Source organism: Grampus griseus, assembly GCF_964374135.1.
Source record: "Grampus griseus genome assembly, chromosome: 15".
NCBI lineage: Eukaryota > Metazoa > Chordata > Mammalia > Artiodactyla > Delphinidae > Grampus > Grampus griseus.
In genome coordinates, this window is record NC_139009.1 from 59,576,226 (window position 1) to 59,648,314 (window position 72,089).

A 72,089-nucleotide genomic window follows, 5' to 3' on the forward strand; every position below is an offset into this window, starting at 1 on the left:
AATTGTGATGAAATTCACAAGGCAGCAGAGCAATGGCTGCAGAAAAGTACTCTGCGTACTACCCAGGGACCAGGAGAACTAATGATCTCTGAGAGGGGAAACGATTCACATGGGTAACCGTGGGCAGAGGTAGGAGGAGACCAAGGTTCCTGATGCTCACCAGATCCCAGTCAACCCTCCTGTTCTCTCCATCAACTTCCCAAACTAACGAGGTCTACATTTATCCCGGAGGAGAGTAGCTAGGAATACACAGTCTTTCCCAAAAGGTGCACGTCTCCAAATCTTGGTCAAATTTGTCAGGTCTCTGCCTGAACCCATACATCAGCATAACCTAACCAAGCAACATTATTAACCCGTGATGCCAGGACCCTTATTGAAGAACACTTGCCCCCTCCCATCTCAGGAGTGTAGATTCCTGGGCTCCTGATGTTTATACATGGGCTTTGCAGCAGCACCAATGCAAGAAGATTCAGTCAAGCTGTTTCCTTTGGCTACTTCTTCACACAACTTTCCCGACATATATTAATTTCTACTCTGAAGTCAGAGTGTTTGACTCACCTCCTTACTTCCCAGCATCTTCAAAATCAAGCCAGAACTTTGACATTATAGCAATCCACAATTTGAAAAATGCTGATTACCTCTAAAAACATTTTAAAGTTATAATTAGCATTGTAACCTTAATTAAAGGGACCCCAGCTGTTTTGACTTTGGAAACTAAAGGTGCTGCAAAGGTCCAGCCTTTTCCTTGCAATCTTTTTGGGTTTGACCTTATGTGATCCCCGAAAGTCAACTGCCGCAGTCAGAAACTGCTCCAAAGACCCAAAGGTGCAGGTGCTCAGGCCTAGGCTGTATCCATCAAGTTTTCTGCTGTTCAAAGGGCAGGAGAAAATAAAAGGTATTTCTTTTGTTTTTTACCCCTTGAAGAGCAGGAGATAAAATCATTTTCATTTTGGAGTTTTAGAGTCCAATAATCACAAAATCAGTCACTAATAAACTAACACTGGGACCAGCCAGAATTGGCAATTGTTGAAAATACATATTCTGTTTCTATACTTAAACTTCTAGTTGCCAATTAAAAAAACTTAGAGTAGTGGCTTAAGTTCAATATCAAAATCATCACTTATAATACCAGCCTCATCCTCAAAAGGTAAAGGTGTCTAGTTTGGCTTGCACCCAGAACCTCTCCTACGAGGAAAAGTCTGAGATAGAGGTTCCCAGCCTTTCCCCAGTGAAGATCCAATAAGACCCACACGCATTTCCTGTTAAGGAGTTGGCAAACTCTGACTATAGCTGGGCCTGTGGTCTGGGTGACAATTGTGCTCCCACCTCACAACATAAAATAGATGGAGAAAAAGGTCACGCTGCAAGAGGAACCGCTGGAAGCACAAACCTACACATTAAGAAGGGGGTCACACTGCTAGCTGCTTCCTGATCTTGAGTCAGCGCACTGTCTGAGTGGGACTGGAATGGCCAGCCCTCAGGTTCCACTGCTTGGCTGGAAGGAAGCTTTCTTAGTCCTGACCAAATATGCCTTGTGCAACCACGCTGACATCCTAGATGAAACCCCACAGCAGATGGGAAAACAAGCCCTTTGAACTACACCTAATACCTTAGCCTATCCTGGTGTCAGAAGGGCAAGCCTGCTTCAGGATGAAGAAACGGCTCGATCTGGATCCCTGTAGGACTTCCCAGACCAGGAGCCACACAAGAATCCATGGTGCTCTTTGTGATGGAGACACCACGGTCTAGACAATGGCTCTTTCTGCAATCCCAACACATTTCCAGCAGCCTTCAGAATTCTGAGCTTGGACAAGTTAATGCAGATTGAAGGAGGAAAAGCGGCCTGGAAGAAAGAGACCTCTATTTCCACACTTCCTAGGTCCTGTCCTTATTAGAGGCAACAATTCCAGCTGAAAGCTGAAGCTGGAATTGAGACATTTCTTTATTCGTAGCCCTGCCTGAAAACGAGTTAAGAGTTCCATTCTCCCGAGGTAGAGACTTTGGGAATTCATGAGCACATCTGACAATACGAGCTCCCTAAACTACTCTCCTATGACATGTGACCTAACAAGGAAGGGCATTTTTCAAATGATGCCATCCTAAAGACTCAAACAAGGAAAAGATGTGGGTTCATATTTTCAATCTGACATAAACCTGTGGCTGTTCAAAAAAGTCAACAAGGGACCTCATAAGAAAAAGGAGAAATTCTTAAATTTTCCAAACCCTAGTCCGTTCCTTCCAACCTCTGTCCCACATCCACATACTGAATTTACACAGACTTTATTTCAAGTTACATGATGTTTTCCTGACAGGCCTATCACACAAGACAGTGGCAGTCATACAGAAGCCACTGTCCTCCTCAGGCCCCTGCAAGTCCTTGCCCGTCCTGGGAGAACGGCCAGGACTGGACATGCTCTCTTTTAGACCTGACTCTCCCACCGACTTCTCTAGCACACAAAGGCAGCTCCTGGGCCAAGTTTAGTTCCTTATGAGTATCAACGACAACAAAAACCCCTGTGACTTGTGGGCAGGAAAGGAACACACCCAGAAAGTCCAACCTAGAAAACTCAAAAACCTGGGTATGGGGGAACAGCAAAATTTTATAACTGCCGCAACTGTCCTGGTGGGTCACACAGTCACAGGGTCAAACAGGACTCGCTCTCCTAGGCTTTTTTGGAGTTCTGCATAATTCTGTAAGGTGGGAAGAAGCATCCAAACTGTGAACTGAGCTTCTTGCTAGTGTCCTGAAAAATACATTGACTTGTGAAAGTGCACAAACCTTTCTAAGGAAAGTAAGGTACCAGGTGGACCAAGTCCTCATGAGGCTGGAAAAAAACTGTCAAAATAAATTTAAGACATAACTAAGAGGATTCAAGGATGACTTCTCCAGGCTGACGCTGATGGCCAGCACCGCATGCCTCTCGTACACCTTTGGTAACATTACCTTTTCTCAAAAACAGAGTAGGGTTGGGGTGGAGGGGAGACAGGGGACTAGACACCATGAGACGAAATGGCAAATCCACTCTAGTGCTCTTTTACCTTGTAAATTTTGAGTCTGATGGTAGCTGTAAACAGAGGCTTAAGAGTAGGCCAACAGTAACTGAACGGCTCAGGTGACAATCACCATCCCAGTCCTCTCCTGCTTTACAACTTTCATGAACCAGATGGCTGATGAAAGTTGCTCCTGTTGGTTTCCAGTACTTTAAGCCTGTGTTTCCTTGAATGGGGTTCAGGCAGGGAGACATGGGCTCAGCAGGCCACTGGTAATCCCAGCTCATCACAGGAAACTCCCAGGGATCACGGAGCTGTGCATTCTGGTTTACAATACCTGCTTCTTCCACTCATCCCTCTTCCCATCCAGCTTAACAGACTGAGTAAGTAGTGCTCCAGGTGTTCACTGCCCTTGGTAAGTATACAGCAGAGCGGGAAGGGCATTCTTAAACACCCAGATTTTCTTGGTCAGCTTATTTTGTTTAAACACATACAGCAGAACATTCCTGATGGGGGGGGCGGGAATTGCAATTTCCCTAAATCAAAAAGCTAATAATAATAGGAAATTGCTCCAAATGAAAGTCAGTAGAACAAAAGAGAAATACTCAGAGGCTTGTAGAGAAAGACTGAGCACATTAGTGACTCCAATCACAGTGTCGAGTTAAACCACTGTCCCCTTTCCCCGCTGTGCACCCCTTGCCCGTCCCGCCCCCCTCTTCAGCTCCGCCTTTTTGTGCAGCGTCGTCCCCAGATGTGGGGACGTCCAAGTTCTCCTCAAAGCTTTCTGTCAGCTCAGTACTTCACTCCTGGAATAAATTCCTTGGCATCCGGGTTCAGGTTACTTTTGCTCTGAAATAAGAACCAAGAGATAATAAATGCCAAGGCAAGCTGTACTTTAAAACGTATTTTCTCCTTGCTTCCGTTATTACCAGTACCTTCCTCTCAGCCTCAAGGAGGGAAAAAATAGAACTCCTTGCAACTCAAGCTGTTGTTGAGTTGTTTCTTGCTGGGCTGCTCTCAATGTTCTGATGTACTAAGCCCTGCTAACCTCATTTTCTCCTTCCTACTTTAGACTCCTGTTTCCTTCATGATGCTTTCATTTAAGTTTCATTTAAATTTGACTCCAAAAATACTTTTTCAATTTATTAGTACCTTAACTTGATGAAAATCAGAGTACTCCATCAAAGTAGTTTGGTTACCACAATCCCTATTTTTTTTTTTTCATCTTTCTGTACTCTCTGGTTATCTACTCTCTTGTGAATATCTAAAACCTCATCAAACTGCAGGGCACAATCATTCAGAAAGTGAGTTGTGTGAGAACAATATCACTTACAGAATTCTGACATTAGGCCAACATGGAATGCAAGGAATTAATTTATCTGGGCTTCTAATTATAAGTGGAAGATGGTCTCTTAAGAGTATATTCCTTCCAAAGTGAACAGGCAATTTTTATAACAGCATCATTCAAAATTATAAATACAGATTTGAGGGATAGCAAAAGAAAAGGACAGCAGCAAATGATAATTTGAAACCAAACCTCTTCCATGTTCAAATTTTTATCCTTATTCCCAGTTCTGCTTTGAAAAGCCCATGGGAGAAAATGAAAGTTGGTGATGCTGCAACCATCACATTTGCACAGTGCTTTAAGAGGTGCAGTGCATCTTCAACGCACCCCCTTATTAATGCCCAGGTGATGAGTGAAGAATCAGCGGCTCAGAGGGCTCCAGGGCTTGCCCAAGGTTGTAGGGCCAAAAAGAGAGTCTGTGACTCTAAATCCTACATTCTTTTCACTATGTCACATGTGGAACTACATATGCTCTTACCAAAATATCTTCAGAATCATGACCATCACTGACTGACAGTCCATTTAACTGTTGTTGCAACTGTCCCATGGCCTGAGGCAGGTCTCGCGATGGAATAAACCAGTCCTGGTCTTCCTCATCCAGCATCTCCTGGAAGCAGCGGTCCAAGAATTCTTGCTCCTGCAGCTCCTCTTCCACCTAGCAAGCAAAGGGGAAGAGCTCAGACGTACTGTCCCAGTGGGACTCACACCTTCCAGTTTTTTCTCTACCTCTTTCTTTCAGAGGTTGTTACTATGCAGTTAAGAATGATCTTGTGGGGGGGCTTCCCTGGTGGCGCAGTGGTTGAGAGTCCGCCTGCTGATGCAGGGGACACGGGTTCGTGTCCTGGTCCGGGAAGATCCCACATGCCGTGGAGCGGCTGGGCCCGTGAGCCATGGCCGCTGAGCCTGCGCGTCCGGAGCCTGTGCTCCGCAACGGGAGAGGCCACAACAGTGAGAGGCCCGCGTACCGCAAAAAAAAAAAAAAAAAAAAAAAAAAAAAAAGAATGATCTTGTGGACTTCCCTGGTGGCACAGTGGTTAAGAATCCACCTGCCAATTCAGGTGTCACGGGTTCAAGCCCTGGTCCGGGAAGATCCCACATGCCACGGAGCAACTAAGCCCGTGCGCCACAACTACTAAGCCACAACTACTAAGTGGGCCACCATTATTGAAGCCCGTGTGCCCAGAGCCCGTGCTCTGCAACAAGGGAAGCCACCACAGTGAGAAGCCCGCACACCGCAACGAAGAGTAGCCCCCGCTCACCGCCAACTAGAGAAAGCCCGCGCGCAGCAACGAAGACCCAACGCAGCCCAAAATAAATATTAATTAATTAAAAAAAAGAATGATCTTGTATGAGATCTACTAAGAATTATGATGCTTCTAATGACAGGCTAGAGAAAATATAATTTTTAATTTTTCAACCAAATTCCATCAAAAATAAGGCTGAGGAAATAGTCAAAATAGCAGAAATTCCAGGTATTCACAGATCTTCTAATATGTGATACAGATATTTTCCACTCATATGGCACTCACAGAAAATCATTTTAAAGCTTGAAATTCTTTTCTCAATCTTGTTGAGAAGCGATTCTTCTTAAATTCCCCATCTTTCAGATATGAAAAGGGTACAGGAACTATGTAACTAGACCACTACCTGGATAGTGGAGATTAAATCAAAACCAACTCCCAGCTTCTGGCCCACTTTTCTGGTATTGAGGCCCCTACATGAGAAAAAATACTTTCATAACCTTAGAAAGATATAAAGAACACTTTTTTGCATAGCAATAGAAAATGATGTCATCAATGTAGTATACTTTCAAAACAAGAAGAAATAATATGAGTATTTACACAACTGCATATTTCTTTTTTTAAATTAATTAATTTATATATATATATACATTTTTAAAACATCTTTATTGGGGTATAATTGCTTTACAATGGTGTGTTAGTTTCTGCTTTATAACAAAGTGAACCAGCTATACATATACATATATCCCCATATCTCCTCCCTCTTGCATCTCCCTCCCACCCTCCCTCTCCCACCCCTCGAGGTGGTCACAAAGCACTGAGCTGATCTCCCTATGCTATGCGGCTGCTTCCCACTAGCTATCTACCTTACCTTTGGTAGGGTATATATGTCCATCTGTCCATCTCTCTCTCTCTCTCTCTCTCTCTCTCTCTCTCTCGCTCGCTCGCTTTGTCACAGCTCACCCTTCCCCCTCCCCATATCCTCAAGTCCGTTCTCCAGTAGGTCTGTGTCTTTATTCCTGTCTTACCCCTAGCGTCTTCATGACATTTTTTTCCTTAAATTCCATATATATATATATATTTTATTTTTGGCTGAGTTGGGTTTTCGTTGCTGCGCACGGGCTTTCTCTAGTTGAGGTGAGTGGGGCTACTCTTCATTGTGAAGTGCGGGCTTCTCATTGCGGTGGCTCTTGTTGTGGAGCATGGACTCTAGGTACACGGGCTTCAGTAGTTGTGGCTCACGGGCTCTAGAGCGCAGGTTCAGTAGTTGTGGCAGACAGGCTTAGCTGCTCTGCAGCATGAGGGATCTTCCCAGACCGGGGCTCAAACCTGTGTCCCTTGCAATGGCAGGCGGATTAGTAACCACTGTACCACTAGGAAGTCCCCAACTGCATGTTTCTTAAAGACTGTCTTAATCTAAGCAATATATAGCTAGGATATTTTACACTTTTTTGCAGACACTGTTAACTCTTAATAAAGAGTATGCTTCACTCTGGAGATTAAGTGTGATTTTAACAGGCTTCCCGCTTCTTGTTTGGCCATGACTTTCCTGCAGGAAGCCTGGTAACAGATTCACAGTTCACTTGAGCCACCACCGGAGGGCCGGTCAAGCAAAAATAATCACCCAAGCCAGCCAATACAGTTAACCTCATGAATTCAAAGGAAAAGTCACTGGTAGCAAGACTTAAACATAATATTTCAACATTACAATTAGCCACACTTTTCTTTTTTTAAATATCAAGTACTTAAAATAACAACTAGAAAATATTTCCAAGCTATAAGATTTAACATGACTGCTCAAGATGTGCCCTTCCTCTCCCCAAGAGCATAACAACATGCTCCCTGGTATTAAATCTACCCTTATTCACAGGCACAACCCACAAAAATAGTTACCTGGGCCCAGAGGTGTGACAGGAAGCATGGTCTATGTACTATTCACACAGATCATACCACAATGGGCCACATGGGGTGGTAACTCCTGGCTGCCCCCCTAAACTTGTTTCCTTCTCCCCAAAGCACCAGGCTATTCAGTTAAAATCACATTTCCTATCTCTCATGCTGGATATGGCCATGTAACTATTAATCATGTCATGTCCCCAGAAGGGATGTGAGCATTTTGGCATCACTTGGTTAAAAAGAGATCTTTGCTTTGACATTTGGCTCTCTGCCTTTCCTTGTGGCTTGACTTCCAGTTATCCTGATAAAATGCCCTGGGCGTGGCAGAGCAACATCATGGAGGGCACCGTGTAGTTGAAGAGTCACCTGTCTACCTGGAATGCTTACCTTGGGCTGTTAACGCCACAGAGATATAAGACCATGAATTACTGCTGGATCTTTGTGGAAGCAGTCTAGCCTTCCCCCACCTAATACACTCCCTATCTCAGAATTGCATTCTGCCAGTCTCTGAGTTCCTATGTGTGGCATGCCAAGCTGGCCTGTCTGCACACAGCTGCTGTTTCCCAGAAGTCTACACCAGAACACCACGGTATTTGATCCTCTTTTAATTAGCATGGTAGAAACATTTCAATATCATCCTCCAAGGTATCTTCAATCTGGTCTCAGCAGCTGAAGTTGCTTCTTGGTCAGCCCAGACCAGGCTTCTACATATTTTCAAGTTGTTCTAAAGCCAATGAACCCATTTCTCTTGTAACAGACTGACGGTAAAATACTATAGCTGTTGAATTACACATCTCATTAGCCTTTCACTTCTTTACCTGCCTGTTGAAATCCTCTTCATTCTCCATCCACATGTACTCTGCAAATGGGTTTTCCTTCTCATCATGCCCATTTAACCCTTGGTCCTCTTTGGATTTTATATTGGGTGAAGTATTCGCCACACTGGATCCATTCATTATGATAGAACCTAAACAGGAGCAAAAGAAAGGATAAAATGATCCAAAAAGCAAAAAAAAGGATAAAAAGGATAAAAGGATCAAGGAAATGAAAAGATTCTTCCAGATGCTTTTGAAATTCTAAATCAAAGTTATTAACTATAGATGAATAGAAACTGCTAGTCTATAACTGTTACAAAACTAGCCATATCCTCTTACCAACTATACAGATGTACGACGCTTTAAGAGTTAAAAGAAAAGAAACATCTAGGCGCAGTTAGCCTTTCTAGGCAAGTGGGTTGGGAGCCGAGGGTGGGGAGTATTTTTTCAAGCCAAATTTCTGTAGGTTCTAGAACGTAACCAAGATCACACAGCTTCCTTATTAACATTTAACTAGGTAGAGAAAATGCATTCTTAATAAACACTGTAAACAACTGCCCCTTATTCTGATTCTTAAGATGTGTTTTTCTTTAAAACATATTTCAAAAATAATACATGTTAATTGTATTGAAAAACAAAAAGGAGAAAAGTTAAGGTCACCAGTCGTCTAACCATCCAGAGTTAAAAATGTTTAACAGTGTGGTGGATATAAGCTTCCTGACCTCCCCTACGTGTGTACATATACACACAACCATTCTCCAAGGATCTATTCGTACAGTAACAGCATGATGCGCCATCATTTTCTTTTTCTTATTTCTATGTTAATACAGCCACACTGTCGTTTGGTGTATATCCTGTATTTCTGTATTATAAAGGCTGGATGAACTTCTTGTGTTCATTTTTTCTAATGATTTCCTTAGGATAACTCCTAGAAATAGAACTGCTGTATAGGAAAGAAGGTTTGTTTTTTTTAAGGCTCTTGATCTATTGCCATGCTGCCATAAGAATTTAAATTCCCACTGGTATTATGTCAATGCTGTTTCTCTGCACTCATGAGTATTATTATTTTTTAAACTATTGCCAATTTCATACAAGAAAACTTGCAAGTTATTGTTTACATTTACATTTCTTTGATTTTTACTGAGCCTAAGTATTTTGAGATAAGCTTACTAGCCATTTATATTTCTTATACTGTAATTTTTCTGCTAAAGTACTTCACCCATTTTTCTCTCAGGGTATATATATCGTTTCCTTAACTTTTGTAAGAATTTTTATTACATTTGTCATAATTTTTTATTTTTCATAAACTAATTTATAAATAAAAATTATTTTTCGATTAATTTTTTGGTGGCAGTTTTTACTGGCTTTAATTTTTGTCTGCAGTTTGTGTGAGTGTCTGTCTATGGCTTTTCAAATGCGTACATATTTTAAAAAATTGTTTACTTTGGCTTCCAAATCCATTTTGATGTGTTCACTATCATCTGAAATATGTCTTTTTTCTGTACTTTATTTAAATCTTAACGACTCTTTAAAAACCACTGCAGTCTTTACTCACTCTATACCACCTCCTCTAAGCTCTTGTATGTAATGAGCATGGTGTTAATACTACTTAATTGTTCTGTTTCATATGTTTAATTTTTCTCTTTCCAATTATAAACTCATGAAACACAAGATGTAGGTTTCTATATTTTGTAACCTACCTCAGCATTAGGAACTCCATATCTACTGTGGATCATCGTGTTTAGACGGATCATCGTGTTTAGGCAACTTTCCCTTTCCAGCCTGTCTCCTTCCAGTCTCAACTCAATCCCCTCCCAACCATCCCTGGGGCATTTTTAAGTTTTAACAAATTATTTCCTCACTCATTTCTATCTTGGCAACACTCATGAAAAAGTCCTTCTCTGCTTCTGGGTACACTAAAAAAATTATTGCTTACTCCCCTTTAAAAGTTTTGCAATTTTCTAACCTGTTATGAACATTAGAAAATCTCATCTTCTTAAAAGACAAAGTAGAATTGTGAAGAGTAATAAGACTAGATGGAAAAACAACTCAGTGATAGCTCAAAAAGAATTTAAGACAGAACCCATTTAATTCACTGTTGGTTTAAATAGGGCACCTAGTATGAAATACATCAGTTTAACATATTTCAGATAGAGACAAACGAAATCAATGATTATTCCAAATACTGCTCCAGAATAATAATTCCATAAGGCTATAAAAGGGAGGAAACCAGCTCTTGACTTTCACCACTTCCATTTGCAGCATAACAATGATAGAATTAAGTCTGCTCTAAATGCCAGGGCAACTGCATAAGTAAGTATTCCTAGTCAGAGACCTTTTTTTTCTTTTTGGCTGCGTTGGGTCTTCGTTGCCGTGCATGGGCTTTCTCTAGTTGCTGCAGGGGGGGTTACTCTTCTTTGCGGTGCGTGGGCTCCTCATTGCAGTGGCTTCTCTTGTTGCAGAGCACGGGCTCTAGGCGCACCAGCTTCAGTAGTTGCAGCATGCAGTCTCAGTAGTTGCGGCACGCAGGCCCTAGAGAGTGCGGGCTTCAGTAGTTGTGGCGCGTGGGCTCAGTAGTTACAGCATGTGGGCTCTAGGGCACGCGGGCTTCAGTAGTTGTGGCGTGTGGGCTCAGTAGTTGTGGCGCACGGGCTTAGTTGCTCTGCAGCATGTGGAATCTTCCCAGACCAGGGACCAAACCTGTGTACCCTGCATTGGCAGGTGGATTCTTAACCACTGCGCCACCAGGGAAGTCTCAAATCAGAGACTCTTAAAGGTCTTGAACCTTGCTGGGTAGCATATTACATTCAGTATATAGTATTTTCAAAGATTTCACTTGGCAGTTGTTTACCACCAACACTGATTTTTCCCCACATTACGGAAATCACCCACAGAGAATCAGAGTTCAGTTTTCTAAAACATCTGCCTTTGCCCAAAAAATAAATCCTGAGTGCACATGACCATAAGGAAAAAGGGAAGACAGAGGAAGAAAGAACAGAATAACCCTACTAATTCAAGAGCAAGGCAGAGCACAGAGAACAAACTGCAGGATACACCTTCATGAGAAAGGGGATGGAAAATTACCACAAACTCAACATGGGGATTATCCAATTTAACACAAACACTTTAGAGAAGCTGAAAGCACTGAGATATGAGACTGTCAGTACTAGGAAAGTGGTTCTCTCCACAGTAGGTTACAGTATTGACTCGTATTTTATACCATTCCACCTATGTTTTCCACACAATTGGGAAGTTTGGTTTCTCTAAATAGCAGCAATCCAACAACTTAATTTGTGCAGTGTTTTAACAATTTATAAAGTACTTTCATATCTATGCTGTAACTTAAGGCACATCATCTGTCCAACCTCACTTGTAAAAAACCACCCAGACAGTGCTAAAGTAAGACCAAAGAAGGTACTGGTTCGGGGGTTAACCAAACTGGGCTGCTGGGTTAGTTCAATAACAACACTGGTTTGTGGGCCTTCTGGGTGACAGTGAATTGGTGCTTAATGTGCCCCTCGACTTTAGAAGTGGGGTGGGAATGGGGAGATTTTGCTGGAGAATGGTAACTCCTAGGTAAGACACTTGGGGAATGCCTTCCAACTTGAGGAAGACACCAGGTAAGATACCACCATTGCCTGTAACTTCCCTGACTTTCCTGCCCTGTAACTTCCCTGACTTTCCTGCTTCTGAAGTTGCATGTTAACATTCTGTTTCCAGCCCCTCTCCAGCTCACCATCCATCATGCATGCCCTCCAACAGCACAGTGTTTCTCTAATCAGCTTATTTTGACTTTTTATGTTCATTATTTCACTTGATCCTCCCACACCAAAGCATATCCTTGTGAAATTCTAGTGTAGTGGAGACAAAGAAAATACCCCCAAAGCATCCAGAGATGGGGGGAAATGCTTGGTTACATAAGCAGATCACAAATCAGAATAGCTGCTACGTTGTCAGCTACACTACAGAGAGGCGCATGTGAAAAGGAATTCGATCTTATTAACAACCATGTGATTGAATTTAGAAGTTCCTCTTTCCCGAGTCAAGCCCTCAGATGAGAGAGCCATTCCAGTTGACAGCTTGACTGTAACTTCATGAGATACTCGGAGATAGAGGCACCCAGCTAAGCTGTTCCCAGATTCCTGACCCACAGGAACTGTGAGATAATAAATGTTGTTTTAACCTGCTAATCTTTGGGGTAAGTTGTTATATAGTAATAAATAACTAACACAGGTATTCAATGAACACTGACAACTATCTCTGCCACATAGACCACCAGTTGCCACATCTTTCCAATTATCTATCAAGAAGTCAAATGTGCAGTCTGAAGCAGGTCATTACTTGAGAAGTTCAAGAATTAGACCTCAGCAGTACATAAAGGAGTTGGTGTCTGGTCTGTGTCTATACTGCATTATGAAATCTAAGAACTACTTGAAACTTCTTCCCCCTCTATCTCACTTTCCCTCTTATAGACATGACAAACATGCTGAAAATGGAAAATAACGATTGTCATTTGGCTGAAGATGGGAAAGCATGTAGCCCTGTTCATAGTCAAAACAGGAGTGCTAAGCTCCTGCCAAGCAGTTGATTTAGCACTTTACCATGGTCAAGGGTTTGTGTTTAAGATATCTGGCTTGAAACAGAGGCCTTGGCTCTCAGCCACAAAGAACGTCAGGGCTTTTAATATATCTAGGATATTTCTAGAATACATACTTCATCAGTTCAACACTTTGAAAAACCACAAATTTCAGATACAACATGCTCACACAAAAAACTGACTGTTTTTTTAAACCTAAATGAGATTTTTTCAGAAGGTATAAACCTAGATCGTGCCCAGGATAACAGTCTGACTGTCAAGAACACTTGGAACTTTTGACTCAATTACTGGGAAAAAGTCAATGAAGTAGCTGATATAAAAACTAGTCTCTACTATTCTGTTTCCTACAGTTTTGTTAACTTCATTCAGTCTGGTTAATACTGGTTAATAAAAATTAAACATTATGGACAATTTTACATTTTACTTCAAACATGCTGCCACTAGATTCAGGTTTTGTCTTTTCCCAGTTACTTCTTAGCAGCTCAGGTAATTAGATGCACTCACTCACTAATATCTGTGTGCCTATCTACCCTTGGCACTGTGCTTGACTGCTGCTTTGACAGGGGACACAGTCCTTTCCTGTTGGTACTTACACTCGCTCAGGAGACAAGCAAATAATTAAGAATAATTACTATTAAATTAAAAGGAGAAGTAAAAGCGAGTATGAGAAGACAACAGGAAGACCCAATCTAGTCCAGGAGTGGGGGATGGTTCGGAAAGGTTTCCCTGAACAAGCAACATTTAGACTGATACCTGAAGAACTTAAGTTAGCTAGCAATAGGGAGGAGAGGGTAAAGCAAGTGCAAAGACTCAGAGGCAGGAGGGGACTTTCAGGAACTACAAGCAGGTAGGTATGTATATAGTTGGAAGGTCAAAGGAGAACCAGGGGGGAGAATTGCCAAGGAAGAGAGATGAGGTTGCAGAGGCAGATGGGGCCAGATCATGCAGGACATCAGAGGCTACATGAAGGATTTTGGATATCATCCCTAAAAGCAATGAAAGACATTAAAGAGTGTTCTCAGTAGCATAGTGACGACTCAATTCATATTTTGAGATCACTCAGGCTGCCACATGGAAAATGGATTGGAGAGACTGAGAGTGGATAATGGGAGACCAGTAAGGCAGCTAATGCACTAAACCAGATGAAAAAAAAAAAAAAAAAGAGGTAGCTACTTGGACTAAAATAATGGCAGTAAGAAGAGAGTAGGTAGATTCCAAAACTATCTTAGGTTGTTCTGGTGAGGAACTGGATGTGGGGAGACAGGGTGAGGGAAATATCAAGGAAACTTTGGCACAAGCAACTGGGTGGGTGGTAATGTTACTCACTGAGCTAAGGAACTCTGTGGGAAGGGCAAATTTTTCTTGGGTGGCGATGGGGAGTCGAGGTCTAAAGGGTGATGAGTTCTATTTTGGACACATTAAATGTGTAATGCCTCTGAAACACTCAAATGGTGACACAGGGAGGTTGTTTATATGCATCAGTAGGTGAGGTATGGCTAAATATAGAAATCTGGACTCGTTGTTTACATAAATGATAACAGAAGTCATGGGACTAGAAGATATTGCCTAGGGAAAAAGGGCAAAGTGAGATGAGAAGAGGGTCCAAGACCCAGACCTGACAAGTGTGAATATTTTAAAAAGTCAGTTACAGGAGGAGATAGTATAGAAAAGGAGACAGAGAAGGAAACCAGAAGAGTGTGCCATCACAGAAATCAAGGGAGGACAGAACCCCCGTGTAGTGAGTTGAATGGTAGCTCCCCAAAAGATATGTTCATATTCTAATCCCTAGAACCTGTGAAGGCTACATTGTTTAGAATAGGGGTCTTTGCGGATGCAACTAAATTAAGGACCTTGAGATAAGTAGATCATTCTGGATTATCCCAGTAGGCCCTAAATCCAATGATGTGTCCTTATAAGAGAAAAGCAGAGGGAGATTTGAGACAGAGAGAAGGTGGCAGTGCGACCAGGGAGGCAGAGATTGGAGTGATGTGGCCACAAGCCAAGGAATGCCTATATGCACCAGAAGTTAAAGAGGCAAAGAACAGATTCTCCCCGACAGCCTCCAGAGAGAGAGCTCAGCCCTCCCAACACTTTGGTTTTTGACTTCTGGGCTCCAGAACTGCAAGAGAATAAATTTATGTTGTTTTAAGCCACCAGTTTGTGGTAATCTGTTACACAGGGGACTGACACACCCAGTAAGGCAGGTGTGTTGAAGGCTGATGCAAGGTCAAAAGGAAGGCTGAAGAGTGTCCATAGAATTTAGGACCATGGAGGTCTCTGATGACCTTAATGAAAGCAGTATCCATAAAGAGAAATGAGGGAGAAAGTCAAATGGATGAGGTATGAATTGCAGGGACAGGAAGTATTAGATACTCTCTCAAGGAGGCCAGCTGCCAAGGAAAGGAATAGGAATGAACAGGAACTGGAGGGGTGAGAGGTCCCTGGAAACTGTAAAGACTGGACAGTCTAGAACATGTTTAAATGTTCACAGAAAGAGTCTAGTAGAGACAGAGAGGCTACAAATAAAGGAGAAGGAAGGAATAACTGATAGTCTAGGCCATCGGAAGGTAGGAAGGGATACTTCCCTACCTTATTTTATCCTTCCAAAACTCTTGAGAGGTAAATAGGCCATAGCAAAAGCACTGAGTTCACTGAAACACTTCAAGGTTGAATTAACTGTTTGTGATCACACGATCAATAAATGGTGATGCAGGGAATTCAACACACATCTTCTCTGTCCTCCTTTCCTCCTTCCCTCCTTCCCACTTGCTGACTCTATTCCAGCCACATTATTTACTAACTCTTCCCTGAGGACACTGGCATCCTTCCTCCAGGCCTTGCAGAGGTTATTCCCATGATCTGGAATGCTTTTCCCTCAGATGTCTGACTCATCTGCCTCCCTCTAGACTGTTCAAATTCCACCTTCCCAGTAAGACTTATCCTGTCTACTGTTTAAGTTGAAAGCCTTGCTTCTCTCTGCCCACAATCTCAACTCACCATATACTGCTTAATCTCCATAGCATTTATTACTGGCTAACCTACCAGATAATGTACATGGGTTTCTGTTCTCCCCTCCAACTGGAAGATAGGCTGCACAGACTCAGGAATTTTGCCATTATTAAACCTAGTGGAGGCCCAGCAGAACTCTAGGGTCAGCCAGAACTGGGCACAATTATAACTCTTGTGATTTGATATTGCAGCAGTTTAGCTGAGAGCCAAGCCAGTTATTAAAGAGGATCTTTTCTGCTATTTTAAGCAGCATGGTAAATTTGAGGTAAACTTAAATTTTCAATAATTACAGAGCAGGTATGAACTCTTCCTTTGTTTCTCCAGACACATGAACCTGGGTGCCAAATCCATCCTCTCTGGGAGGAGTGGGAATGTATGAAGATGACTGGCCTAAGTCTCAACTGAATAAAAAGATGCCCCGAAAGACATTTAAACATTTTCAAAAACTAAAATCTTAAAGTGTGGTTCCTTACCACACATCAGGGATTATCTAGCCTCCAGTGTGGTCGGAGTAGTGAGGGGACAGAGAGACATATAGAGAAGCCAGGGTGAGTCACCCCATCTCTCCCTCCTCTGGACCTTAGTTCCTCCTGATTGTCACTCGTTACACTGATAACAGATTTCAGGACTCAGCACATGCAGCCATAACGTGTGCCTAATTCCACATCCCAGTCACTGGGACACAAAATTTGGGGGCCTTAAGTCTGGCTCACAGATCAACTTCACATATGTCAGTTCTTCCTCTACAGCTGAGTCAGTGAGTAAAGACGCATAAACAGAAGCAGATTAATACGAACAAGATTTTATTGACATATATATACATATGTACATAAAGCTGGGAAAGAGAAGGGCCCATTGGGGCAAATGCATAGGGGGAGAGAAAGCATCTGAAAACAGCAGTGGGCATCCTGCCAGTTCCACGTCTAGGGAAAACTGGCTGGGAGCTTGGGTGGCCAAGTTAACAGTCAAACCACAGGGATGGCACAGTGGATGATACAGGCAGCTCTCTTCCATTCTTCTAACTGGAACTTCTCAAGTCTGGTGTAGTTCTGAAGTGGGCTCATATGCTCCTCACCCTCCAACACACACACACACGCACGCACGCACGCACACACACACACACACACACGCACACCCCTGAGGTGTGGTCCTCTGGCTTGTTGTAGGAAGAGAAGAGGTTAAGTTTCACCTAAAGGGGCTGAGCCGCTTTCCAGTGAGGCAAAGTTCATTCATGGTTACACAGTTTGCAGAATAAGATCTGCTCTTCATTTGTTGAGTTTCTTCACAGAAGAAAGGAATTAGCTGATGGCTCCTATGAAGCCCTGGGCAGGTTATGAGGCTGCCAGACTCCTATGAGCACAGGCACAGCTGCCCTGACCAGGAGCCTCCAAACACAATGCTGGCTCGTCTACGTCAGAGGGGTGTCCTGACTTGAGGACCCCAGTGTTCTGAGAGCAGAGGTTCCTCTGTAAATATGGATGGTGCTATCCCCCATGGCGCCACCTGGGTTTTGGCTGGGGGGGGGGCAGGTGCTTTGTATGAATGAGGCACCAGAAGTGTATGCAGTCACAGCAGGTGTGGTGCTGTCCCCCATGGCCCCCCATTCTCTGCACAGATGGGTTCCAAGTCTGATGGCAGTTAATACACAGGGCCTCCGGGCACCCGTGAGATGTTCCCTCCATCAGCACCACCTGTGTATTGGCCAGGTGGGCCCCAGTTGTAAGCGGGAATACCAGGTCCTCCAATCATGGGCATGATGTTGTGCCCTCCTATACGACCACCACCTGGATTGTGGGCAGGTGGGCCCCTTGTATTTGGAAATAAGGTAGAACTAGAAGTGTGTTGAAGCCCACGGGTGGTACCCACACTTGCAACTCCAGCAGATGTGGGGAGCTCTGATGGAAGGTGGAAACTGACACGTCCCTTGACAGATTTCTTCTCCTTGGGGATGGAACTTCTAAATGTAGATTTTCTACATCCAGGTGGGCCCTGGGTGCAGTGATGGAAAGTGGCCTCCAGTCGTGCGGATGGTGTTATCCCCTGCCATCACCATACCACCTGTATTCAGCCCAGGTAGGCCCCAGGTATTTGGATTTAAGGTGGAATCAGGTATGCTCCCAAATGCTGGGATGGTGCCTGTCCCTCCTACTGCAGCAGCCTTGCCGTGGTCAGGTAGATCGCAGGTTGTCTGGCCCAAAGTAGGAACAGAAGCAGTGCTGGGTGCCCCACTTAGTCCTGCCCCAAAGTTAAGTGGTCTGGATGCCTCTGAATGAGCGAGCCCTGGGGCTGACACACTGACTCCAAGGCTCCCACCAGCTGTAGGGGCTGCAGGTCCCATGAACAGTAGGCCCGGTGTGGTATCGGCAAAGAGCGAGCTACTGTCCCCAGTACTGGGCATCCTGGTGGCAACTCCAAAGCCAGTAGTAATGGATACAGCCCTGGGGAGAATGCCTGGGTTGTCGCCAAAGGCCGGCTGCGTACTGCTGGTGGTGGCGAATAGGGAAGCTGGCAAAGCTGACTGCATGATGCTGACTCGCAGTGGCTGGGCTGCGGGAGAGGTTAGGACTTTATCTTGTGCTGGGTTTACTGGGTTTCCCAATAGAAAATAATCGTTAGGCCTCTGCCCATCGTTGGCCCCAAATGTGGCCTGAGACGGGAGACCTGGGTCCAAGAGAAGCTTGAAGTGTTGGTCTGTCTGTTGGCCGATGCTGCAGGTAAATGAGTCAAGGCATGGGCTGAGGCATTGCTACCACTGGGTGGTGTGTTCTCCGCAATAGGAACAGCCGTGTGAAATGCGTATTGGTTCTGCCTGGAGACAGGGGCAGACTGGAAAATGACAGCCTAAGAAGGAGGTGTGGTGTCCATAGTTTCGGTGTCAGAGGTGCTGCCTGCTGAAGCACCGATAACGGCCGAAGCCATAAATGAGGGGCTGGGGAAAACAGGAGCCGAAGCCGTAAATGGGGGGCTGGGGAAAACAGGAGCACCAGGGAGACAGGCTCTCTGCTGCCCATAGAGGTCCCAAATATGGGCTGAGGGTTGGTTTGGGGGCCAAAGGGATGGTTAAAAATTGAGGTGGTGCAGGGGACCATCGGCACAGGTCGGGTGATGGACACTGGTACCCCTGCAGGGTGCCTCTGCTCCACCCTGAAACCTGGGAGAGACATAAAAATGACAGCTTGGGAAGGGGCAGTAGTGTCCATGTCAGTGACATCAGGATTTACAGTAGGCTGGAAGGTCAAACTTCCAGATGCCGTGACCATGCTGGTGGAAGGGATTGCAAGAGAAGTCATGGGCTGCCCAGTTAAAACAGGGGGATTGATGGTAGGGACTGGACGAGGAGTAGCTTAGTAATAGAGAAGGGGTAGAATCTACAAAACTGGGTGTTGGGGGTTGCTTTTCATGGGACGGTGGCTGGACCTTCCTTATATTATTCAGGATATTGTTCCACTGACACTCACTGTTCTTCTCCAAGGTGCCTGGGTTTTCGGCAAGAGCTAAGCACGGAAGCTTAGGAGGAGGGGGTCACTCACCTTGATCCCTTGTCAGTGGTAGGGGTGACCTCAGCCCTGGCGGGGGCGACCTCAGCCCTAGCAGCAGCAGAAAAAGCGGCAGGGGAATCTTCCACTTGCAGGGCCTACTGCTGGTAGATACCAGGGAAGGGGAGCTTCTTGATGGGACGTCTGAAGATTTTTCACGCTGCAGCTCCTTCCCAGACATCAGTGAGCCTGGTGAGTTGGGCCGGTGGTCTTCACCCAGCACTTCTTTTGTTGGCCTCTCCAGCAGCAGGGAGCAGCATGTGGTTGGGGCAGAGAACACTATGGCATGGGATTCAGGCTTCCAAGGAGGCAGGACATTTCCAGGATCTCCATCTGAGCAGATGACATGGCTTTCTGAGGAGAAGTTCACTGGAGACATCTGGGCGTTCTCACTCAAGCTGTCTTCTGGGTGCTTGGGAAGGAGGTCCAGAGGCTCAGGATGGCACTTGAGGGAAGTGAGGACTCCACTGGTCTCCTGGGGCCTAGATGTCAATGGTATATCCCCATTGTTACAGTGGCCCCTCTTCCAATCGTCCTCTCCTTTGGTCTCTGGGTGATCCTCCATCTTTGCCATGCCTCTTCGGGGTTCTTCTTGGACCTTCACCTTACTCTCCTTTGGGTAAGGAAGTGGAAGGTGACTGGATGGTACCTAGCCATCTGGATGGCTTCCTAACCTTGACTACCTGCTCAGGTGGTGAATGCAGGAGGGTAAATTTGCGCCCCAGTGGAGGAATCTTGATGGCTGAGTGGCCGAACCTGATGGAATTATGAGCAGACAACACGGGCTTCTTCGGCGAGTCCCTCCAGTTCACCAAGGGAAGAATCCCCAGACGGGAGTACCTGGCCTGCTGGATGGGATACTGTCTTTTTGGTGTGATGTAAAAGCCAGGCGATAAAGGCACTCGGTCCTGTGGGACAGCCTGCGACCAGGGCAGAAGGCAGGCACTGGAGCAGGGTGGTCCCGCTCAGATATGGCTGCCTCCTGGGAGGGCAAAACCAGCGGGTGTCACCCCACCGGGGCCCGCAGCGGGGCCAGCGGCGGTGGAGCCAGGTACGAAATGTACAAATTGCCCATGTAGAAGAGGTTGTGCGCCAAGCAATCCGAGAATAGAGTGTGAAACTCGGAGAGCTTCTCCCTAGCTTCTTACTCCTCTCGATGTCTAGCACGCACTGGACGCTGGATGGCTCAACCTGGCGCTGTGACATGTCCATTTTACCTGTCACAGAGAAAGGGCGGTGGGGCAGGGGGTGGGGCGGGGGTGTACACGCAAGTCCAGCCCGTGGAGAAACTCAGCCCAAGGGCAAAAAGCGGGGCCCCAGAGCCCGACCCCTTCTGGACTTTCTAGCAGCTGGGACTTCTCGCTGTGGGTGGCAGGGGTTTGGCACCAGATGGGCCACCATGCGGAGACTGTTCAGGACTGTGGAAGCCTTCTCCTCCAGAGCTCACCCTGCCTGGGCACCGGCTCTGCAGGCCCCTCAACCCTGCGTATGTATCGGCCAGCCCTTCCCCCCAACGGGGCCCAGAGGCCAGAGCCTGCTCAGAGCTGAGTGCAGGAGGCACCCAGAGCTTGCCAGGCTGTGGCCAGCCTCCTCTGGGGACCTCCCCAGCTTCTCTGAGAGGCCTGGAGACAGGAGCGCCTTCTCCAGGCTGCTGAGCTGCCAGCATCACCATGAGCCAGGCGGTGAAGGTTTCTGAGCAGGGGATGCAGAGCCCTGACGCGACTGGATGCTGCACCCCACGATGTCCCTTCCTGGCAGATAGGTTCTTTCTTCTTTTTCGAAATTTGGTAAAACATTTAAACCTTCGACTGTTCTTCAGCGTATACAGATGGCAGTGGCTTAGCTGGGATCTGAACCAAGCCTGTGTGATTCCAGAGCTCGTGCTCTGGACTGTGGTGCCTCCTTATCATATATGCCTCACGTGTTACCTTTTTTTTTTTTTCTTGTAGTCCTTATGGTGCTTGGCCCTAAGTACCATACCTGTAATGAACACATACAATGCCACAAGAGAAGCCACCACAATGAGAAGCCCACACATCGCAATGAAGAGTAGTCCCCACTTGCTGCAACCAGAGAAAAGCCTGTGCGCAGCAACAAAGACCCAAGGCAGCCATAAATAAATAAAATACATTAAAAAAAAATAAAAGCAGCAAGGGAAAAGCAATGAGTTACATACAAGGGAACTCCCATAAGGATGTCAGCTGACTTTTCAGCAGAAACTCTACAGACCAGAAAGGAGTGGCACAATATATTTAAAGTGATGAAAGGGAAAAACCTACAACCAAGAATACGCCACCTGGCAAGGCTTTCATTTGATGGAGAGATCAAAAGTTTCACAGAGAAGCAAAAGCTAAAAGATTTCAGCACCACCAAACCAGCTTTACAAGAAATGTTAAAGGGACTTCTCTAAGCAAAAAAGAAAAGACCACAACTAGAAGCATAAAAATTATGAAAGGAAAAAGCTCATTGATAAAGTTAAATATACAGTAAAGGTAGTAAATTAACCACACACAGAGCTAGTAGGAAGATTAAAAAACAAAAGTAGTAAAAGTATCTATATCTGCAATAAGCAGTTAAAGGATTCACAAAACAAAAGATGTAAAATATGATGACAAAAACAGTAATTGTGAGGGGAAGGGAGTAAAAATGCAGAGTTGTTAAAATGCGTTTGAAATTCAGAGATCAGCAACTTAAAATAAATATATAGGGCTTCCCTGGTGGCACAGTGGTTGAGAGTCTGCCTGCCGATGCAGGGGACACAGGTTCGTGCCCCGGTTGGGGAAGATCCCACATGCCGTGGATAAGCTAGGCCTGTGAGCCATGGCCGCTGAGCCTGCGCGTCCAGAGCCTGTGCTCCACAACGGGAGAGGGCACAACAGTGAGAGGCCCGCATACCGAAAATAAATAAATAAATAAATAAATAAATAAATAAATAAATATTGCTATAGATAAACCTCATTGTAACCACACCCAAAAACCTATCATTGTAACCACAACGCCAAAACCTATAATAGATACACACACAAGAAAGAGAAAGACTCCAAATATAACACTAAAGATCGTCATCAAATCACAAGGGAAGAGAACAATACAGGAATAAAAAAGAACCACAAAAGCAATTAACAAAATGACAATGAACACATACCTATCAATAATTACTTTAAATGTTAAGAGACTATAGGTGCCAATCAAAAGACACAGAGTGGCTGAATGGATACAAAAACAAGACCTATAGTTATGCTGCCTACAAGAGACTCACTTCACATCTAAAGAGACACACAGACTGAAAGGAAAGGGATGGAAAAAGGTATTCCATGCAAATGGAAATAAGAAAGCTGGGGTAGCAATACTTATACCAGACAAAACAGACTTTAAAACAAAGACTGTAACAAGAGACAAAGAAGGATATTACACAGTGATCAAGGGATCAATCCAAGAAGAAGATATAACAAATATAAATATATATGTACCCAACATAGGAGCACCTAAATACATACAGCAAATATTAACAGATATAAAGGGAGCAATCAACAGTAATGCAATAAGAGTAGGGGACTTCACCACCCCACTTACATCACTGGACAGATCACCCAGAGAGAAAACCAATAAGGAAACATTGGCCATAAATGACACATTAGATCAACTGGACTTATTAACAGATATACATAGAACATTCCATCCAAAAGCAGCAGAATACACATTCTTTTCAAGTGCACAGGGAACATCCTCCAGGATAGATCACATGCTAAGCCACGAAACAAGCCTCAGTAAAATCAAGAAAATTGAAATTATATCAAGCATTTTTCCAACCACAACGCTATGAGACCAGTAAGTCAACTACAAGAAAAAAACTGCAAAAAACACAAACATGTGGAGGATAAATAATATGCTACTAAACAACCAATGGATCACTGAAGAAATCAAAGAAGAAATTTAAAAAATACCTGGAGACAAATGAAAACAAGAACACAATGATCCAGAATCTATGGGATGCAGCATGAACAGGTAAGTTTATAGTGATATAAGCCAACCTCAGGAAATAAGAAAAAAATCTCAAATAAACAACCTAAACTTACACTAGAGGAACTAGAAAAAGAAGAACAAAATCCAAAGTTAGTAGAAGGAAAGACATCATAAAGATCAGAGTAGAAATAAATGAAATAGAGACAAAAAAAGAAAAGAAAAAGAAAAAAAGGAAAAGATCAAGGAAACTAAGAACTGGTTCTTTGAAAAGATAAATAAAATCAATAAACCTTTAGCCAGACTCATCAAGAAAAAAAAGAGGGCCCAAATAAATAAAATCAGAAATGGAAAAGGAGAAGTTACTACCAACACCACAGAAATATAAAGGATCTTAAGAGATTACCACAAGCAACTGTATGCAAATAAAATGGTCAACCTAGAAGAAATGGACAAATTCCTAGAGATATACAATCTCCCAAGACTGAACAAGGAAGAAATGGAAAACATGAACAGACTAATTACCAGTACTGAAATTAAACCAGTAACAAAAAAACTCCCAAGCAACAGAAGTCCAGGACTAGATGACTTCACAGGTGAATTCTACCACACATTTAGAGAAGAGTTAACACCTTTCCTTCTCAAACTATTCCAAAAAATTGCAGAGGAAGAAATGCTTGCAAACTCATTCTATGAACCAGCATCGCCCTAATACCAAGAAACCAACAAAGGTACCACAAAAAAATAAAATTACAGGCCAATATCACTGATAAACATAGAGGCAAAAATCCTCAATAAAATATTACCAAACTGAATCCAACAAAACATTAAAGGGATCATACATCATGATCAAGTGGGATCTATCCCACAGATACAAGGATGGTTCAATATCTGCAAATCAATCAATGTGGTACACCACATTAATTAATAAATTGAAAATAAAAATCATCTGATCATCTCACTAGATGCAGAGAAAGCTTCTGACAAAATTCAACATCCATGTTTAATAAAAACTCTCCACAAAGTGGGTATAGAGGGAACATACCTCAACATAATAAAGGCCACATATAATAAGCCCACAGCTAACATCATGTTCAACGGCGAAAAGCTGAAAGCATTTCCTCTAAGATCAGGAACAAGACAGGGATGCCCACTCTTGCCACTTTTATTTAACATAGTATTGGAAGTTCTAGCCATAGCAATTAGATAAAAGGAATCCAAACTGAAAAGGAAGAAGTAAAACTGTCACTATCTGCAGATGACATGATACTATACATAAATAAATCCTAAAGATGTCACCAAAAAACTACCAGAGCTCATCAATGAATTTGGTAAAGTTGGAGAATACAAAATTAATATACAGAAATCTGGTCCATTTCCATACACTAACAACAAACTATCAGAAAGAGAAATTAAGGAAGCAATCTCATTTACAATTGCTTCCAAAAGAATAAAATACCTATGAATAAATCTAAAGGTAAAAGGCTTGTACTTGGAAAACTATAAGACACCAGTGAAAGAAGTTAAAGATGACACAAACAGATGGAAACACATTCCATGTTCATGGATCAGAAGAATTAATATTGTTAAAATGACCATACCACCCAAGGCAATCTATAGATTCAATGCAATCCCTATGAAAATACCAAGAGCATTTTTCACAGAACTAGAATAATTCGAAAATTTGTATGGAAACACAAGAGACCCCAAATAGCCAAAACAATCTTGAGAAAGAAGAGAGCAAGAGGTATCATGCTCTGTGACTTCAGACTATACTACAAAGTCACAGTAATCAAAACAGTATGATACAGGCACAAAAACAGACACATAGATCAATGGAACAGAATGGAGAGCCCAAAAATAAACCCACACACTTATAGTCGATTAATCTATGACAAAGGAGACATGAATACATAATGGGGAAAAGACAGTCTTTTCAATAAGTGTTGCTTGGAAAACTGTACAGCTACATGTAAAAGAATGAAATTAGGACATTTTCTCATACCATATACAAAAATAAACTCAAAATGCATTAAAGACCTAAATGTAAGACCAGAAAGCATAAGATTACTAGGAGAAAACATAGGCAGAACACTCTTTGTTGCTGTTGTTGGTTTTTGTTTTGTTTTTTTGGCCACGCCACATGGCTGTGGGATTAGTTCCCTGACCAGGGATCGAACCCATGCCTCCTGCGATGGAAATGCGGAGTTTGAACAACTGGACCTCCAGGGAAGTCCTGGCAGAACACTCTTTAACGTAAATTGTAGAAATATTTTTTTGGATCTGTATATAATGGATATATATATAGTGGAATACTATTCAGCCATAAAAAAGAATGAAATTTTGCCATTTGCAACAACATGGATGGAGCTGGAGGGCATTATGCTTGGTGAAATAAATCAGACAGAGAAAGATGAATACTGTATGTTATTACTTATATATATGGAATCTAAAAAATAAAACAAATGACTACAACAAAGTAGAAACAGACTCACAGATATAGAGAAGAACTAGTGGTTACCACTGGGGAGAGGGAAGGACGGAGGGGCAAGATAGGGGTAGAGGATTAAGAGGTACAAACCACTATGTATAAAATTGTATAAAATAAATAAGCTACAAGAATATATTTTGCAACACAGGGAATATAGCAACTCTTTTATAATAACTTTAAATAGAGTATAATCTATTAAAATTTTGATTCACTATTGTATACCTGAAACTAATATAATATTGTTAAGTCAACTACACCTCAATTTAAAAAAATTAAGTGTTCAGAACAGTGCCTTGTATATCGTAAGTAATCAGTGTTAACTTTCATTTGATTGTAATTAATAGTCCCGATTTTACTATTTAACAGCTCACCTCCATAATTATGCATACATGTTTGCCTTTAATGGTGATTGTTGCTAAATTACCCTGTTACTGCTACTTAATGGAGCGCCCAGTTCTCTTCTATTGGCTCCAGAGATTTCTCTACTATTCCAATAAGATCGATGTCTGCATTACATTTGTTACCTGTAGATTAATAAAAGAATATTATAGGCTTCACTTTGGAAAAACAGTTGCCTGGTGAGAACTGTGACTGACTCTGACACTAATCAGAAAATATTTGTCCTTAAGGCACAAGTTGTTTCAGGGTAGGGGTCTGGTAAGTAGATAGACTGTTACAGTTATTTTAGGGCAAGGGTCCAATAAGTATCCTGAGTTCCTGGCAGATGTTCTGGATGACTTCATCAGGTCAAAAGGTCAGATTCCATCCAGGCTGAGATGACACTTTACTAATGGCCTCCCAGCTCCATTTTAAAGAGCTCTCTTAGCAATACTGACTCCATTTTGATTTTCTTTCCACAATGTGGAACATATTTTGCACTAAAGTAATTTATCTGTCTCCTTGTTTTACAAAGTCTTCTTCTCTCTTTTTTTTTTTTGGCGGTACGCGGGCCTCTCGCTGCTGCGGCCTCTCCCGTTGTGGAGCACAGGCTCCGGACGCACAGGCTCATGGGCCCAGCCGCTCCGCGGCATGTGGGATCTTCCCGGACGGCGGCACGAACCCACATCCCCTGCATCGGCAGGCGGATTCTCACTGCGCCACCAGGAAAGCCCTACAAAGTCTTCTTTTACTGAGTAAATAAACCCAGCAAATTTTCTCCATCATTTGGTGGAAGATCAAGGTGCAAAGGAGGCAGAATGAGTAGCTCAACTTTTTTGGGGGGTGGGGAAAGTATAGGGAGAACAGGTAGGATATGTATATGGAGATTTTAAAAACAAGTTCTGGGTCAGTCTCCAATTAGAATGACCTTATCCCCTCTGTTTCCACTTCATGTGTTCTCGGAGAAGCTGCATTGCCTTTAACAGAAAACAAGGAAGTAATCACTCTGCTAAGCGTTCCTATACTGACCTCAATACACAAATGTTCCATCCTTTCATTGGATGCAAGAAAAGGGCTTGCAAATAGAATGTTAACACGCTTGTTAAGCAATATGACTTGTTAGGCCTGAGCCAGGGCCCAAAATCTGTATTTTTGCCTATTAACTGTTATAGGTGATTCTGATATACAGAAAGACTAAAGACTGAGGACAATTCCTCTAATACAGTGGCAAACACTACGTGGAATAGTACAAATCCCAATTTCCCTAATTCTTACATCAGTACAGTAGTTCGCAAATTGGTGTTTTACAAAACATCAGTCTTGTGAATGCCCTTTGCAAAAAATTGAAAAAACAAACAAACAAAAAAAAACGGTGGTTTCCAGTGGTTAGGGCTCTGTGCTTCCACTGCAGGGGGCACAGGTTTGATCCCTGGTCAGGGAACTAAGATCCCACATGCCGCATGGGCATGGCCAAAAAAAAGAATCCATGGCCAAGTAAATTAACTGCTCTGAGAAGTCTTAACTACCAAGCATTTTCCTAATTAATTAATTGCCTTATTTATTCATTACATTTTTATTCTAACAACTCACAAACTTTTAGAAACAATGCCTAGAATGTTCTGTGATATTACTATTATCCTACTGGAAATGTACAAAACAGACATAAAATGCTCTCCATAAAGCATTTAAAGGGACTTTCAAAGGTAGAATCAACACTTGACAACAGTCAGTGGCAAGTTCTACTTCCACAGGTAAAGTCCATCAATTGTCCTCCCAGGATAACATCAAGTGGTGGTTATCATAGGGACCTTGACTTCTCCATATACAGCTCCAACAAGATATTATATACTATTAACAGAGAAAATATTGCAAACTGAATCTTTAGCAGATAACATTAAAACATTCCTATGGGCAAATTATTACATATGAAATATGTGTAACTTTTCTGAATAACAAAGGAAAGGCTTTTAAATGTCTTAGACTGATCTGAGGACAGTTTAGCTTATTTTTTAAATGCGTAATAGTATTAGAAATGCCATGGGACTTCCCTGGTGGCACAGTGGTTAAGACTCCGCGCTCCCAATGCAGGGGGCCCGGGTTTGATCCCTGGTCCGGGAACTAGATCCTACATGCATGCTGCAACAAAGGAGCCAGCGAGCCACAATTAAGGACCCCTTGAGCCACAACTAAGGAGCTCGCCTGCTGCAACTAAGACCCAATGCAACCAAATAAATAAATATTTTTTAAAAAGTTTTTAATTAAAAAAAAAATGCCACTATAGAAACCGAAATACAATCTCTGCCTAAGGTCTACCCCACCTCCATCACTATTTCACATTTGATTATATCTACATTCGAGTGAGCATTACTTGTTATTTGTTTTGGGAACAGTCCATTTATAACCTTAGACGTTTCTCGAGGGCAAGAATCAAGTCTTTTACACTTTCTAATATGCTTTTATGTGCCCACTAGGTCTTCAATAAATAATTTGCTGACAAACTGCCATTTCTAGAATACTGTATGCTAAATCTCATTTGCTAGGAAGGGACGTCCATGCCTTCAGGGGCCTGGATATAGGCTGAGCATTCTTCACTGAGTATCAACAATTATTCCCCACAGCCAGTGACAATATCACTCAGGAATCTGTTTTTGACAGGTTAAATTACTCTTGAGGGGGAAAAAAATTCTAATTCTGTTCTTCAAAAATACTTTACATGTTCTTATTTACTATTTGAGTGTTTAATAACACCAGGTGGCTACAACATTCTCTTCACGAGCTGCAGGCTAGGTATAAAATCTTGCCATAGAGGATTATGTAAACTGGAAGAAATCCATACCATGGATCTCAACAAAAGTCACCAAAAAGGACCACATGCTCATTTTATTCGATATATTTCTAGAGAAAAGAATTGTCTTCCACAGCAAAGTGGGGGAAAAGGAGCTAAGTAGTCCAAATACATGTGTAATAAGGTAGAGAAAACTGTATTCACTGGAAGTCTTTTTAGGAAAGGTACCATTCAGGGTGGTAGAAACTCCTTGAAAATTAATTTGGGGTAGAAGGTGAGTCCTTGAGGGGCCAGGGTAAGAGCAGAATTGTTTCATGGGAGAAAGGGAAAGGTTTCCCTGGTTAGTGGGAGCACAGTACTGGAACAAAGTAAAGATGAAAAAAATAAGAGTGATACATTTCAGGTAGTGAAAGGCCTCATACTGTGTAATGTGGACTCTACCCTAAGACATTCAAATTTTGGTAAAACTACTAGGCCCATATAAAGCTTAGGAGCTTGTGGATTTTTTGGTGTGGAAATCATTGATGAGGCAGGATTTGAAGTTTTAGTTGCAAGAATGGAACAGAAGCAGATCATGAATTGGGAAAATGTTTGAAGCAAGCTTATCCAGAACCTCTAAGGCAGTGGTCCCCAACCTTTCTGGCACCAGGGTTTCATGGAAGACAATTTTTTCACGGACTGGGGCGTGTGGTGGGGGGTACGGTCAGGCGGTGATGCGAGCAAATGGGGAACGGCAGATGAAGCTTCGCTCGCTCACCCTCTGCTCACCTCCTGCTGTGCGGCCCGCTTCCTAACAGGCTGCGGACCGGTACCAGTCTGCCGTCCGGGGTTGGGGACTCCTGCTCTAAGGGAAAGAGAGGCTACCATGGGACAATTAAGTTACACAGAGGAAGCAAGTAATCTACCCAAATACCAGGGGAAAAAGATGAGAATAGAATAACAGCTCTTCCAAGTACTTCACTGACATTCTCTCTTAACCTTCACAGCAATACTGTTGATATAGATGCTATTATTATCCTGGTTTTTCAGATAAATTCTCTGACATTCAGATATTTGTTAAAGCAAGGTACAACCTAGTGAGTGCCAGAATTGGGGCTTAAGGTTAGGTCTTTCTGTCTCCAAAGCCCATGTTCTTACCCACTACCCTACACTCTCACTCTTCCCACTTTAGTTCTAGAATGGCTCTGATATAAAACTCTGAATTTTCTCAAATACTACAAATGGGAGTAGGGGAAGCAGGCTGAAGAAAAACGCTATTCAACAGAGGACCAGGTCTTTGGAAGGAAAATACAAATAAGAATACATCACACACTAGTGTGTTAAATCAAAATAAATTATTCCCTACCATAAACATACAAAGCTCCATTTAATTTGAAGCTTGCTGGCACTTTTAGGATGAGAAAGTAGACCTCAAATAGGTCTATCCTATCCCTTATGTAAAATTCCAAAATCCAAAAAGCTCTAAAAACTAAAAATTTTCCATACACTTCATGTCAAAACTCAATTGACAGTAAAACTTGGCCTGAACTGATATGAAGCTATATATCGCCTTAATTTACCTTACTTAGTGTGAATACTCTTGTTTTGCTCAGAAATATTAATGTGTGCAACTAAGGGTTCTGCACCAGACCCCCTCAGGCATTACATATCATACAGAGAAAGGATCTCTCTAAAATCTGAAAATTTCTGAATTCTAAAACTTATCTAGGGCTTCCCTGGTGGTGCAGTGGTTAAGAATCCCCTGCCAATGCAGGGGACACAGGTTCGAGCCCTGGTCCGGGACGATCCCACATGCTATAGAGCAACTAAGCCTGTGCGTTACAACTACTGAGCCTGCGCTCTAGAGCCCGCGAGCCACAACTACTGAAGCCCACGCTGCGCAACAAGAGAAGCCAGCACACCACAACAAAAAGTAGCCCCCGCTCGCTGCAACTAGAGAAAGCCTGAGCACAGCAACGAAGACCCAACGCAGCCAAAAATAAATAAAAAATTAAATTAAATAAAAAAAAAAACTTAACTAGCCGAAGATTTTGGACCCTGTATGGACCTGTATTCCAAAGTATTTTAAAAAACGATTTCCAAAAATGAGATCAGAGATACTCAATCTTTAGGATTTCACAGACTAGGAAATTTTCACAAGTATTTTGCGGAGAACATAAGATTGCAATTTGTTTTAACTAAATAAGGGTAATAGAAAACATCCTTATCAACATAATTTTACAAAGGGATATTGTAACATCCAAAAACATATGAAGGCCTTAATTCAATGCAAAAACCAATTCTTTGTATTAATAAATGCAATTTTATGAAAAACACTATGTGGTCCTAATTTTTTTACTTTTACCATGGCTGGCGAAAATTCACCTAGGACCAGCACTGGTCTGGTCTGAGGCATAGAGCCCAGCTGGCTACATAAAATTACTTCAGGCAGCTGTTAAAAATGCAGCCCCCAGGCTCTGTTCTAGCAGATCATGATTCAGAAGGTCTCAGGGTGGGGCCCCCAAATCTATATTGTGCATTAGAACGCTAGTGGCTTGCTTCTGCTGTGCAACAAGCTTCAGAACCACTGGCCTGGTCTGTAGGATCTAGTTCTACTCTCCTTTTTCTCCTCCTAATTCTCCTCTGTGGGGGTGGGAGCAAAACAGGAATGTTTCCAATTAGGGAGTCTGCCCAACCTGCTGTGTATGACACCAGTTATTCCTCCAACAGTTGATGTTGAACCAGCTGGTCAACTTTAAAACCCAGGGTGTCAGCAGTGGAACAAAAGAAATTAGGTAGCAGACAAGTGAGAGAAACTTGTTGAAGGAAAATTCCTTCATGAAAAGGTGTGGCTTCCAGAGCTGAGGCCTAAGTTCAGCACAGGTATCTTTGTCTTAGTTAAAATAGTAACAATAATAACCATTAAAAAAAAAATATGTGTATGTATGTGTATTTTATGTGTGTGTGTGTGTGTGTGTAAATGTGTATGTATATCTATCTATTCCTTCATAGCCGTCTCCTGTATCCAGCTTCTGTGCCAGCTATGATTTTGGCCTTCATTTTTCATCTTCAGAGGGATTATAAGAATTACTAGTATTACCTCAAACAATATGATGACAAATCACTAAAAAAAAAAAGAAAACCCATAGTATGCTTGATGTTTTATGAAGCAGACGATATTCTCCAACATATAAAATAATTTCAGTGAGTTATCTCTTTTTTAAAAAGTTTCTCTTATTCTCTTAAATCACTGTTTAAAAAATGTTAAGACTAAATAGCTAATATCTTTAAAAACACAAAAACTTTCAATTTAATAGGCACTCAAAGTTCTTTCCCAGTTAAAAAAAAAATATCAGGCCCTTCTAAAGCAAGGCTAAATGTTAAGTGGGAAAGACAAAAGAGACATATAAATAACCCCCATTCTCATGGGATTAATCACTTAATCCTATTTGAATCTCTTGGTCTCTAAGCTCTGCAAATGAAACAAAATTTCTCACTTGATATTTGGCTAGGACTTCCAATCATGAAACAAGAATTGTGTCATATCCCTGTATACGGTTCATTACCTGAACTCAAACACTTTGCTGAGCAGCAGCAGAGAGTTAAATCTTTCATGATCTGCCCCATCTTATACTCCCAGATTTCTAGAATTTACAGTTAGTATACAGCAACTGGTCACAAAATTTAGTCCCTGGCCTAGCAGCATCAATTATCACCTGGCAACTTGTTAGAAATGCAAATTATCAGGCCCCAGCCCAGACCTGTGGAATCAGAAACTCTGGGTGGGGCCCAGCAATGTGATCGTGAAGCACCACTGGTCTACAGCAAGTAGAAAAACGTGTTTCCTTCTATAGGTCCAAAGCCAGGGGTACTGTATATCCTATCTTGATACGAAATAAAGACATCCGATTAAAAGACATACTCTCCTCACAACTCCCACCCTCAACCCAATATGTATTATTTTAAATGAGTTAGATAACAACACAAGCAGCAATCAGAGATTTAGTCTGAAATAGATACTAACCAGGCATCAGTTCCCACCCAGCCTGATTTCATGCAATACCATTTACATCCTCTTACACCTAAAGTTCTAAAACAGGATCTTCAAATATGCGCCTAATATACTTCTATAATAAAACATCAACTAGGTCTGAAGATATCAAACTTACTAAAGAAGAAAAGTGGGATTATTTGCTACGTAGTAGAACTGCATTCAACAGGGAGTTTAAATTCAGGATTTTTTTCACCTTTATATTTCCAAAGTTAATAGAATTAAACCAGAATGCCCCATTCTTCAAAATCTTCTAGCTACGTAGATTTTTACTGCATTACTTCTTGCTTTCTGTGGGGATAAAGCAGAGCCCTGGTAGGCACATTTAGTATATGTGCAACACCTCAGAACTAGAGTTACATCTGGTAAACCCTCAGATGGTGAGTGTAACCTCAGCACTAGCCTTGGTAGCAAAAAGACACGGAGAACACCACTATCAAACAAAAGTTCTCATTAGATAATTACACTGTTTTGCTTCTGTTTACACTGCAATCACTATGTTAAAACTTCACTTCCCCTGATTTTAATGCATTTTATTTTACGTATTTATTTTTGACTGCGCCACGCGGCTTTCGGGATATCTTAGTTCCCCGACCAGGGATAGAACCTGTGCCCCCTGCAGTGGAAGCACGGAGTCCTAACCAGTGGACAGCTAGAGAATTCCCTTAATGCATTTTAAAGGGTGGGCAAGACCAGTCTATAGTCCACAAAGTACCTACTTTCAAAAAGCAGGTAAATCCCCATGCAACTGTTTCAGAACACAGACAAATGGAGAACCTTCTAATGATTAGTATACAGGTAGCTCAACACATTAAACAAAAATAACACAAAAGAAAATCACAGGCCAATTTCCATGTTACAAACATATAATTTCAAATAAAACAGGATCAAATAAAGTCAAGCAATTTATTTAAAAATTTATTTAAAAATAAACAAAAAAGTTCTGATCAAATAGGGGTCAGCCCAGAAATGCAAGGATGGTCTAAAATTAAGAAATACGAAAATGTATTTTACCATATTAACAGGCAAAGGAAAAAAACTACATGAGCATCTCAATAGTTGGGAGAAATATATATATAATTTAAAAAAATTTTATATGCATAAAAAAGGTCCAAAAAGCAGAAAATAGAATGTTTTGGGTGGAAAATTTAAGACATTTTTCTTTATATTTTGTTTTCTGAATTATTATTAAAAAAAGTGTTTTCTTTTATCATCAAGGAGAAATGCTATTTTCATTGATACATATTCAAATCTTTTCCTTTTCTTATTTTTCCTCATGTATGTATGTCATATATAAACTAGAGGGCATGAATTTCCTGCCCCTTGAGGTAGATTAGACCACTTTGGGGACATGCACTAGATAAAACTGCCCTACCTTCATTTTTTTTTAAAGGTCCTCCTATAGCAACATGGAAAAAATACAATTAGATAAGTTTAGAAATATTAAAAGTGTAAATACAATTAAAAATAATATGTATGCATATGAAAAAATACTATAAGTGAACATGAAAAAGAAAGCAATTCAGCTATTGAAGCAATGCCATTTGACAGTTTCAAATCATTTCACTGTTCTCAAAATATTTTTTAAATATACAAAACTGAGTAAAAGAAGAAAAACAAGGCTGCCACTCCTTCCTAGGGCCTCTCTTCCAATCTCTTCTACTGTTGCTATGTATTCACCTAGTACCAAAGAGATGAGCAGCAGCTCAGATCCCTTTTTCTTCTTTTTCTTAACTCCATTTCATTCATTCATTCACTCATTTTTTGAAAAGGTAATACAAAAACATGACTCAAAATTTTTTTTAATATATAAAATATAAATGAAGGCATATGGCAAAATCCCATTCCCACTCCTATTTCTTCCATTGGTTTCTTATATATCATTTCAGAATTTCTTTTGCAATTATAAGCAATGTATATTCTTATTCTACCCTTCTTTCTCTCTTCCTCATTCTTTTCACAACTATACAATATTCCATGATTTGGATGTTTCAAGGTTTATTTAACCAGCTCCTGTTGACACACTGGAGTCATCCTTTTCATGCTATTACAAACAATACCAAGCATAACTGTGTACATACATCAAGTTCATTTCTGAATGTGCCTTGCATGAAGCTTCTGAAGTGGTGCAGGATATTAGATTACCACAAGGTCCTACGTTCACCAGCCTGAGAAGTCAGCTCCTTTTCTTATTATAGTTCTCATTATATACAGCAATATGTAGCAAAAGACTTAACAATTCCTTGAACCAAGCAAATGTACTCTTAGGGGACTTATAAAAGTAAAGTGACTAAACAAAACACCCAAGATGAACCCATTTCTTTTAAATAATGCAGACACACACAACCATCAAATATATCCATCGAAATGTTAATCATCTCAGTATGGTAGATCTATGAAGTGCTTTGTAGCTTTTCCCTCCTTTTGCTTATCAATGCTTTCTAACATTACAATGGTAAATACGTATTATTTCTATAATACAAAATTAAAAACTAAAAATAAAATGTTAATGAAAATTAAGTTGGATACATTCCATTCCTTCAGTCTGTCTTTTATTTGCATAGTGCCTCAGAGTTCATAAGGTATGTTTATATGCATCATTTAATTCTTATACTAACCCTATGTACTTTCATTTTGTCAAAATGGGAAAGGAAGAAAAAAGTAAAAGGAGGCCACAGATGGCTAGACAGCTGTGCCCAAGGTCATTCAAATAGAAAGCTGGCAGTGACAAATCTCAAACACAGATCTTCTGACTTCAAATTCAGTGCGCTATCAAAAACACGATCATTGTTTCCTTAATTTTAACAATACCTTGCAAGTTAATCACATAATCAGAATTTGACAGATGAACTACAATTATACAGCAGGGTCATTAATTAATGCTCATATAACCAAATCTTACTGAAAAGAGAACATTGGCATACAATCCCAAAAATTCCAGAGTCAGAAGAAGGTGTGGATTTTCAGTATCCTCTTAAATAAATTACCCATCTGGCAAAATATGTCTAACATGGCCTAAAATGAATGCATAATAAAAGACGCATTCCCTCAAGGTGGAAGAGTACCACTTCCAAAATGACCTCTGCCTTTGCCACCACCATGGACTCCTGCTCTAGTTCTGCAACGCCCCAGGGTGTCTCTGATCACCTTAGAGAATTTTAAAATATGAATAAGCCATACTTTTCAAGGGAGGGTGTGATCATATAACAATGTTTTTTAAGTTTGGGACTTATTGACCAAGATGATGATATTTTGGCTAGAATGTATTCTTTCTCGCCAAATGTCTCTCCTTCTTTTCTATAAGATTATAGAATTATACATCATTTTACAATGGACATGGAGACTACCGATAAATCTTGGTTTGGTTAAAATATATTTTAATTCATCAATCCTCAAACTATGTCTCATGTAATCCTGTTCCAAAAGATGTATAGGTATGCTGCAGGGGTGGGGATGGGGAGAGAAGCCATGGTTAAATACAACGTAGCCCTTTTGGAGAGCCATGCTTCACAAAAGACATTAATATAATAAAGGCTCTAGAGATGTTCTGCATTTCAGAAACCTTTGTTTAACCCAGTTTATTTTGACACAAAATTCTACTATGGCATAACTATTCACATCTTATGCTCAGAGAAACTGCTTGAATAAATGTAACTACTACCTGAACGCCCAAAACAGATATGGCAAATATGGATAATTCTTAAATCTTTCCTACCACAAATTATCTTCATAAAGTCCCTATTTTCAGTACAGTGCACCCCTACTTCTTTACCTACCAAGGCCCAACTCAAATACCACCTCATTTGGGACGTCCCTGGTGGGCCAGTGGTTAAGACTTCGCCTTCCAATGTCGGGGATGCGGGTTCGATCCCTGGTCGGGGAGCTAAGATCCCACATACCTCGTGGCCAAAAAACCAAAACATAAAACAGAAGCAATATTGTAACAAATTCAATAAAGACTTAAAAAAAAATACCACCTCATTTGGGAAATCTTCCCCCAGTGTTCCATATCACGAAATATTCCTTTCTCCTGGTTTAGATAGCATTTTATTCATATCTCTATTACTTCACTTACATAATAAATCAGTTCATCCATCTGTCTCCTTGTTAGCTTGTGAGCCACTTGAGAATAAGTTTGATTACATTTTCAGCACCTTGAACAATGCAGGACACATATGAACTTAATGCTGAAGTAAACAATTTCACTACACTGTAATAGTTCCCAAAAGTCAATATTTGTATTTTTAAACTGTTACTGATACCCTGCCAACAACTTGAGAATATTACACTTTCTCCCTAAAATTTGCATCCATTACTGAGCAGCTGTGGTCATAGTTAATTCAGGTGTGACAGGTCTTCTGGCCAAGCCCACTGATAGTTTTTTCCTGAGGTGATTTTTGTTTGTTTGCTTTTTGTTTGTTGTCTTAATCTACCAGGAGCATACACTAAACTTCATTATCTTTTTATATCTCTGCCTTTGCACCTGCTAGTCCCTACTTGGATTGCTCCCTCAAGGTTTTATTCATCTGGAAAACATTCCTACTCATTCTTTAAGAATGAGCTTAAACAATACCTTCTCTGGGAAGCTTTCCTATCCTTCCATCCTTTTAGGAAGAGTGAGGGAATTCCTCAAGTTAGACATTTGTACATTTATTACCATGTATCAGGCACTGAACTAAGTGCCAAAGATAGAGGATGAAGATGTTAACCCTCCCTGGTGGAGCACAGTCTAGTAAGGAAGACAGTCATGTGAACAAATAACCACACTATAATAATGTTAAATGCAATACCAAAAGGAATATCTATGCAATATTTGACATGTGTCAGGTACTTTGTTAGGTGCTTTATTAGACACTGTCTATGACCATGTTAGATAGGTACGTGAATTGGACAGAAGTCCATGAAAAACTCTACGGACCACTCTATATTCAGCTGTTTTCTGAAGAAACTGTTTCCAAGAGGTTCTTTTTGTATATGCTACAGTCTGTGTCATAGATAATACAAGAAACTAATCCTACTTCTTTGGCCACAAACTCCTGGACCAGACTCAGAGCTCTAACTAAGAACAATCTACAGGTTGAAATTGAGGGAGATCACCTAGGCCATGGCCTGGTTCAAAATTCTTCTCAACAGGGGTTCTCCATTTTAGAAGGTGACAAACCAATCCAATCAGATACTCTCTCTCAGGAAACACAAATGTTGGGTGAACAAAGTAAAAGAAGGTAGGTCTCCAGAGCTTAAAACCTATCCTAAATACTGCTAAGTTACTGTCCTATAAGGTTGTGAAAGCACTAGGGCCAAGGGACAATATGGTGGCTAAGATGATATCCCATTCTAGTTTACATTAAACCTTCATCATCAAAAGTAATATGTGTGTCTCTTCCTTGCAACCCACAAGGGCCTAGCACATCAGATCACCACTTCTGAAATTAGGAAACAGGCTTTAAAAGGTCAACAGCTTGACTAAAGTCACTCAGTTGGCAGGTGGCAAAGGCAGAAATGAAAGACCAGATCAGTATGATTCTTCTAGAATATCCTGCCAGTTACGTGGGTAAATGGCCTCAAAATCAACTAATAACAAGTAGAGAGGCTCAAAAGAGTGTATGCACAGAGTAGAACAGAAATATTCTGGAAATCAGTATGCTAGGGGATGTGAAGTGGGAGGGACCATAAAGGGTTTCACCTTGGTCAAGTTAATCTCTAATTCCAAACTAGACCTCTCTCCTGAGCTCCAGACTGTTAGCTGTCTGTGTTTCTTATTCAAATTTAACATCTGTAAGGGCAGCAGCTTTTTTTTAAAAAAATATTTATTTATTTATTTGGCTGCGTCAGGTCTTAGTTGCAGCACGCGGGATCTTCGTTGCCGGTGCGGGATCTTTAGTTGTGGCACATGGAATCTTTAATTGTGGCACGTGGGACCTTTAGCTGCGGCATGTGGGATCTTTAGTTGTAGCATGTGGGATCTAGTTCCCTGACCAGGGATCCAACCCAGGTCCCCTGCATTGGGAGTGTGGAGTCTTAGCCACTGGACCAGCAGAGAAGTCCCAGGCAGCAGCTTAATCTCTAGTTTGTTCACCACAATCTAAAACAGAGTCTGGCTTATAGTAAATGCTTAATAAATATTTGTTGAACAAATGAATAAGAGAATGAACTCTCAAAGAAGCTAAAGGCACATTCTACAGTGGATTGCAGGGAAAGTTCCCAAGAAATAGATTCCAGGGCTTATTTACAAGTACAGCTGATACTCATTATTTGTGGATCCTGTATTTGCGAATTTGCCTACTTGCTAAAATTTAAAATCAGTACTGATGATGCTTTCGGAGTCACTCATGGACATGCACAGAGTGTCAAAAATTTTGAGTCACTCCTGAGCACGTTCCCAGCTAAGGTAGAACTAGGCAGTGCTCTGCTTTTTAGTTTCAGCTCTCATGGGGATGACTGAGGACACAGACAGTAGGAGGCAGTGCAGTGTAGTGCAGGAAGCTCTGGCTCGTGGGCCAGTAGGGTCTGAATCCTAACTGGCACTTATTAGGGGTTGGCCTCAGGCAAGTCACTTAACATTTCTGCACTTCATTTTCTCTTTTGTGAAATAAAGAAATAGAATCTACCAGGATGAGTTGTATTTAGGATTTAAGATTAAATCTATGTGAGAAATGTACATATTTTCCCTAGGAGCAATGGTTCAATATTCACTAATTTAGTGTTCTGTGTGATTTTATAGATCATAATCACCATGAATAATGAGAATCAACTGTAATTACTTATAACAAGGTAACAAAAAAATACAGAAAATAATTATTTGGATGGAGGGTAGGCAGTGGGAGGCTTCAAGAAGATTTTGAAATAGAACCTCACCAGGCACATAAGACGTGGAAGAGGCTTTCAAGAAGAGAGAACAGTACCTACAGAGAAAGGCCCAGGTATGTGAAATAAACAGGTAGTTTGGGAAATGGCACTTTAGAAAGTCTAGAGCAGTAGGAGATGAGGACAGAACACCAGACCACAGTGCTTCTCTTTGCCCTGTACACATCTTATACTGCAGAAGCTCTCCCTCTGCATTTAATTTTTGGTTTTCAGGTCTCTCTTCCATCAAACTATGAGCTCCTTAAAGACAAAGTCTCTAGAAGAAATCATAACTATAGTACTCTACATTTGCAAACGCGTAATTACTAAGCACAAACACACCTGAAAAGATTGAACTTTGGTTTTCAACTGCAGCCTTATACCAACTCACAAGAGTGACCAACTCATAGGACTTCTAGTTGATGACTGCTAATAATTCTGTCATAATATTTTGTTGTTGTTCTAGACATCTGGACATGTGTTAGTTTTAAGATCTTCCTCTTTCCAGTGAGATTTTCTGTATTAACAGGGCTCAAACATATGGTCCTTTAGACAATGCTGCCTCTTCAGAGTAAAGACTCCTTTTAATTCACTCTATTAGACTTATTTCTTTATATACAAGATACAGTCTTAACATAGTAAAATACAAGGAGGACTTTTGATATATATGTCATAAATAGGATAAGGAAAACAATAAGAATTTTTCACAAAAGCTTGCAAAATTCTGGCCAAAACACAGTGGATGTGATATTAAACTCACTGCTTACATTTCCCCACTAAGAAGTAGGAAAAACAACTGCGATTTATGTAAAGTCATGAAACTAAGCACAGTTAGAATCTACTAGGCTTTGTACACGTGTGTTTTCTTTCTTCCCTCTTCCCCCCCTGCACACAGGGTAAAGGACCTGTCAGGCTTATCCCAGTACTTCCATTTCCTCCATCCCCTCAAACAAAATCCTCACTGTCCAACATCTAAATTCATATTTTCAAAACTTTAAGTCTCAATCAAAACTGAATATGATGTTACTTTTTCCCCATAAAATTCTTGGCATATTTTATTTAGGCACAACATAATTTATACTTTTATCTAGAAACATATGGCTACAACCAACACTATTGAAACCCAAACTGATATACTATGAAGGTGAACACAAATTCTCTGTGAAAGGGGAATAGAGAGTACTGTTTTTAAACAGATTTAATGCTATATTATCCACAGGCTGGGTGTGATCAAATCACATAGCACCATACAGCTACTTGACAAAGTAGGGTGGTCAAGCCCTTACCTACATTGCACACTCTCGGACACGCCAGTTAAGTTGTTTAAAGTATAATCCAATTCTATCTACTTAAAAAATAATAATGATACATTTTAAAATTTCTTGCTTCCAGTAAACCCTTCTCATTTGCATTTTCAAAAATTATCACCAAAACAACTATAATGGGACAGATTCTGGAAAAGATATAATGATCAATGCCATTTTCAGGAAGGGAAGAATGGGTTACCATTAACAAAACCGATTAAAGTCCCCAACCTTGAAAAGCTCCCTGTACAGTGTATTCTGCCTCTCTTGCGTTCACCTTCCAGGAGCCTGGAAGGGGCGAGTAGAAAATGTTAGTATCCATGAGAGATGAAGATGAAATGTAAGGGATGGGAGGGAGTAAAGGGCTCACTCGCTTAAGGGAAGGATGAAGACAAGTGGCCAGGGTCCCTAACTCAAATCAGGTGTTGGTGGGAATGTAAATTGATACAGCCACTATGGAGAACAGTGTGGAGGTTCCTTAAAAAACTACAAATAGAACTACCATACGACTCAGCAATCCCACTACTGGGCATATACCCTGAGAAAACCATAATTCAAAAAGAGTCATGTACGAATATGTTCACTGCAGCTCTATTTAAAATAGCCAGGACATGGAAGCAACCTAAGTGTCCATCAACAGATGAATGGATAAAGAAAATGTGACACATATATACAATGGAATATTACTCACCCATGAAAAGAAACGAAATTGAGTTATTTGTGGTGAGGTGGATGGACCTAGAGTCTGTCATACAGAGTGAAGTCAGAAAGAGAAAAACAAATACCGTATGCTAACACATACATATGGAATCTAAGAAAAAAAAAGTCATGAAGAACCTAGGGGTAAGACGGGAATAAAGAAACAGACCTACTAGAGCATGGACTTGAGGATATAGGGAGGGGGAAGGGTAAGCTGTGACAAAGTGAGAGAGTGGCATGGACATATATACACTACCAAACGTAAAATAGATAGCTAGTGGGAAGCAGCCGCATAGCACAGGGAGATCAGCTCGGTGCTTTGTGACCACCTAGAGGGGTGGGATAGGGAGGGTGGGAGGGAGGGAGACGCAAGAGTGAAGAGATATGGGGACATATGTATATGTGTAACTGATTCACTTTGTTATAAAGCAGAAGCTAACACACCATTGTAAAGCAATTACACTCCAATAAACATGTTAAAAAAAAGACAGCCAAAAAAAAAAAAAGAATGAAGGTTTGAGTAACGTGGGAACGCAGGGAGTTTAAGAAACGCAAATAATGCAGGGGGACCCGCGAATGGGGGAGGGGCGAAAATGCGCAACTCCTACCCCTTCCCATCTCCGGGAGGGGGACGGCAGGAGGCAGCACTCGTCAATTTGCCTGGCAGTGTCGCACCCGGGCAGTAAAGGGACTCGCAAGCCAGAGACTTCAGTCCGAGTATTAGAAGGGGGCTGAGTCGGGGGGGTCAGGGAAGTTGGGGGCGGGGGAAGAATAGCGCGCCGGTGCGGGGAGAAAGGGACTAAAGACCGCCTAGCACCCCCGAGGGGCAGGGACTGACGCCGGCGGATGCCCCTTCTCGCCGAGGGCCACGATGTGGGACCTGCCGGCTTACCTCCTCACAGGAGCTCGGGAAGGCGCGCCCCGCCCCTCACAGCCCCGACGGCAGCGGAAAGGGAGGCGCAGTGTGCCCCCAGAGCCGGGAGAGCGGCGCTTCCCGCGCGTCCCCTCCCCGGGAGCCCGGGCGCCCGAGCCCACCTGGGCTGACCAGAAGCCCCTCCTCCAGACCGTACTCTGCTACTCCTCCGAGAACCTGAGCCGTCGCCGCAGAGGTCGCCGTCGCCAGAACAGTCTCGGCCTGTAGTACCAAAGCGTGAGCCACGGCACCCAAGGAGCGCCGCTATCACTCGCTAGGTTACCTCTTACTGCACACTGGTCCTCACCCCGCCCCCTAACCCAAGCCATTGGTTGTTGGGCACCGCCCCATTCGTCTATTGGACCAAAGAGGATGCCGCTCAGTCACCTAGAAGGGCACGTGTGCTTCTTATTGGTCTAAATGTGAAGCAGTTCCCGCCCACTCCCTCAGAAGTTCCAGCTTCTGATTGGTGTTAATGCCTGTCTTTTCGCTCCCTGAGTTCTTTCCCTCGGGGTGGAGCACCTCCTTGAGAGAGCTCAGATTGGCTGAAAGGACTCTACGTTAGTCCAGTAGAGGCATTGGGCCAAGGAGCCTTCGGGTCCCCACGTGGGGGAGGAGCCCAAGGCGCAGCACCTCTGGGTTTGTTTACACAGGCCCTTGCTCCCGTTTCCTTCCATTGGCTGAGCCAGCAGCCACTCCCACTGGGTTGCGCCACTCAGTCTAGCACGGAGGGGCGTGGAGGCGGGCCTCAGGGGGTTTCCCCCCAGCTGTCAATTACCAAGGGAGGAGCTTTGAGCAAGGCTGACTGGGACATGGTGCGGCCCTCCATTGAGGAAATTTGGGGAGTTGGGCTCCTTGGAGGGGCTGGAGGGAAGCAGAGGCACTCTTCACATTTCTAGAGACAAATCTACCTTTCTGAATGTTAAAAAATATATAAAACCTTACTATCCCTTTAGATTTGCGGCGTCCAATCTTTGCTTGCGAAGGACTTTGAATTTTATCCTTCAGGAAGTGGGGATTTCTTTATAGAAATCCTTACACATCTTTGTCTCTCTCCACCTCTCCTGTTAACTGTGTACATAACACAAAGTAGAGGCTTAGTAAGTGATTGCAAAATGAGTGGATACATGATAAAAATGACAAGAACAGCTAAGTAAGCTCATTAAATAATACAGTAATTAGATAAATATATATGTAATATATTAAATATAATAATTAAGTAAATACATAAATAATTAAATAAATTCTTTCATTTAACAAACATTATCGAGCATATGCTACGATGTTCCAGGCTCTGATCTAAGCTCTGGGTATATGATATGAACAAGACAATGAAGATGCACCCAGGGTGCTTATTCTCTAGCTGAGGAAACTGACAATAAACAAGTAACCAATAAATAATAAAATGTCCCAGTCAGAATGACCATCATCAAAAAGTCTACAAACAATAAATGCTGGAGAGGGTGTGGAGAAAAGGGAACCCTCCTACACTCTTGGTGGGAATGTAAATTGGTACAGCCACTATGGAGAACAGTATGGAGGTTCCTTTAAAAAATAAAAATAGAGCTACCATATGAACCAGCAATCCCACTCCTGGGCATATACCCTGAGAAAAACATAATTCAAAAAGATACATGCACCTGAATGTTCACTGCAGCACTGTTTACAATAGCCAAGACATGGAAGCAACCTAAATGTTCATCGACAGAGGAATGGATAAAGAAGATGTGGCACATATATACAATGGAATGTTACTCAGCCATAAAAAAAGAGTGCAATAATGCCATTTGCAGCAACATGGATAGACCTAGAGATTATCATACTGAGTGAAGTAAGTCAGACAAGGACAAATATCATATGATATTATATGTGGAATCTAAAAAAATGGTATAAATGAACTATTTACAAAACAAACTCACAGATTAAGAAAACAAACTTATGGTTACCAAAGCGGAAAGGTGGGGGGGGTGTAAATTAGGAGTTTGGGATTAACATGTACACACTACTATATATAAAATATATGATCAACAAGGACCTACTGTATAGTACAGGGAATTCTACTCAATATTCTGTAATAACCTAAATAGGAAAAGAATTTGAAAAAGAATAGATATATGTGTATGATGTATAACTGAATCACTATGCTGTACACCTGAAACTAACACAACATTGTAAATCAATTATACTCCAATATAAAATTTTTTAAAAAAATTTAAACAATAAAATATGCTTTGACTAAGCACTACAAAGAAAAATAAAGCAGGGTTAAGAAATGGTTAAGGGAATGCCTGTTTTAGGTTTAATAGTTTAAGAGCTGTTTGAGGAAGGAGCATTGAACAGAGACATGAATAATGTGAAGAATGGGAAGAGGGTACCATTCCCAGGGCCATTAGGCTGCACAACTCTAGAATCACTAGTCATATTGCTTCTTGCATTTCCAACTTGGGTTATTAGGTATATATCCTTTTAGGATTGTCTACTCTGGTTTTAAGCTTTATCTGATTAAATAAATAGATCTTACAAGAAACACGTCTCTTTTAGAAAAAAAATCTGTCTCCAAGATGACTTCCCCATACCCTCCACTGCTTATTTTCCTAAGGCGGCTTCAGGTGTATAGTGAGCGAGGGACTTACATGATCCACAGCTTTGAAAAACAGAGTCTGCAGGTCAGTATGGTGTCCTTGCACAATCAGAAATACTCTTCAAGGATGAAGATTTATTGCCAGGATAGCAATGGGATGTGGGGAAGAGTTGGTGGGCTCTTGTTGCTTCCCTCCATACTACTGATACTGTCTCTTATAACTTCGTGACTGGATATCACTAATGATAAAGAGAAAGTCTTAAAAGCAGTTAGAGAAAAAAGGTACATCACATGGTGGAGGTGAGGAGGGGGAGACAAGAACTACATCAGACTTATCAGAAACTATGGAAGCCAAAAGACAAGGGGGGAGGTAGCTTTGTGGATATTTGGTGGTAGTATACAGACTAGATAGGAGTCCGTAGGGACAGAAAGGAGACAATAACCAGTCATGTAGTTATAGGGGATGGTGTCAGCTGGAGAAAGGGAGACAACAGGAGTCCACCAACCCTTCACCACATCCCACTGCTGTCCTAGTGATAAATCTTCATTCTTTAAGGGTATTTCTTTTATTTTTACTGTGGTAAAATACACATAACAAATTTTTTACTATTTTAACCATTTTAAGACTTCCCTGGTGGCGCAGTGGTTAAGAATCCGCCTGCCAATGGAGGGGACATGGGTTCGATCCCTAGTCCAGGAAGATTCCTCATGTTGCAGAACAACTAAGCCTGTGCACCACAACTACTGAGCCTGCACTCTAGAGCCCACGAACCACAACTACTGAGCCCACGTGCTGCAACTACTGAAGCCCTCGTGCCTAGAGCTCCTGCTCCGCAACAAGAGAAGCCACCGCAATGAAAAGCCCACGCACCGCAACGAAGGGTATTCCCTGCTCACCGCAACTAGAAAAAGCCCGTGTGCAGCAACGAAGACCCAATGCAGCCAAAAATAAATAAATAAAAATTTAAAAAGTATACAGTTCAGTGGCATTAAGTATATTCACATTGTTGTGAAACCATCGCCACTGTCCATCTTCAGAATGATTTTATCATCCCAAATTGAAATTCTGTACCCATTGACCACTAACTTCCCATCCTCCCCTTCCCTCATTTCCTGGAAATCACCATTCTATTTTCTGCTCTATGAATTTGACTACTATGGGTACCTCATGTAAGTGGAATCAAACAATATCTGTCCTTTTGTGTCTGGCTTATTTCAGTAGGCATAATGTCTTCAAGGTTCACCCATGTTGTATAGCATTATAGCATGCATCAGAATTTCATTCCTTTTTAAAACTAAATAGTATTTGATTGCATATATAGATATGCAACCTTTTGTTGATCCATTCATCTGCCAATAGAATTTGAGTATTGTGAGTAATGCTAATATAATTGTACAAATATCTGTTCAAGTCCTTTCATTCTTTAAATTCTTTGGGGTATATACTCAGAAGCAGAATTGTTGGATCATATGATAATTCTATGTTTACTTTTTGGAGGAACTGCTGTTTTCCACAGAGGTTACTCCATTTTATATTCCCACCAGCTGTGCATAAGGGTTCCAATTTCTCCACATCCTTGCCAGCACTTTCTATTTTCTGTTTCTTTTTCATACAATAGCTATCCTAATGAATGTGAAGTGGTATCTCATTGTGGTTTTGGCTTGCATTGTCCTAATTATTAGTGATGTTGAGTATCTTTTCATGTGCTTTTTGGACATTTGTATACCTCTGTAGAAATATCTATACAAGTTCTTTGCACATTTTGAAGTCAGGTTGGTTTTGTTGTTGTTGTTGTTTGCTTTTGAATTGTATGAGTTCTGTATGTATCTGGACAGTAATCTGTTATCAGATATATGATCTGCAAATATTTTCTTCCATTCGGTGGGTTGCCTTTTCTCTGTTGATAGTGTTCTTTCAATGCTTGAAAGTGTGTTTCTGGAGGGTATGGTGGAGGCTAGTAGGCAGACAAGTAATTTTTTTTCTGAAGGAGCAAAGCATTCCTTGTAGGCTTTGTTTAAATTACTTAATCAGACGAAGCTTTAAACCAGAGTGGTTTAAACTACTCTGAAGCCTGCGTGCCTAGTGCCCGTGCTCCGCAACAAGAGAAGCCACGACAATGAGAAACCCATGCACCGCAACAAAGAGTAGCCCCTATTTACAGCAACTAGAGAAAGCCCGCGCACAGCAACGAAGACCCAACACAGTCATAAATAAATAAATAACATAAGAAGAAGAAGAAAGAGGAAGACACAAAACCAAGGAAAGCGGGAGATCTAACAGAAGACAAAAATGAAGGGAATCCCCAGAAAGACAATGAAGGGGCAGTAGCTGTGCAACAGTCCTAGAGAGCAACCTGCTTGCAGTGGAAAAGAGAACTTGGGACTCCAGGAGTGATGTCTCCCAGAAAAAAATGGATTGGATATGTCAGCTATATGTATGGCCATATCAACAGGCAATTTTATAGCTGCGGATTAGTTAGTGATAAATTCATAGAAGACTAAGGGGGAATTATAAGTGTGAGAAAAAGACAAAAGAAAAGGCACATAATTATACTACTCTTGGTGGCTTAGCTACAAACGATAATAGCAAATACACACATAGCGCTTACTACGTGCCAGGCACTATTCTAAATATTTTACATTTATTAACTCATTTAATCCTCACAGTAGCTCATTTTGCTGATCAGAAATCTTTGACAAAGAGGTTAAATATCTTGTCACACAGTGTGTTCATTTCCTCTTGTTGCTGTAACAAATTACCACAAACTTAATTGTTTAAAACAATACACATTTATTATCTTACAGTTCTGGAGTCTAGAAGTCCAAAATAAGTTTCAATGAGCTAAAATCAAGGTGTCTGCAGGCTGCATTCTATCTGGAGGCTCTAAGGGAGAGCCCATGTCCTTGCTTTTTCCATCTTCTGGAGGCCACCTACATTCCTTGGCTCGTGGCCCCTTCCTCATCTTCAAAGCCAGCAGTGTAGCATTTTCTCTCCCTCTGACTTCTGCTTCCATCCTCACCTCTTCTCTCTCTGACTCTGATTCTTCTGCCTTCCTCTTAATAAGACCCTGGTGATTACACTGGGCACACTTGGTAATCCAGGATAATTGCTCCATCTCAAAATCCTTAACTTAATCACAACTGCAAAGTCCCTTTTACCATGTAAAGTAAAATATTCACAGGTTCTGGAAATTAGAGCATCAGCATCTTTGAGGAGACATTATTTAGCCTATCACACACAGCTAAAGGTGGAGGCAGGATTCAAATCCAGATACTGTTATCTCCAGAGTTCTTACTCTTATTATGCCCTGTTGCCTCTATGACAATATTTGCATGGTCAGAATCATGTTGGCACTGAATATGGATTCACACTGGGAAGACAGGGAGAGGGAAAGTATGTAGTGAGTGGCATAAGAGAGCTAATTCCCCTTATTTCACAGTGGAAAGGCATTAGATAGACTAAATAGATAGTCTAAAAAAATCCAAGAATAAATATATAACCAAATTATTAATACATGAGGATACATCAAAAGAAAACGTAAGGGGCTTCCCTGGTGGCGCAGTGGTTGAGAGTCCGCCTGCCGATGCAGGGGATGCGGGTTCGTGTCCTGGTCCGGGAGGATCCCACATGCCGTGGAGAGGCTGGGCCCGTGAGCCATGGCCGCTGGGCCTGCGCGTCTGGAGCCTGTGCTCCGCAACGGGAGAGGCCACAACAGTGAGAGGCCCGCGTACCACAAAAAAAAAAAAAAAAAAAAAAAAAAGGTTATCAAAAGAAAAGGTAAAAAGGTTGAAAAAGTTGCCTCGAGGATGGAGGAGGGGACTGGTGATTTTCATTGGAAGTCTTGGAAAACCAACTGATTTTGTAAAACATGCATAGACATTAGTTTGATTAAAGAGATTTAATTAGAAAACCATAAAGTGTGAATATGGGACCCTGTTTACAGAGTTTCTATTTTCAGTGTTCACCCTGCTGGTTTTTGCTCTCATGTTCCCCGGCTCCCTGACCTTGTCTCAGGATCCTGTTTCTTGGCTCTGGCTCCTTGCATGATGGCTAGATTTGGCCAAGTTCCTCAGCCCTGGCACCCTTCCTTGGACACAGCTTTGGTATTTGTCCTCTAGCTGCAAGTCTGGGCCTCTGAGTATCTAAACCGCCACTATCAGAAGGGGGACAGACAAGGACTAATCTAGCTTTGGTGGGTTCCAGGCATGACATGTGAGCAGAGCAAGTCTTTCTGATTTTTATGTGGGCTGAAGCCAAAAGGTAGAGACCAGAATGAGAGGCAAAAGTAGGGATCCTATACCTGGGAGCTCATTTTAGGGAAAACACAGAGAGCAGGAGCCAGGTTGTAGAGCCAATGTAGGATGAGTGAATAGGGGTGAAAGAATGGAAATTTCTTCCAAGAACAAAGAGAGACAGAGGGGCCTGGGGCACTGGATGGGCATTGACTAGGGGTGACAACCAAATGGGCCATAGCAAATAGGTCCTTGGCCTCTCGTTAAGATCATTAACAAATACTCCAGTATTTTTTTCTAGACTCATGGTAGACTGTACTTTTCCTTCCCTTTTAAAGTTAGGCATGAACATGTGATTTGCTTTGGCCAATGAAATGTAAATGGAAGCAATATGTGTTATTTCTGGACAGGCCAGGTGCAAGGCCTCTGCATGTGGCACCCTCTGAGCAAGTGAAACTAGACTAACCACAAAGGCAAAGAAAAAGGCTGCCTAAAGTCGTACTAAGCTCACAGCCACCCTGAAACACGCCTCTTGACATTGCCCTGCCCACCAGAGGGACAAGACTCAGCTCCACCTACCAGAGGGCAGGCGTCAGCCCCTCCCACCAGGAAGCCTACACAAGCCCTTGGACTCACCAGGGGACAGACACTAGAATCAAGAGGAACTGTGATCCTGCAGCCTGTGGAAAGGAGAACACAAACACAGTAAGTGAGACAAAATGAGATGACAGAGAAATATGTTGCAGATGAAGGAGCAAGATAAAAACCTACAAGAACAACTAAACGAAGAGGAGATAGGCAATCTACCTTAAAAAGAATTCAGAGTAATGATAGTAAAGATGATCCAAAATCTCAGAGAAAGAATGGAGGCACAGGGCTTCCCTGGTGGCGCAGTGGTTGAGAGTCCGCCTGCCGATGCAGGGTACACGGGTTCATGCCTTGGTCCGGGAAGATCCCACGTGACGCAGAGTGGCTGGGCCCATGAGCCATGGCTGCTGAGCCTGCACATCCGGAGCCTGTGCTCCGCAACGGGAGAGGCCACAACAGTGAGAGGCCCGCGCACTGCAAAAAAAAGAAAAAAAGAAAAAGAAAAAAGAATGGAGGCACAAACCAAGAAGATACAAGAAATGTTTAACAAAGAGGTACAGGATAAGCCCAAGGAGGAACAGGCTGAGACACATATTAATCAAACTAACACAAATTAAGAATACAAGTGATGGGCTTCCCTCGTGGCGCAGTGGTTGAGAGTCCGCCTGCCGATGCAGGGGACATGGGTTTGTGCCCTGGTCCAGGAAGATCCCACATGCCGCGGAGCGGCTGGGTCCGTGGGCCATGGCCGCTGAGCCTGCGGTTCCGGAGCCTGTGCTCCGCAATGGGAGAGGTCACAACAGTGAGAGGCCTGCGTACTGCAAAAAAAAGAAAAAAAAAAGGCTAAAACATTAGCTTTTATAAATGGATCAATCAGAAACTAAAATACAACTATGTAATAAATGATTATACTAATGAGAAATCAAGACTATGTGGGTGAACATGTTATCAATTATTAGTGTTGACCAGAAACTTTTGGCCACAGGTCTTTAACATAAAGAGACTTTGCAGAATAAACTTGAGGTTAGAGCTGGCTGATAAAATATTGATAGTTTCCGAATTTCTCCACAAGTTTCTTAGGTCTATACTGATTTCAATGATCTAAATATTCATTTGCAAATTCATCTATTTTAAGGACATTGGGAGTAATGATTTTTTTCTTCTCCTTAGTGCTTGCATCTATTATGTGATCCTTATTTTTTGCCTGGCATTTTTAATTACATGTTATGACTGCCTGATTTATTCCTCAATAAAATTGCCACCTCTTTAATGGTCATGTTTGAGAATTCTTGATTTCTCTACCTCACATACACATGTCCAGCAAGTATCTATTTATGGATGAACTTTAAAGATTCATGTTGTGAATATGAGCCCATAAACACCACCACTACCCAATTTGTCTTTCACAAGCCTTTATGTTTATATAGGAACTTGCATTCTGAAAGCAAAGCTTGTCCACATTCCCAATGATGAGAAGGGTTCCACTGTACTTTGTGAACCAAAATTCCAAGAATGCCTCCAGGTTCCAAATTTACCCCTCCTGTAATAGAAAATCCAGGGCTGACCTCTTCTGCTGAGGTGGTAGTTTCTGATTACACAATATCGTGTTCCCTTCCTGGGGTTGCAGGAGCCCAAATACTCTTTTGAGAACCTCTCGCCTACATAGAAACACAGACTGTTCATTTAGCAATTATAGCTGTCAGCACAGCAAGCTGGCAAGAGAGAGAGCAGCTTCTGGCCCTGGGCAGGGAGCCCTTGCCAGAGCCAGGACTTCAGGGCCTAGGGAAATAGGTAGGACAAGTGACTCTAATTTGTTACTTCCCCAGCACTTATTCGCATCTTGTATCCTGGCAAACAACATATATATTACGCATACTTATATGGTAGAGAGGAAAGTTAAACAGGAAATGTAGGAAGGAGGTAAGAACAGGAATGGTCTGTGGGTCTCCAAGAGCTCAGATCTAGGTGATGCTGCCTCATCCATTCATCCCTCCATTCAACATCTACCTACTGACCATTTATTCTATACCAGCTACAAACTGGATGCTGGGGACTCACTGGTGAACGTGACCTGGTTCTTGTCTTTGAAGAGCACACAGTGAGTGGAAAAGACCAAAATATAAATAAGAACAACAACAGGTTTCAGACTTTATGGGGCATAGAGAGGACATACAAATAGGAATGGAATAAACTGTGGTTTCCACAATTTCCACCTGCCCCTTTGCCCAAAGGAGCAAAATTTCCTGTTTCAGCTAATGCTAATGCTGAAAAAAAAAAAAAGCTAATGCTTTCCAAGACTCTTCTTTGAGGTTTTCCATCATCTGAACAGGAAATCCTGAAATTCCTCAAATTTTTACGGTACATGCTACCAGGTGTATTTTATTTTGGCCTGTAAATTGTGTTAAGCCTGGGATGGCTATTTAGGTATTACATGTGTATAAATCTTGTCACCCTGAGATCCCTTACTTGATGGTGGTGATTATCTTGTACTCTCACATAATGGCAAGCATAACACTAATTATATAATAGCTACTCAATATGTATTTTGAATTGACTAGTTACTGAATTAGCAGAAGGCCCCTCATCTCTCTTTCTAATTCTCAGATACTCCATATGAAATATTAAGAGAATTGCCCCACCCTCTTTACCCTCTCCTAAAATTGATGATCAAGGCCTCTGAAGAATGATTATATTTTGTCTGGATAAGGGTGAATAATTAGCATTCTCCCTTTCCCAGAATTCAAGATATAGACATCAGGGAAGGATAAAGGTAGTGCCCTCTGCTAGTCAAGACTCTTTAGATGCAACTGACAGAAACCCAGCTCGTAATTCCCTTAAGCAAAAAGGGAAATTATTGGTTCATCTTACTGAAAAGCCTCAGGATTATTATTAGAATCAGCACGGCTGGATCTAGGTGTTCAAACGTCGTTAGGCCCTATTTCTCTTTCTCTTTCTCTCTCTCCACACTGTTCTCTTCTGTGGTAGTTTCATTGTTAAGCAGGTTCTCTAACTCTGGTAAGAAAGATGGACACATGCAGCTTTTGACTTTATGATTCTCGTAACATTCAGTTCCAGAAAAGGACAGAGCCTTGCTCCCCAACCATGATCCTAGCACATCTCATGTAGTGACTCCAAATGGCTATAATTGTGTCACATGCACACTCATTTGACTGACTACTGGGAACAGTAGGAGGAAGCACCACAATTGTCTAGGCCTAGGTCACCTTTCCACCCCTGCACCAGGAGGTAGGTAAGGCACCATGATTGATAATGTTGCTAGAACCATTAAGGATGGGGAAGGGAAAGTTCTCCAATAGAAAAAGGGATATTGGGCAGGCAAAAAACAGATATCCACAGGCTCCTTGATTATTCTTACCTAACCCAGAAGCCGGGAGAATTCAAGTGTATGTAGGGCAGTGGAACATACTGAGGGACCATTATTTATCCTTTGGAGGATGACTGCATCTTGACTTCCCTTTCAAACACTGATGGCATCTAACTGGTAGAAAGGGAGCTAACTGCTCGAACTTGCTCCTTACTAGTTCTCCTTTCCCATGCACAGTAGATAAGGTAGGTGGGCTCCAAGTAGGCTGTACTCATTTTCCCAACTTGTGGGAAGTTGTGGTTTATTTTATAGGTGGATCAAGGTCCCACATGGCCAGGTCACCCAGAGCAAAGAACAAGGTAAGAAGCATGAAACAGATAGCACAATCCAGTCTACTTGGAGCTGTAGTGCACGGTGCCTGTCTCAAAGCCCAGTCATAGATTGGACCCATCATGGATGCAATTTGATGGGCACATGGGTTCAGTTCAGGGGCTTATCAGAGACCAACTCTATGAACAAAATAAATGCCCCACCTCAAAAACTGGTGGGATGGGGTTATTAATAATCTCCTGGCCCTCCTAACTATGCCATCTCCTCACTAGGAAAGAGAAAGTACTGTTAATCGTATTGTAAAACGTTAATTGGGTCCTGTTCCTTAGTGATCAAAGTCATGGTGGGTTGGAAGATGCTCACTCACATGTCTGGTAGTTGATGCAGGCTCAGTTGGAGCTAGCAGCTGAAGTGTCTTGGCTCTATTCCACATGACTTCTCCATGTGGCTTGTGTTTCTTTCAGCATAGTAACCGGACTCAGAGAAGACGTACTCACAAAAAGGGAAGCAGAAGTTACTCATCCTATTAGACTTTGTTTCAGAAGTCCCAGAAACATCATATCCACCTCATTCTATTGAAAAAAGCAGTCACAGGCCAGCCCAAATTCAGTAGGGGAGAAAGTAAACTTCACCTCTTGATGTGAGGAGCACCATGCATAGAGGGAAAGGAGGAATTTTATTTTTGTTGGAGGCCATCTTTGGACACAAGCTACCACACAGTTTGGGCTTTACTGTAATACAATAACATCACATATTTTTAAAATATTTTATTTCTATACCTTATTTTTCATTAAAACTGATGTTCTCTCCAGAAGAAAATGAATACATGAAGATTATGACATATTTGTTACGGTTATCAAAATATGAATAGCAATGATAATATTTAGCAGTGCATAAGGATATTACTTTTAAATGTTTATTTGGGATGAGGGGGGTAGAAATAACATGTTCTTTATAAGTTGTAGACATCATGTAATTTATGGCATTGGATTGTGGGTGATCTGTGTCATAGTATTAGAACATTTTGTTTATAGATAATAAAATATACACAGGGATGCTAGAAACAGAGGCCAGTTCTGCTATGGCAGAATCCCTGTACAGACCATTCCTCCCACTGCCTACAATAAAAACTCTGAACCAAATAATAATACAAAATAATAATAACTATTTGAGGACTCTCTGCAGGGGAATCAGTTTTGGAGAGGTGACTTGCAAGGAGAAATAAAGGGCAAATTAAGACATTCCATGATTAAAGAAATCTAAGAAATCCTTTTATTTTGCTTTGTTTTGTTTATTACCAGACACAGTCTAGATGAAGGGCTATAAAGAAAATTCCTTAGGCTGCAGGGAAATTACACCAGATGGAAATTCAGATCCTCAGAAGGAAATGAAGTGTTAACAACAATAATAGTAAATACCTAGATAAATGTAACATATTATTTTCACATTTAGATTGTTTAAAATATGTTTGACTGTTTAAAGCTCAAGTTATAAAAGTGTCTGGTGACCTTTTCAACACATGTAGATGCAATTTATATGACAACTTAGACAAACATCAACTGGGGAAGGGATTAAAGTGCCTATGTGATTACAAGTAACATCACATATTTTTAATCTTTAAAAAATTTCCCATTTGATAGCCAAACAATATTATCTTATTTAAATTTACATATCCTTAATTACTGGTGAGGCTCTGAGACACATATATACACATATATGTTTTTAGACCACTTATATTTTTTTTCTAGGAACAATCTTTGCATCTTTGGGCATTTTCTCCCTCATGATATCTTATTGATTTATAGGAGCTGTTTATATGTCATGGATCTTAATCCTTTGATATTTGTTGTAAATATTTTCTTCCCATTTGTCTTTTAACTTTATTCTTTTTGCTATTTGCTATTTCAAAAATTTTTTGTAGTCAAATCTACCAATGTTTTCCTTTAGGTATTCTGGGTTTAATGTACTCCTTGGGAAAGCCTTCCCTATCTTAATATCATAAAACTACTTTCCAGAATTGAGGTGTTGGTGCAGCCATTTCACACTAGTAACTCGTGTCTTAAGTGCCAGGTGCAAGGCCTCTTCATGTGGTGCCCTCTGAGCAAGTGAAACTAGACTAACCGCAAAGACAAAGAAAAAGGCTGCCTAAAGTTGTACTAAGCTCACAGCCACCCTGAAACACGCCTCTTGACATTGCCCTGCCCACCAGAGGGACAAGACTCAGCTCCACCTACCAGAGGGCAGGCATCAGCCCCTCCCACCAGGAAGCCTACACAAGCCCCTGGACCCACCAGGGGACAGACACCAGAATCAAGGGGAACTATGATCCTGCAGTCTGTGGAAAGGAGAACACAAACACAGTAAGTGAGACAAAATGAGATGACAGAGAAATATGTTGCAGATGAAGGAGCAAGATAAAAACCTACAAGAACAACTAAACGAAGAGGAGATAGGCAATCTACCTGAAAAAGAATTCAGAGTAATGATAGTAAGGATGATCCAAAATCTCAGAAAAATAATAGAGGCACAAACCAAGAAGATACAAGAAATGTTTAACAAAGAGGTACAGGATAAACCCAAGGAGGAACAGGCTGAGACACATATTAATCAAACTAACACAAATTAAATACAAAGAAAATATATTAAAAGCAACAAAGGGAAAGCAATAAATAACACACAAGGGAATCCCCATAAGGTTATCAGCTGCTTTTTCAGCAGAAACTCTGCAGGCCAGAAGGGAGTGGAAAGATATATTTAAAGTGATGAAAGAAAAATACCTATATCAAGAATACTCTACTAGGGAAGGCTCTCATTCAGTTTGATGGAGAAATCAAAAGCTCTACAGACAAGCTAAAGCTAAGAGAATTCAACACCACCAAACCAGCTTTGAATCAAATGCTAAAGAAACTTCTCTAGGTGGTGCGGGTGGGGGGTGCACAACTATAAACAAGAAAATCACAAATGGGTAAGCTCACTAGTAAAGGCAAACTTAGAGTAAAAGTAGGAAATCAATCAGACACAAATATGATATCAAAATCAGCAACCAGGAGAAGAGGAGAGTACAAATGCAGGAAATAGGAATTGCATTTGAAATTAAGAGGCCAGCAACTTAAAACAACCGTGTGTGTGTGTGTGTGTGTGTGTGTGTGTGTGTGTATAACTATATATATATATATATATATATAGTTATATCAAAACCTCATGGGAAATGCAAACCAAAAAACTGCAATAAATACACACACAGAAAAGAGAAAGCAACCCAAACACAACACTAAAGATGGTCATCAAGCCTAAGGAGAAGAGAACAAAAGAAGAAGGGAAACCCTACAAAAACAAACCCAAAACAATTAAGAAAATGACAATAAGAACATACATATTGATAATTACCTTAAATATAAATGGATTAAATGCTCCAACCAAAAGACATAGACTGTCTGAATGGATACAACAACAAGACCCATATATATGCTGTCTACAAAATACCTACTTCAGACCTAGAGACACAACAGATTGAAAGTGAGGGGAAGGAAAAAGATACTCCATGGAAATGGAAATCAAGAGAAAGCTGGAGTAGCAATACTTATATCAGACAAAATAGCCTTTAAAATAAAGACAGTTACAAGAGACAAGGAAGGACACTACATAATGATCAAGGGATCAATCCAAGAAGATATAACAATTGTAAGTATATATGCACCCAACATAGGAGCACCTCAATATATAAGGCAAATGCTAACAGACATAAAAGTGGAAATCAACAGTAACACAATAATAGAGGGGGATTTTAACACCTCACTTACACCAATGGACAGATCATTCAGACAGAAATTCAATAAGGAAACACAAACCTTAAATGACACATTAGAACAGATAGACTTAATTGATATTTATAGGACATTCTATCCAAAAGCAGCACAATACACTTTTTTCTCAAGTGCACATGGATGATTCTCCAGGATAGATCACATGTTGGGCCACAAATCAAGCCTTAGTAAATTTAAGAAAATTGAAATCATATCAAGCATCTTTTCTGACCACAACGCTATGAGATTAGAAATCAATTACAGGAAAAAAACTGTAAAACACACAAACACATGGAGCCTAAATAATATGTTACTAAACAACAAATGGATCACTGAAGAAATCAAAGAGGAAATTGAAAATTACATAGAGGCAAATGACAATGAAAACACGATAGTCCAAAACCTATGGGATGCAGCAAAAGCAGTTCTAAGAGGGAAGTTTATAGCAGCACAACCTTACCTCAGGAAACAAGAAAAATCTCAAATAAACAACCTACCCTCATTCTACAAGGTCACCATCAACCTGATGCCAAAACTAGACAAAGATATCACTAAAAAAGCAAATTACAAGCCAATATCACTGATGAACATGGATGCAAAAATCCTCAACAAGATACTAGCAAACAAAATCCAAGAACACATTAAAAGGATCATACACCATGACCAAGTGGGATTTATCCCAGGGATGCAAGGATTCTTCAATATACGCAAATCAATCAATGTGATACACCACATTAACAAACTGAAGAATAAAAACCACATGATCATGTCAGTAGATGCAGAAAAAGCTTTTGACAATATTCAACACCGATTTATAATAAAACTCTCCAGAAAGTGGGCAAAGAGGGAACCTACTTCAACATAATAAAGTTCATATATGACAAACCAACAGCCAACATCATTCTCAACTGTGAAAAGCTGCAAGTATTTCCTCTAAGATCAGGAACAAGACAAGGATATCCACTCTCACTGCTTTTATTCAACATAGTTTTGGAAGTCCTAGCCACGGCAATCAGAGAAGAAAAAGAAATAAAAGAATCCAAATTGGAAAAGAAGAAGTAAAACTGTCACTGTTTGCAGATGACATGATACTGTACATAGAACATCCTAAAGATGCTACCAGAAAACTACTAGAGCTCATCAGTGAATTCAGTAAAATTTCAGGATACAAAATTAATGCACAGAAATCTCTTGCATTCCCATACACTAACAATGAAAGATCAGAAAGAGAAATTAAGGAAACACTCCCATTTACCATCACAACAAAAAGCATAAAATACCTAGGAATAAACCTACCTAAGGAGGTAAAAGACTGTACACAGAAAACTATAAGATACTAATGAAAGAAAGCAAAGATGACACAAACAGATGGAGAGATATACCATGTTCTTGGATTGGAAGAATCAATATTGTCAAAATGACTATACCACCCAAAGCAATCTGCAGATTCAATGCAATCCCTATCAAATTACCAATGGCATTTTTCACAGAATTAGAACAAAATAATTTACAATTTGTATGGAAACACAAAAGACAATGAATAGCCAAGACAATCTTGAGAAAGAAAAACAGCTGGAGGAATCAGGCTCCTGGACTTCAGAATATACTACAAAACTACAGTAATCAAAGCAGTATGGTACTGACACATAAAACAGAAATATAGATCAATGGAACAGGATAGAAAGTCCAGAGATAAACCCACACACCTCTGGTCACCTAATCTATGACAAAGAGGCAAAAATATACAATGGTGAATAGACAGTCTCTTCAATAAGTGGTGCTGGGAAAACTGGACAGCTACATGTAAAAGAATGAAATTAGAACACTCCCTAACACCATACACAAAAATAAACTCAAAATGGATTAAAGACCTAAATGTAAGGCCGGATACTATAAAACTCTTAGAGTAAAACATAGGCAAAACACTCTCTGACATAAATTGCAGCAATATCTTTTTTGATCACCTCCTAGAGTAATGAAAATAAAAACAAGAATAAACAAATGGTACCTAATGAAACTTAAAAGCTTTTGCACAGCAAATGAAACCAGAAACAAAATGAAAAGACAACACTCAGAATGAGAGAAAATATTTGCAAATGAAGCGACCGACAAGGGATTAATCTCCAAAATATACAAACAGCTCAGGACTCCCCTGGTGGCGCAGTGGTTAAGAATCCACCTGCTGGACTTCCCTGCTAGCACAGTGGTTAAGAGTCCACCTGCCGACGCAGGCGACACCGGCTCGATCCCTGGTCCAGGAAGATCCCATGTCCCATGGAGCAACTAAGCCCGTGTGCCACAACTACTGAGCCTGTGCTCTAGAGCCTGTGAGCCACAACTACTGAGCCCGTGTGCCACAACTACTGAAGCCCACGTGCTTAGAGCCTGTGCTCCGCAACAAGAGAAGCCATTGCAATGAGAAGGCCCCGCTTGCTGCAACTAGAAAAAGGCCACGTACAGCAACAAAGACCCAACGCAGCCAAAAATAAATAAATTAAAGAAAAAAAAAAAGAATCCACCTGCCAATGCAGGGGACACAGGTTCTATCCATGGTTCGGGAAGATCCCACATGCTGCGGAGCAACTAAGCCTGTGGGCCACAACTACTGAGCCTGCACTCTACAGCCCATAAGCCACAACTGCTGAGCCCACATGCCACAACTACTGAAGTGTGCATACCCTAGAGCCTGTGTGCTGCAACTACTAAGCCCATGCACTGCAACTACTGAAGCCCCGGAGCTCTAGGGCCCGTGTGCCGCAACTACTGAGCCCACGTGCCACAACTACTGAAGCCTGCGTGCTTAGAGCCCGTGTGCTGCAACAAGAGAAGCCACCACAATGAGAAGCCCATGCACCGCAATGAAGAGTAGCCCCCACTTGCTGCAACTAGAGAAAGCCCGAGTGCAGCAACAAAGACCCAATGCAGCCAAAAATAAATAATTAAAAAAAATATACAAACAGTTCATACAGCTCAATATCAAAAAAACAAACAAACAACAAAACTGGGCAGAAGATCTAAATAGAAATTTCTCCAAAGAAGACATACACATGGCCAAAAATCACACGAAAATAGGCTCAGCAACACTAATTATTAGAGAAGTGCAAATCAAAACTACAATGAGGTATCACCTCACACTGGTCAGAATGGCCATCACCAAAAAATCTACAAATAGGGACTTCCCTGGTGGTGCAGTGGTTAAGAATCCACCTGCCAATGCAGGGGACACGTGTTTGAGCCCTGGTCTGGGAAGATCCCACGTGCCGTGGAGCAACTAAACCCGTGTGCCACAACTACTGAGTCTGCGCTCTAGAGTCCGCAAGGCACAACTACTGAGCCCACATGCCACAACTACTGAAGCCTGTGCACCTATAGCCTGTGCTCTGCAGCAAGAGAAGCCATCGCAATGAGAAGCCTGCACATCGCAACAAAGAGCATCCCCCGCTCACTGCGACTAGGGAAAGCCCGCGTGCAGCAATGAAGATCCAGTGCAGCCAAAACTAAATAAATAAAATAAATAAATTTTTGAAAATCTACAAATAATAAATGCTGGAGAGGGTGTGGAGAAAAGGCAACTACACTGTTGGTGAGAATGTAAATTGGTAGAGCCACTATGGAGAACACTATGGAGGTTCCTTAAAAAACTAAAAAAAGAGCTACAATATGATCCAGCAATCCCACTCCTGGGCATATATCCAGAGAAAACCATAATTCGAAAAGATACATGCACCCCAGTGTTCATTTCAGCACTATTTTTTAAAATAAATTTATTTATTTTATTTATTTAGTTTTGGCTGCATTGGGTCTTTGTTGCTGTCCGTGGGCTTTCTCTAGTCATGGTGAGTGGGGACTACTCTTCATTGCGGTGCATGGGCCTGTCATTGCAGTGGCTTCTCTTGTTGCAGAGCACGGGCTCTAAGTGTGCAGGCTTCATTAGTTGTGGCATGTGGGCTCAGTAGTTGTGGCTTGCAGGCTCTAGCGTGCAGGCTCAGTAACTATGGCACACGGGCTTAGTTGCTCTGCGGCACGTGGGATCTTCCTGGACAAGGGATTGAACCATGTCCCCTGCACTGGCAGGTGGATTCTTAACCACTGTGCCACCAGGGAAGTTCCTGAAGCACTATTTACAATAGCCAAGACATGGAAGCAAGCTAAATGTCCATCGACAGAGGAATGGATAGAGAAGGTGTGGTGCATATATATACAGTGGAATATTACTCAGCCATAAAAAAGAATGAAATAATGCCATTTGCAGTAACATGGATGGACCTAGAGATTGTCATACTGAGCGAAGTAAGTCAGACAGAGAAAGACAAATATTATATGATATCGCTTATATGTGGAATCTAAAAAAATGGTACAAAGGGAATTATTTACAAAACAGAAATAGAGTCACAGATGTAGAAAACAAACATGGTTACCAGGGGGGAAGGGGAGGAGGGATAAATTGGGAGACTGGGATTGACATATACTCACTACTATACTATATACTACATATACTACTACTATAAAATAGATAACTAATAAGGACCTACTGTATAGCACAGGGAACTCTACTCAATACGCTGCAATGGCTTATATGGGAAAATAATAAAAAAGAGTGGATATATGTATACGTATAACTGATTCACTTTGCTGTATACCTGAAACAAACACAACATTGTAAATCAACTATACTCCAATAAAAATTAAAAAAAAATCTTTCCTTCATTTTTCACTGTGTATAGTTTTTAAAATATTTATCTATAGAGGTGTTAAGGTTTTGATGTATTTAATATATACCCAATGATATGACTGGTGTACATATTAACTCCTTATTAGTCATATTTACTACACATATATTTCAAGTACAGCAATTTAGTAATATCATTCTGCACTGAGTGAAAATTTTTTAATTTCATAGAGTTGATTGGCTGGCCAGATTTATTCTATTGCATCAATGCTTACAAGGATTTTCCTTCCAGGATCTGATGCTAATTTCTCTTTTATTTCATTGCTTTTTAATATATTTTACTACTTTTTTGTATTTCACTCTTTCATTCATCTGGAAGTTACTCTGGGCTATAAACCACTTACCATGATAACATTTATTAAGCAATCCTCATTCAGTTATTTCAGTGATGTCTCTTTTTGTTATGTACTAAATTTTGACATACTTCTGTTCCATTCATCACAGTCCAATTTACAGAAGGATACTGTGTTATTTTGACTATAGCTGCTCTATTGTACATTTTAACATTTAGTAGGGTTAGACTCCCTTCTGTGCTATTCTCTATGTTTTATTTTTATTGTTTCTTTTTTTTTTTTTTTTTTTTGCAGTACGCGGGCCTCTCACTGCTGGGGCCTCTCCCGTTGCGGAGCACAGGCTCTGGACGCGCAGGCTCAGCGGCCATGGCTCACGGGCCTAGCCGCTCCGCAGCATGTGGGATCTTTCCGGACTGGGGCACAAACCCGTGTCCCCTGCATCGGCAGGAGGACTCTCAACCACTGCGCCACCAGGGAAGCCTGAAGATGTGGTTTTGAGTTAAGAATATAATTCAATCATTAAGAGTGTTAGAGTAACCTCCACAGCCTTAGTCAAGGCTTTGTGCAACTGAGGAAAGGCCATAAAGAGGCACCGGGCTTCTTCTCAGCAAGCCAGAATGAGCACAATCTGTAAGCCAAATAAGGGGAGAGAAACCAACAGAGCTCTCCATAATAATGGGAGGCCCTGACACCATGAGAAGGTGCTCTAGATGAAGTTAAGAATTGGCCCTTCCTCCTTAAGGATATATACTGATGAATTAGGAGTCATATGTGTCTGATTTAATAGTTTGTTCTTTTGTTCATTCATCCATTTATTCAACAAATATTTATTGAGTGCCTCCTGTGTATCATGCACTGAGGCTGGATTTTAGGACCTATTTGTCCCTTTGGCCAGAGCCCAACTATATGCAGTGGCCCTGGACAGGGAGGCTGTCACTCGAAAGGTGACATGAGCAAATATCTGAAGGAAGTGAAAGATAATTGGGGAGAGAGCATTCTAACTAGGAGGAACAGAAAGTACAAAAGTCCTGAGATGGAAGAATGCCTGGCACATTTCAGGAAGGTAATAAAGGCCCACATGGCTGGAAAGCAGTAGAGGAGTGAGAGTAGTAAGCGATGAGGTGAGGGTGGTAAGTGGAAATGCAGATCGTGTAGCACCTTGTAGGCCATTGTAAGAACTTTGGCTTTTACTCCGAGGTGATTTGACCTCGTTTTAAAAGGATTTCTTCAGTTGCTGGGTGGGAAATAAATTGTAGGAGGAGCAAGAGGCATGCAAGGGAGACCAGTAAGACAAGGGATGATGGTGGCCTGAACCAGGTAGCAGCACTGAAGATGCTGAGAAGTAACTGGATTCTGGATATATTTTTAAGGCAGAACTGGCAGGATCCGCCGCTGGATCAGATGTGCGAGGTGAATGAGATGAGTCAATGAAGTGACTGGGCTTGTGGGCGGCTTTTGGTGTAGTTTGTGTGGCAGATTGTATTTTCTACCGACGGCCACAATATCTCCCATCTCACACGCTCATCTACACTGTGACCTGACATTCTTCCAGTTGAGTGGTGATGTCTATGTCCTCTCCCCTTGAATCTGGACTTGAATCTGGACTTGAATCTCCCCTTGAATCTGTTGCTTATAAGCAACAGAATGTAGTAGAAGTGACACCGTGTGAATTCAGAGGCTGACATAAATGGCTGTGTACCTTCCACCTTGTGGAAGCACTTGCACTTGGAACTCTGAAATGATGTAAGAAATCTTCCTACCCTGAGACTGCCAAGCTAAGAGGAAACCAAAGCACGAGGCGAGGCTGGGCTTAGATGCTCTAGTCATCAGTCCTAATCTTCTTCCCCAGCCCAAGCACCATACACATGAACAAATGAGCCCAGTCACTGCCCATGGAGACACCCCCAGGTAAGGCCCTAGACATCAAGAAGCAGAGACAAACTGTTCCTCCTTTCCAAAATCTCTGACCCACAGAAGCCACAAGTCTAACAAAATGGTTATTGTTCTACACCAGTAAGTTTAATAACTGGACACTGTCGGGGTTTGGGCTTTAATCTGAAGGCAACAGGGAATCATGGGAGTGGTTTCAGGCTATTGAGTAACATGGTCACACCTGGGATTTAGAAGGCACATTCCAACAGTATCGCGTACAACGCCTCAGTGCTGCACAACTCCAGCCAGCCCCAATAATAGAGCTTGCGATGGAGTGATGGTACCTAGAGCCACGTGGAGCAGCAACTCTGGCTGCTGTGGATGAACTGCCCACAGCAGAACTAGAAGAAAGTGAACGACTAGTGAGGTCAGTATAATTATCCAGGAGGGAGAAGAGGAGGGGCTGGGCTAGAACGTTTCAGAAGTGTTTCAGGACCTACTGGACCCTGAGGCAGATCCTAAGGGTGAGGTAAAAGAAGATTTTCAAAAAAAAAAAAAGAATGCCACTCTTCTCACTTATTTTTGTTGTGTTGTGGAAAATATAGTTAATTTTCATAAAAATATGCTACTTATGTTAATATATTTTTATTGTCATTTTAGATCATTTGGCTCACGGAAGATGGTGGTGTAATTCCCCAGGTCGGAGACCACAGGGGAAGCAGCCAGTTTGAAGGGAGAGATAATGGTTAGGATTTGGATGGGTTAAGTTTGAGATGTCTGAGGAATGTCTAGGCATCATTTGGACATATGACAGAGGGCTGGGCTGTAAATAATGTCTTTGGGTGTCAACAGTATATATTTAGTAATTAAAGCCATGGAGGTGAATGAGGTGGCAGTTGGAGAAGTTATACAATGAGAAGAAAGAAGGGCCAAGGACCGAACACTGAGGAATGAAGATATTTACAGTTCAGGCCAAGAAAGAGGACCTTGTAGTGGGAGAGAGGGAGACGCAAGAGGGAAGACATATGGGAACATATGTTTATGTATGACTGATTCACTTTGTTATAAAGCAGAAACTAACACACCATTGTAAAGCAATTATACCCCAATAAAGATGTTAAAAAAAAAAAAAAGAAAGAGGACCTTGTAAAGAATATTTTTAAAAATTCTTTATTATATAAGTGGTAAAAGAAATAGAAGTGTCTGGTGTCAGAATAACCAATAGAGGGGAACATTTTAATATAAAAGAAAATGGTCAATAATATCCCAGGGCTTCCCTGGTGGCGCATTGGTTGAGAGTCCGCCTGCCGACGCAGGGGACACGGGTTCATGCCCCAGTCCGGGAAGATCCCACATGCCGCGGAGCGGCTGGGCCCGTGAGCCCCGCTGAGCCTGCACATCCGGAGCCTGTGTTCCGCAATGGGAGAGGCCACAACAGTGAGAGGCCCGCGTACCGCAAAAATAATAATAATAAAAAAAATAAAATAAAATAATATCCCATATCTTAAAGAGCAAGGAGGATGAAGACTGAAAATTGGCCACTGAATCTGGTAATTATAAGGTCGATGGTACCTCAAGAGAGAGCAGTTTCTGTGGAGTTGTGGGAATAATGAACAACAGGCAATGGATAAGGACTTACTGCAGAATGAAAAGAAACAAGAGTTCCCTAAACAGGCAGGGAAAGAGAAAAGAGCATTGAAATCGAAAATGGCAGGGAGAGGAGGGAGAAGGGGTGGATGAACGGGATGACTCAACCCTTTGTCATTTCACTGCAGGCCTTTGTCCGTTACAGAGGCAGGATTGTGCAGTGGTTAGGGTAGGCTTTGGAGCCAGGGCTGCCTGCATTTGTATCCCAGCTTCACCACCATTTACTAGCTATATAAACTTGGGCAAGTTACTTAACTTCTTTGCCCTTAGTTTCCATATGTGGAAAGTATCATGGTAACCACTTCTTAGGTTTTTGTGAGTGCTTAGAATAACACATAGTAAGTACCTAATAAATGTTAGCTATCGGTAATATTACTATTATCATCATTATTCCTATATTTGTAAATTCTGGCTTTTTCTCTCAGGAAAAGCTCTAGGGTAGTGATTTTCAAAGTGTGGCCCAGGGACCTCTGTGGGTCCCTCAAACTCTTTCAAAGAGTCTGGGAGATCAAAACTATTTTCATAATACAAAAACATGATTTGCCTTTTTCACTCTCATTCTCTCACAGTTTTCCAGAGGCAATGTGATGTGTGATATTGTAACAGATTGATGCAGAAACAAATATGAAAACCAAGCTGTCATCTATTAAGCCAGACATTCAAAAGATATTCAAAAATAAAAAAGAATGCCACTCTTCTCACTTATTTTTGTCGTGTTGTGGAAAATATAGTTAATTTTCATAAAAATATGCTACTTATGTTAACATATTTTTATTGTTATTTTAGATAATTTCAAACTAAACACTTAAAAATTTATCCATTTAAATTTCTAATACAGTAAATATTCAAAAGGTGTTATCCACATAGACAAAAGCTCTTTGAAGTCACCAATAATTTTTTTTTTAGCCACGCCATGCAGCATGCAGGATCTTAGTTCCCCGACCAGGGATCGAACCCACACCCCCTGCAGTGGAAGCCAGAGTCTTAACCACTGGACTGCTGCGGAAGTCCCCAAGGTCACCAATAATTTTTGAGTGTAAAGGGAAACTGACACAAAAAGTTTGAGAATCATTGCTCTAGGGACTAAATCAGAATCAGAGTAGGAAATATTAACTAGTTTGTACTCCTGTCCTGTCACACAAGACTACTTGCTTTCCCCTAAGAAATGATTTATGTTCAGAGCTCTGAATTGTTCCTTGTGCTGTTCTCTCAGTTTAGAATGTCTGTTTACTTTTCTTTGCCTGTCAGAACTCTGCTCGTCCTTTAAGACATCTATAACCCAAATTTCACTGGCTTAAGGTGATACAGGTCCTCAGCTGCCCTTCTCAGAAGCTGCCCAGAATCAAGTGTGCTTATACTCCTTCCCCAGTCTCTCTCTTTTTATTTTTTTTAAAGAAGATGTTGGGGGTAAGAGTTTATTAATTTTTATTTATTTATTTTTGCTGTGTTGGGTCTTCATTTCTGTGCGAGGGCTTTCTCTAGTTGCGGCAAGCGGGGGCCACTCTTCATCGCGGTGCGCGGGCCTCTCACTATCGCGGCCTCTCTTGTTGCGGAGCACAGGCTCCAGACGTGCAGGCTCAGTAGTTGTGGCTCACGGGCCTAGTTGCTCCGCCGCATGTGGGATCTTCCCAGACCAGAGCTCGAACCCGTGTCCCCTCATTAGCAGGCAGATTCTCAACCACTGCGCCACCAGGGAAGCCCCCAGTCTCTTTCTTATTGTTCACAAACACAGAAATAGCTATGCACCAATCTCAGCAGAGGTTGGAGGGCCTTGTCACCTCCACTGTGGCCAGTGTCCTCCCTGAGAACCCTTCCTGCCTGCCAAGGGTGCTGCTCCGCCATGCTCCCAAGGCAGGAAATCCTTGAGTCAAACAACTGTACTATCCCTTCAGTTCTCACTTTACAGCTGGAGCCGCAGTCTAATCTAAGCAGGAGCAGGAGAATGACCCTCTCCGCAATTCTTCGCTAAACTGTGTCACCTGGGCCCCCAAGCACCATTTCTTGTTTGCCCACTCCCACAAACCTGCCATTTTAGTTTTTTCACAAGCCCCTTTCTCTCAGAGTCAGACACAGTCTGGGTCTGAATGAGAAACATGATACCCTGATCTCCATACCTTTCATCTCTCTTGTACTCCTCAGGGGCTCAAGCACTAAAAATATCTTCTTCACATTAGTAGCATTCCCGTCAGGTTCTGAATCTTCATTTCAGCTCAGTTTGGATCCCCTCTTGTCGTCGTCATCATCATCATCATGATTTGTGGTAACAAATTACCCCCAAAACTTAGTGGCTTTCAACAACATTTATTGTCTCATAGTTTCTGTGGGTTAGGAGTCTGGGCTGGCTTAGCTGAGTCCCCTGCTTCACAGGCTGCAGTCAAGGTATCGAATAGGGCTACGGTCATCACAAGCCTCAAGAGGGAAATGATTTGCTTCCAGGCTGACTCACATGGCTGTTGGCTGGATTTAGTTCCTCACTGGCTTTTGGCTGGAGGCCTCCCTTAGTTCTCTGCCACGTGGGGCTCTCTGACGTGGAAGCTTGGCTTCATTAAAGCATGCAAGCTAAGGAGGCAATAGAGAAAAATCCAGTAAGATGAAAGTCTGTGTTTTGAATCCCCATCATGGAAAAAATGTTTGCAGTATTCTGTTTGTTAGAAGCAAGTCACTAGGTCCAGCTTTCATTCAAGAGAAGCAGATACACAAGGGCATGAATAGCAGGATCACTGAGGGCCATCTTCAAACATAGCTGCCTCGCTCATTTTCCCAGATAATGCAACTGAAACTCAGTGAGGTTCAATAACAATAATCAAGGTCACTCAGTTCGTAAGTGGCAGAGCTGGATGTGAACTTAAGTCTTTCTGACCCCACAGCTTACCTCCAGCACTTATTTCATATATTCTTTTTCTTTGCTTCTTCTTTTCAGGCAGCCCCTGCTGCAGCAGCGGGGAGCGAGAACAAACAACAGGTTCCCTTGTTTGCTTGCTCCCTGAGGTGGGGGTGGGGTGGGGGGGTGAGCTTATTCCTTACATGGGGTGAGGGTAGGAGTGTGTCCAGGGGTCAGGCCGGAGGGGTGGCTTAGGTGTTTTCCCCACCTCTTAGGTGGTGTTGTGTGCAGGGGGCACGCCGAGTTCCCTGCTTTTTCTCCCGGCTCTTCAAAAGCAGTAGTTGGGTTTTTGATCTCTTTGTATCTTTTGTCCAGAATTTGCTCCAACTGCACATGCATGCAGGTGTTTTTAGTCCCATACAGTTTCTTTGTATTCTGTTGCTCGAGGACAGCACATGCAAGCATTGCAGCACTGCAGCAAAGGGTCCCGGGTCCCAGCCTGTCTCACTCCCTGCTGAGAGGCTCTACACGCTTATTCTTTTTCTTTTAAAGTATTTATTTATTTATTTGTCTATTGATTTATTTATTATTTGGCTGTACTGGGTCTTATTTGCGGCATGGGGGATCTAGCTCCCTGACCAGGGATCGAACCCGGGCCGCCTGCATTGGGAGCGTGGAGTCTTAACCACTGGACCACCAGGGAAGTCCCTACACACTTATTCTTTTTTTTTTTTTTAACATCTTTATTGGAGTATAATTGTTTTACAATGGTGTGTTAGTTTCTGCTTTATAACAAAGTGAATCAGTTATAATATACATATGCCCACATATCCCCTCCCTCTTGCATCTCCCTTCCACCCTCCCTATCCCACCCCTCTAGGTGGTCACAAACCACCGAGCTGATCTCCCTGTGCTATGCGGCTGCTTCCCACTAGCTATCGATTTTACGTTTGGTAGTGTATATATGTCCATGCCACTCTCTCACTTTGTCACAGTTTACCCTTCCCCCTCCCTGTATCCTCAAGTCCATTCTCTAGTAGGTCTGTGTCTTTATTCCCGTCACATTTATTCTTAAGGGGTAAAGGCTGAAGGTCTCTTCTGAAACTTCTTCTTGCTGGACAGGGGCCACAGATCCTAGCCTACCCTGGAGGTGTAGAAGTCCCTTGCTGACTGTTCCAAGGACCTGTAGGGACCTGGGTTGAACTCCTTGAGACATCATGAGCCTTACTTCAAACTGTTGGAGTCTAAAAGACACGAACTTAATCAAAAGGTTAAACAAACAGGGGCTAAAAAGGAGAACAACAACAATAGCTATTAAAGGGCCTAGAAAGGGAAGCAACCAGGTTAACTCTGGGAGGGCTTCCTTAATTGTTGACCAGACAGGGGGCGATGTTGCCCCTGCCAAAAAGCCATTCTGCTTGGGTGTATATTTTTGTTAACCTCGGGGCTAAAGTTTCACATGTTTCTCAATTTTTAGAACGGACGGTCTGGACCTGTTGGTCCCAGGTCTCCTTCTTGGACCGAAAAGTCTTACTCACAGGTTTACAACAGTAGGAAAGACAGCGGAGTACTAGGTGAAATATGGCGTAAATCAGTATGACTGAAAAGAAAAGGGTTAGAAGAAAATGAAAACCTCCTGCCTGAAAGTTTTTTATACCTTGTGGTATCCAAGAGAACAAACTAGAGAACGAGTTTTCAATTTCCCCGCCCATATTGAATAGCAAGAATTGGTGGTTACTTGTCTGCTGAAGCCAAGTGGCTTGCTGTCGAATTTTCTCAATGTTGGTTTCTACTTGGTATGGGCATAAGGGCTGCTTTCTTTACCTCCCGATCTGCCCTGTTGTTCCCTTGGGTAATTTGAGAATTTTCCTTTTGATGCCCGTGGTATGTAGCATGACTGCTACTAGTTTTGGTTTTTGAGCCGCTTCTATGCGATGTAAACTCTTAGCCCCATATTTTACAGGGGACTTTTTTGGATTTAAAAGTCCTCTTTCTGGGCTTCCCTGGTGGCGCAGTGGTTGAGAGTCCACCTGCCGATGTAGGGGACACGGGTTCGTGCCCCAGTCCGGGAAGATCCCACATGCCGCGGAGCAGCTGGGCCCGTGAGCCATGGCCGCTGAGCCTGCGCGTCCGGAGCCTGTGTTCCGCAACGGGAGAGGCCACAACAGTGACAGGCCCGCGTACTGCAAAAAAAAAAAAAAGAGGGTTGGATTTTCTTTTTCTTCTTGGGTCACTCCTTTAACCTTTTCATAGTTAACTGGCTTTTTGATACACTTTCTCATCCCTTCTAATACACATTGGATCATGTGCTTCCTGACTTCTGTTCCCTCTCAGGAATTATAATTCCAACAGGGCTTCTGATTTGGGACTGCATCTCCACCCATAACAAAATGTTGGGATTGATCCCTGGCAAGCTGGTCCCATATAATTATATATATAGTTTCCCATACAATTTAACATACCAAATGAACCCAATTAGGTTAGGGTCTCTCTTTGGGATATTCCAGGGGCCCCTTGAAGCACCCCAAATTTAGCTGGAAGTCAAAAGAATTTCAATTAGAATTTGATATTTGGGAAGTCTGTCAAAAATCTCAAAAAGTTTTAAAACACCTGGTCAGAATCATAAGTCGCTGTGAAGCAATTATTCCTTGAGCTAAGGTGAAAAAAAAAAGATTTCAAAAATAAAAACAGATCACTTAAAGGTACAGAAACTCGCACAATCTGATATCAAAAGCGGCATTCCAGGAAAACTTTGTTCTCTTATGAGAGAGAGAAACCAAATCCAGTCTTGCATCAGCCTACTCTTAATAAAATCCATTTACCTAATTAAATTTAATCCAACCTTAGAAAATCCTGACCACATACAAAATTCACATACAAGATTTCTCAATGTTCCTTTTCTGCAAACTTTCTGCAACTTTCTGTAGCCATACTTTATCCCTCATTCTTTCCATTTAGAAACAGTCAGCTTTAGGACAAAATCACCTTTTTTTTCCCTTCAACAAAACATATTTCCATTCCTCATACCTTCTTT

At 41.7% G+C, this 72,089-nt stretch overlaps 1 protein-coding gene across 1 annotated transcript; it reads right to left on the reverse strand.

The window, feature by feature from the left end:
• Positions 1-1,549: 1,549 nt before the first annotated feature.
• PAIP2B (poly(A) binding protein interacting protein 2B) lies at positions 1,550-43,117 on the reverse strand. Its single transcript, XM_082672237.1, has 4 exons — positions 42,956-43,117; positions 8,292-8,440; positions 4,815-4,991; positions 1,550-3,840 (listed from the first exon to the last, which is right to left on the reverse strand). Exons 2-4 carry the CDS (start codon positions 8,427-8,429, stop codon positions 3,784-3,786), a joined length of 372 nt encoding a protein of 123 aa, XP_082528363.1. The 5' UTR covers positions 8,430-8,440; positions 42,956-43,117; the 3' UTR covers positions 1,550-3,783.
• Positions 43,118-72,089: the final 28,972 nt, after the last annotated feature.

Excerpts from the sequence above, each read along its gene's own strand:
- PAIP2B (XM_082672237.1), bottom strand. The coding sequence starts at position 8,429 with ATGAATGGATCCAGTGTGGCGAATACTTCACCCAATATAAAATCCAAA. Across the intron at positions 4,992-8,291 it reads AAGAGGATTTCAACAGGCAG|GTGGAAGAGGAGCTGCAGGA; the intron begins GTAAAGAAGTGA and ends TTTGCTTGCTAG. Across the intron at positions 3,841-4,814 it reads ATGATTCTGAAGATATTTTG|AGCAAAAGTAACCTGAACCC; the intron begins GTAAGAGCATAT and ends TTCTTATTTCAG.